Source organism: Tenrec ecaudatus, chromosome 5, assembly GCF_050624435.1.
Source record: "Tenrec ecaudatus isolate mTenEca1 chromosome 5, mTenEca1.hap1, whole genome shotgun sequence".
NCBI lineage: Eukaryota > Metazoa > Chordata > Mammalia > Afrosoricida > Tenrecidae > Tenrec > Tenrec ecaudatus.
In genome coordinates, this window is record NC_134534.1 from 100,195,707 (window position 1) to 100,267,795 (window position 72,089).

Consider the following 72,089-nt stretch of genomic DNA (forward strand, 5'->3'; position numbering starts at 1 on the left):
AATGTCCTCTGAGGGCCATGTGGCCCACGGGCCATAGTTTGAGGACACCCTAGATCGATATAAGTCAGAATCGACTTGATAGTACTAGGTTACTGGGGTGGTTGACCTCAGTTCTTCCTTAGCAACCCTGAAAGAATTCACATGGCAGAAGCACTTTTGTAAATCCAAGTGACTTTTATGAAGGAAAGTTTCAGGTACCGCAGTCTCAAAAAGTACTTGCTATCCCCAGAAAGCAGGCCGGGCTGCATGGCAGGGGTGGGGAAAGTTTGCAGCTGAATATGGCGGTTCCATGGGAGGAATACCTGAGCTGGAGTGCAGAACCAGCTGAGGAGCCATGGCAGGAACCCCCAAGGGCCTCACCCTCCACTTGGAAAGCACATGAACAAGGGAGTGCAAAAAAGAGCCCAGGCCTACTTCTATCACCTCCCAACACCACTGGCTGGTTTAGGCGCACTTGTGTGATGTCATATTCTGTGTGACCGGGTGGACCTTCCACCTGGGCCTACATGACTTGGGTGAGAGCATGCTCAGTTCTGAATTTTGCCATAGATGTCTAATTAGTGTGCCTGATGTATTTCCAACCCCTTTGTTGTGGCCCAGACAGCTCATTTATGGTTAGAGTTGGCATTTGGGAAGACAAGCCCTAATCTAGCAAGCTGTCAATAGCAGTAAGTGAATGGAATTAATACTCAACTCATAACCATAAATTCAATTCTGACTCATAGCGACCCGAGAGGATAGGGTAGAATTGCCCCCTGAGGGTTTCTGGGCCTGTAATTCTTTACAGGAATAGAAAGTCTCTTTTTTTCTCCTTCCCAGTGGCTCCAAAGGACTGACCTTGCAGGGAGATGTCCAGCGGGTGCCAGCAGGGCTCCTTCACTGAAAATCTCCGCTAGTTTCTGAAGGGGGAGGGAAATTTTGAGGAGGCCATCTGTGGCAGAGTTAACTCTCCATTAAAGCCAATGAGCTTTTCCACATCTCTCAAAAAACAAACAAAAAACTAAAGTGAATAGTTCAGATCAATACGCTGTAGGTAGAAGGACGTCCCACCCACCAAACCAAACCATGCAAACAAACAAACAAAAAGCCTGTTGCCTTCAAGTGAATTCTGACTCTTGCTCGCCCCTTGTGATGCAGAGTACAATTGCTGCATGAGGTTGTCTAGGCTGTACCCTTTATGGAAGCAGATGACCCCTTCCTTTTGTGGTACAGCGAGGTGGGTTTGAACTAATAACCTTTATATATGCAACACTATTCAGTGATCTATGTCAACTAACGTGTCAAAGCATGTAAAGGCTGATCCACGACCCCCACTTCTCTCTTCCTCTGCTGTGATGACCTGGAATCCACTGTTTGATCTGGTGGCACCATATATGTGAAGCAGCCCGAATCACTGAGTGACTGTGTGCAGGACAAATACCCTGTACAAATGCCCTTCCGGCATCAGGATTTGCATGAACAAGAAAGAAACTTCTAGATTTTAAGCCACTGAGGTTTCAGGGGTAGCTTCTTTCTGCAGAACAGACTAGGCGATCGTGACTGATCATCTCTTCACAGGGTTGTTCTGAAGAGCTTCTGGAGCAGCTTGCTCCAGGGGAGCTGCCAAAGCATATACCTACACTTTATCTGGGATTGTAGGTTGTAGTACCAAAGTTTTTATTTGCCAGGGAGGCACTGAGTAATTTTTTTTCTTCTGAAAGCAGGACAATAGGTACGTAAGTTTGGGGCCATATGTAGCTGGAGCTGAAAGTCTTCTTGCCTTGCAGTTTTCTTTGGTAAAGATAGACTTGTTCTTAATGAAATCCGTGAGCGCAGCCAGTCAGTGTCACAAATGATTTCTGAGGAGAGGCCAAACAGCTAAGTCAAGGACCAGCCTACCATTCTCTTAAATGCTGTCTCATGCTCTCATCTGCTCTGACGTGTCTGCTCAGGGGCATGTTGCAGCCACTGGGTGGGGCTTACCATGGGCACTGAAAATCATAGTAGGGGATATTAGTGGATTTACATCAAGAAGACCTGACTTCTTGGCCATTGCTCTGGGCCACAGTTCCCAAGACAATCAGTGTCAAGAGCAAAACAAAATAAAACATGATGAGGCCTCAGGGGCTGGGTTGAGCTTGATATATAACCCAAACCCCTTTCTAACAAAACCTTCCCAAGAAGAGATTGCTCTTTTCCGTATCTAAACAATTTTGTTTAACACACATTCTGCTGAGGAACCTTCTGGGAAGCAGAAGAAAATAAATCTGCCTTCCTTTGAATTAAAATGGTTTGGGTCCAAGCCCTGAGCAGTGTGTATTCTTATCATAACATCTAAAGGAGTCTGACTTCACCATTCTTAGCTATTAAAAAAAGTTCCAGGCACAATAATTCAATTTAAAATCACACACAAGGTGTAGTTCATATTTAATACAATTTATACAGGTATTGCAGGTACAAGGGAAGTACTTGTTAACTGCCAGGTTGCTGGCTTGAACCATCCAGCTACTCCGCAGGAGGTATTCTGTTTCTGTGCACATTTACAGCTTTGGAAGCCCACTGGGAGAGCTCTCCCCTGGCTTGAGTCTGAAGGTACTTGAAAGCAGTAGCTTTTTGTTTTTATAAAGTTATAAGGCTTTCTAGAACTACAACAAAAATTCCTTTTGGAAGTAAGCCAGAGCTCAAACCACAAGTGACATGCTTTAGTTGTTTTCTGTCCTGCGTTTGGTAGCCCCCCTCTCAACGATTGTGCACACCAGCATGGTGGTGAAGTGGTGACCTCGGGGCTCTCACTCCCCTGGCTTCACCCTCGGTCTCCTCACTCATCATGTGGCTTCACCCAACTCACGGAGCCTCCTGCAGGCTCCTCTCCCTGCCTGTGTAAAAGGGCGAAGGAGACAGACTTCCTCAGAGCTGTGCTTTAGAGAATCCTCCGAACATACTCAGCACCGCCTTGAATAGGGCAGCGCTACATACATGACAGCTACTGTGTTATTGTTAATGGTGATGGTGGGGTTTTCATACCAAAAAAAAGAGCCCTGAATGGTTTATGTAACGAGTAAGGGAATAAATAGACCTTTCTTCATCCACCTGCATCTTCATTATTCTATTACTCTCTAATTGAAATATTAGAGGCAAAAAAGGGCAGAATTCCCACCTCTTGACAGTTTGTGCACATTGTGCGCATGCATGTGTGTACATGTGAGTGTATCTGTGCAGTGTGTGTGCACGTGTGTGTGCACATGTGCACTGGAGCCTAGCAGCAGCAGGGGAGGCGCCTGTCTCTCTTCAGCAGTATCTGCAGGTGTAACGAGAAGTGATTGATCTGTTCAGGGAGCTCCTGAGATGGACTCAGGGAAGGAGCAGCAAGTAAGACATAGTCATCTCCCCCATATGTAGATGAGGTGACGGAGGTGGGCGGTAGAGAAGCAGCTCCTCAGTAATGAGATCACAGGGGAAAGGTCTTGAATGAGGTGCCAGACAGCCCTGCTCTCCCAGAGAGGGTGGGGACTGGGAACGAGGCTGCATCCTGCCTCGTCAGATACAGTTGCTCTGTCACTCTGGGAAGGGAGGCAGATGAGGCAGAGAGCTTCCAAAATCTCTCATCTCCAGTCCTTCTAGGTGGATGTGGGAGGGTGTGAGGACGGCCAAACTGGAGGGTCAGGGTTGATCGCCTTGCAGTGTGGAGCCTGGCCTGGACCTGCATTGTGCAGGTGACCAAGTAGCTTTGGGGGGAAGGGGTCCAGGGGGTGGGGCTTTGTCTACTAAGACCCACAGCCACACCCTGTATGGCAATGTTGGTATGCAATGTGCAGAGACTTGAGACAACGTGAAATGGACCATCCACTTCACTTGGAAAGACAGGAGGGCAAAAAATCAGATCGGGAGATCTCGTTTGCTGCACAGTTGTGAGAAGGGAAATATTCGTGGCTTCTCTCACACATTAGACTATATTCCTCCCCAGGCATCAAGGAGGTGACATGAATGCATTGATAGCCTAGAATCTGTCACCTGGGAGGCAAAACAGAGTCAGAGTCCTTATTAATCACTTGGAGATTAGCTGAGGAGTCAAGAAGCCAGGCATGAGGCTTTCCAGGGCGGCTCAGGCTGCACAGGAAACCTTTCCTGGGTTGGACAGAAGTGCTGCCATCTTGAAATTCAGATAGAGTAGTTAGAAAATTAACTGACCTAGTACAAGATCTATTTACATATATCAAAAGATCCTGGGTAATAACATCTCATGTTTGTGCAGCATGCCACTTTTGTCAAAGGGCTTTCTCATTAATGTCTTACTTGGTCCTCAAATGAAGAGGCCTTTGGTCAGGCATTGCTGTGTAATTTTGGACGTGGTAACAGCTTTGGGTGGAGTACTGGGCTTGGAATCAGACTGTCCAACCCACAGCAGTTCACTTAGCTGCTCTGGATTGGTTTTCTTCCTCTACGAAGGTCAGGGCTTGGACTAGACCATTTTCCCAGTGGCAGCACTGCTGACATTTTGGGCAACATCATTGCTGTGGGGTCGTCTTTTTCCCTGCACCCGGATGCTAAGCGAGCATCCCTGGTCTCAGCTCACTAGATGGCAGTGGGACTCCCTTCTGCAGAATGTCTCCAGGCATGGCCAAATGTCCCCTGCAGAACACACTGCTGGGCTGGAGCACGGCAGGATGATGCACTCGATGGGCTGGATTTTAAGTTTTCAGGTACTTTACATGTCTGCACAGGGAGACTACATCAACAATTACCCAGAAGTCAATGGGTCATCACTGACCCTCTCTGTAATTCCAACTGAGATCATCAAGCACCGACTGAGTTTCTGAGCTCAGCACCCTGCATGGCACAGCTTGTTTAGCACTCAGCTACAAACTTAAAGGTTGGCAGTTCAAACCTATCCTGAGGCCCCTTAAAAAATCCTGGTGGTCTGCTTCAGAAGAGTTGGAGCCATGAACACCCCATGGAGTGAAGAGATGTAAACATGAATGTGGATGTGACTCTAGGTATAGCTACAACCAGTAACCATGGAATCAACTACAGCATGGAATCAACTTCAACTCCTGGCCTCCTTGTGTGTCCAAGCAGAACTGTGCTCCCCAAGATCTTGAAAGGCTGCTTGGTCTGAAGTAGATTGGCAGGCCTTTCTTTCGAGGTGCTGCTGGGTGGACTCAACCTTCCAAGCATGCTATTAAAAGCCAATTCGACACCTGTGTGCATCACTGAAGACACACGGACACAGGGAGCAGTGCCCTGGCTGGGGCACTGGAACAGCGCTGGCATGCAGTGAGTGCTGTCCAGTTAGAGAACAGGTCTTCCCTTGGTACTTTCTCAGGTCTGTGCGAAACTTTCTAAGCATCCCGAGTTCTAGGCCTGACTCTGCTGCCAACTTACAGTGTGACTTAGTCTCTTGCCCTCTCTGGGCTTGATAACAAAAGCAGGGCAGGCCAGCCACAAATATCGTGTGGCTAGCAGGGGAAAGCAGTTGAGGAAACAATTGCAGATGGAGTTCATCCTTTGGACTCATCGCCCCTCACCCCTACCTCCCCCCACCCCCACTACACACACACACCTTTGCAACTGCACCGGATGGATTCTAACTTTCCGGCACCAGAAAAGCAGACCTTGAGGTTTTCCCTTTATGGAATGTAGGCCATCCCTGCTTATGTGTCACATTCAGTCCCCATTCTTCTCCCTACTCCTGTCCCTCCTCTAGTCATCAACAGTAAGGGGCTGCAGGGCAGTTTCCCAGCAGGGCTGTGCTCAAAGATTCATAATGCTGGGTTTTCCTTTAGTTCTCCACAGTCTTGGGCTTGGAACAATCCAGGCATTACCATATCAACTGCTCATTTTAGGTGGGAAGGGCGGGGCCACTGGAAACACCATATGGGGCTCAATCCTTCTCTGCACACATGTGAGGGGTTTCCAGGAGTTAGAATTTCAACTTAAGTGATTTATTTTTTGTTTTTTAATCACGTGCCTGGCACCTGCTGGACATTTCTTCTATAGTGTTTTGTTGTTGTTAACCCCATTTCTAAGATCGGAGATAGAAGGGTCAGGCACAATAGGCAGTTTAATTGACTAAATCTGGGGTGTGAACCTGCTTCTGTCTGATTCCCCATAGCCCTCACTCATTTTAATGGCGGTGTTGTGAAGGGTGTGGGTTCAGCAGCCGCACACTGCCTCATCTCGCCTCCTGGTTGATGGGTTGTGTAGCCTTACGTGAGTTGTTTAATCTCTTTCTAAGCTTGTGAGATCACTACTTTTATTAGCTTCATTTTACCGAGGCTGTGAGAGGTCAGGGGAGCAAAGGCTTACAGATTGCCTGGCATATAATATGCAAATGATAGTCAAGATATATAACTGTGTCTCTGTCTTGGTTCTGTCAGTACCTGGTGTGCCACAAAGGAGAAACCTGGTTTCCTACTATTTTGAGCATCTAGTGTGAATGACAGGAGATAAGTCACATGCTAATGAACCCTGGTGGTGTAGTAGTTAAGCACCATGGTGCCTGGCTATCAAAGGCTATAGCGTCTGGGGTCTTAAAGGCTGGAAGATAAACAGGGGGCCATCTAGCTAAGAAACAACAAAGCCCACATGGAAAAAGCACACCAGCCTACCCCGACATGATCGCTGAAGACAAAGCGGGTGCATAAGCACATGCGAGCATGTTTTCTTGATGTGCACTCACCCTTTACATACAACTCTCTTATACATACGTGCTTCTGTGGATTTGTTTCTCGATTGCACCCAGACTAACATAAGCAGCATGGAACGCATTTAAGAAGCCTAGACAAGGGCAGGGCAGGATATTCAGAGACTGGATCCAGAATTAGAGAGGAAGGAGCCCTGGTGGCAAAACGGGCTGCTAGCTCCCTGTCCCAAGGGGGACAATGAAACTGCTGGCTCCCATGAAGATTTACAGTCTTGAAAACTCCATATAGGGTCACTGTGGTTGGAATCCACTGGACGGCAGTGACCTTTTGGTATTGAAGGTGGAAGCCACAAATGACTTCCTGCCATTGAGTCAAGGAGCCTCCGGAGAGTGTGTGAACTTCTGGAATGCAGTGAACAACCTCTGCACATCTGCTTTTCATGCTGCCCAAGTCATGCCCTTGGCCTTTGCTTAAACATATTCATCCAGAAGTGAACCATCACAGCTGCTCCCTCGGGAAGCTGGGGGCTGAGCTCTCTGGTTCCACTCTGTCAGCATTTCTGGTCCGGGTACCTCCCCTCTGCCCCGGCACAGGCAATGTGCTTTTGGAAGCAGTGCTCCCTGGGTAGTGGGTGTGATTTGCCTCCTCTGGCCTAACATGATGAATGCTGAGAGGGGGTGGATACTAGGGGGTTAAACTCCCTGAACTTTACCTAGCCCAGGGGAAAACTTATTATTTAAAGTAAGTTTTAGACAGAATCTTTAGAAAGATAAATTGTTAACTTTATGTACACAATTACTCCCCAACACATAGGCTCAACCTCATAGGCTGTGGATGACCTTGAGCAGGTGCTCAGTCACAATGGGTTTCTATCAGGACTGAGAGTTCAGCTCTCTCAACTCTCCAACTGGTTATTAGCACCATAGTCTCATTTCTATTTATGTATTTACTTTGTTTTTAGGGGGAAAAGACTCCCAATTCAACTATATTTTATTAGGAACTCCTTTGCTAAGTTTTACACAGGAAAAAGGCACAAACAGCTGTTCTGGATGAAGGAGAGCATCCGCATGAGGCAACAATGGTGTCGGAAGGACCGACAGCCACAGTGACTTAAATAAAATGACACCCATTCTGTCCTGCTGACTCTGATTCATAGTGACTCTGTGTAGGGATCCTGAAGTTGCTACCTTTACAGGAAGCAATAACCTCATCTTTCTCCTGTGGAATGACTAGTGGCTTTGAACCAGCGACCTTGCTCTTAATAGTCCAACACTGTCCAGCATTACCACCTGGGCTCCTGAAAACTTAAATAAGACATAGAAAAAAAAACAACTTTGTCACAAAAGTGTGACTAAAGACAGATCAATTCATGGAGTTTCAGGAGGGCCTGTGAGAGCACGAGCGGGACCTTCATTGGGATGTGCACACTACCGTATATCGTTGAGTCTTGCCAGGGAAGCGGACGCAAGCACACTGCCTTAGGGACAAGCTTTCCACTGCCAGTCAGCAGTAGGAAAGAACTCAATGGCGGCTGAATCTGTGGCCCCTGAAAATGGATGTAGGGTCTCCACATAGACTCTCACTGTGAGACACAGCCTATTGCTCAAAATTTAAGCTGAAATACGACTTAAACGCCAAACATTCTGTTTCCTTAAAATAGGGTACTGCCAGGATCAGCTAGAAGTCTGCATGACCTATCAGATCTCAACGCCGATCTCAAATCACTTCACATGATCCATTCTACCAGTCATGTCAAGGACAACTAGAGGTCTGCATGAGCGAGCCCAAATCGCCTCCTCACTTACCCATTCCAGAGGCTGTGCCTGTATAACCTATCGACTAACACATTCCCATATGCCGTGGTTATGAAACCAACCATCATGCTGGAATAAGGACCAATCACGATGCAAGGGTCAGGGTCAATGGGAAAGCAAAATAGGGGCTGAGGGGAGCCAAAGGGGTCCCTTCACTCAATCCCTAAACCTGATCTAATGTCACTAGACTGGGGTCTTCCTCACATCTCAAGGGCACCCGATTCATGATTGAAGTGAATTGTGCTTATTCAATCTTTGTTCTGCTTGCTGCCCTGCTGTGCTGCATCCTCTTCTTGCTTTTTGTGCATGGCTCCCTCTGTTGTGGTGACAAATGGCTTGAGAGGGATTTGACACGGGGAAAAAGCCCACCCACATCAACTGTCACCAGAAGCAGACACTAAGTCCATTTCTCTCACCTCACAGAACTATGCACACCAGACACTGGTAGGGCTGCCTGGGAGGGGAACCCTTAGTGCAGTGGTTCTCCACCTGTGGGTTGCGACCCCTTTGGGAGTCATATGACCCTTTCACAGGGCTCACCCAATTCATAACTGTAGCAAAATTACAGTGATGAAGTAGCAAGAAAATCATTTAATGGTTGGGGGAGGTGGGCATCACCACAACAAGAGGACCTGTATTAGGAAGGTTGAGAACCACTGCCCGAGTGTGTTTAGGGCTTTGCTGCCCTCAAGGTCATCAGACATTCCTGAAGGCAGAGCCATTGTAGGAAGCCCTTTTGGAAAATGCCCTGAAGACGGGTCTCAACCAACTCCACCCTCACCCTCAGAGATCCTAATCATAGGACGCATGGAAATGCTCCCTGCCACTTCGAAGACTGTAAGTCCATGGGAGCAGAAAGCCTCCTCTTTCTCCCTTGGAGTGGTGGCTGGTGAGTTCAAACTGCTCACCTTCTGGCTAACATAACCCACAGACCAGCTCCCCCTGAGCTCAGTTTGGTTTGCCGCACAGCACACATTGTTTGGAACCTTCTGAAATAGCTATTCACATGTGCAGGTTGGGGGGATTTCGCACAAGATGCAGATTTCCACCCTCTCTTGGCAAAAATAATTTTTGCACAAGGCTTGTATTGTCTTCTGGATCTGAGTAGCAGCTACTCTCATGAAGTCATAGCACATACATTCATGCTACAGTCCTCCCAACTCCCTGATGTCTTACGCCGAGTCTGCTCCATGCTTTTCTGTGTCCTACATGGCAGCTGTAGGCACCCAAGGCATGGGCTCTGCAGCCTGGGTCCAAATCTCTCCTTCCCACTTCCTCACTGTGTGATCCTAGGCTCATGGCTTTATCATCCTGTGCCACTGATTTTTCATCTGTAAAATGAGGCCAGAATAGAGTCCACACATGGGCTTGTTAAGTGGAATCATTGAATTATTATACACAAAAAGCTTAGAACGGTGCTTGGCATCTTGCAAATACTATTAGGTGGTTTAGCATAGGGACTGGGTCATCCATTACATATGCTCAGGTTCAAACTTCCGGCCAGGAAGGGGTGGTACACCTACGTGGGCAATACACCTGGATTGGCCCATCTGGGCCAGGTGAATTCAATCCAGCCATTGGGGTTGACCATGACCGTCAACCATGCCTCCCTATGGAGGAATTGAAAAGGCAGGATCTTGACCGCTCCGATGTCTCCCTTCACCCACTTTTCTGTTGTCCGTCCCCCAGGGAGGAGGTCACATGTAGATACTTGTAATCAGTTCCCTCTTTCCAATCCACCCTCCCACAACCCTCTCAGTATCACCACTCACAAATTATCAAGGTTTCTTGAGGGATGGGGGAGCGGGAAGGGAGGGGAAAAATGAGGACTTGATGCCTGGGGCTTAAGTGGAGAGCAAATGTTTTGAGAATAATGAGGGCAATGAATGTACAAATGTGCTTTACACAATTGATGTATATATGGATTGTGATAAGAGTTGCATGAGCCCCTAATAAAACGATTTTTTACAAAAAGAAAAAAGGCAGGATCCCGGAGCCCACTGAGTGACTTTCTCTCCAGCAGCTTCTAGGTAGGCTGTGCCCCGTGAGGGGCCCTGAGGTGCCTGTGTAAACCTGAAACTTCTTCTCTCAAAAAACTCACTTGGATCACAATCCAGGCTTCGAAGTGAATTCTTTCTCGCGCGAAGCCAAGGCTTGAGGTATATCTCTCCCAGGAGAGATCTAACAATAGTATCTCTTATTATAGCATTAGGAGCCCCGGTGGTGTAGTGGACTGTGCATTAAGCTGCTAATCGCAAGGTCAGGGGTTTGAACTGACTAGCCCGTCGGTGGTAGAAATATGAGGTTGTCTATTTCTGTAAGGCAGTGGTTCTCAACCTTCATAATGCCCCCACCCTTGAATACAGTTCATGTTGTGGTCACCTGCAACCATAAAATTATTTTCATTGCTACTTCATAACTGTAATTTTGCTATTGTTATGAATTGGTTGACCCCTGTGACAGGGTTATTTGATCCCCAGAGGGGTCGCGACCCCCAGGTTGAGAACCGCTACTGTAAGGATTTAAAATCTCAAAACCCCAAAGGGGCAGTTCTTTGTCCTATTGGACCGGTATGAGTGGGAGTCAATAAAATGGTAGTTAGGTTTTTGTCTGCATCAGTATCAGATTCTGGTGGCAATCGCAGTCATCCTGCATTGTGGTCTGGTTTGAACTCTGGTAGATCTGTGGGGAATGACTGCCCTGGTTTGAGGTGAGGGTCACGGTGCTTTAGTGGTAGATCTCTCATCGTCTTTCACCGGGAAGACCCGGGTTCGATTTGCAGCCAATGTGCCCCATACTGTCAGTGAAGATTTGTGTGTTGCTATGACACTGAGCAGGCTTCAGTGATGTTTCCAGACTGAAATAGAATAAGGACAAAAGACCTGATTATCTCCTTCCACACATCGACCTATGGCCATCCACGGTTGCCTTTCCCTCCCAGCCCTGGTGATAGCACAGACTGGCATAGTTTGCTCTGCTTCCCATGAGGTGCCCATGAGAGGCTGATTCGACAACCATGGTCAAGATCAACAGCTTGAACTCCTTTCTGGGTCTACAGAAACAAGAACAACCTTCTGAAATGAGGTTGCATTGCTATTTGGGACTGGGAGAATGCCTTTGTGACAAGGATTGTGCTCTGGATCCCAAAGGCGACTTTTAAACACAGCCACATAGCAACTCCGGAAATTGCCATAGTAGAAGCCAGGTTTTAAAAAAAAAAAAAGCTCTACTGGCTTGTTCAAAGGAGGCCAGAGGTGGATGGGGGTGGGGTGGGGTGGGGTGGGAGACTCCTCTGGAAATGAACAAATTTGTTTCCTTACATATTTGTCATGTCTTTTGGTCCTGAAAGAAAGGGGGGGGAAAGCAGACGAGAGGAGGAAACGGCGACTGACAGTCATCTTGTTGGTATTCCCACAGCAGCCCCTCCTTAGGCACTTGCTGACATCTCATCCAACTCCACTCAGTATATTTTCACCCAGCAATGATGCAGAAATGTCTGTGTACTCCAGTTTTATTGTAGTCGGGCAGCGTTTACGGGTTTGACTTTCAACTCAGCATGGCAGGACATCTAGAAGCAATTATAACCAGCACCTGCTCTGTCTGTGCGGTGGGCAGGCAGTGAAGGGTTCCCAGCTTCCGGAACACTATTGCCCCCTCCCAGCTCAGGATAATGACGGTGACACTCGGCCTCCTTGTTGTCTGGGGGAGCTCTAGGAGCTCTCCTCTGAAACCTCATATTATTGGCATTTCTCTGAGTGAACACATCAAATTAGTGACTGTAAAGGAAGGCGTAGGAGATGATTATTGGTGACAAGACAAGCCTCAACCACCTCCAGAGAGCATGTCTCCAAAGTGCAAAGTATGGAGAGGGAGGAAACAATTGATCACAAATGGAATAGGCTCTGAGTCTCGCCACACAATGTATGTGCGTGGTCACTGAGGCGCCAACATTATGTCTGGAGGACGGATATGGTTTGTGCAGCCTTGATTGCCATCCAGAACGTGCCGTGCTATTGTGAAAAATGATTTTTTATTCTGAGCAAATCTCTGCTTCCACTTGCTTTAATGCTTCGCCAGAGAGCCGGGGACTCTGGAAGGGGTGGGGACGCACAGGGCTGGGCTGACCTCAGGAACTCATGTGTAAAGGGCTTTTTCTCACTTGGAAGCAGGCTGGGTTCACAGCTGTTCTTTCTGGTAAAGTTTGTTTCTGAACCTTGCCATGTCTTAGTCCGAAGAGGGAAATGAAGGTGACAAATGCTGCGAGGAGCCCTGGGCACATCTTGGCTATGGTCCTGCTTAAGTCTGTTTCATTTGAATCCCAGTTTTACCTTTCCTCCTTGCTGGGTTCCGAAGCATCAGATGGGTGCCAAACGCTTCCACGGACAACTAAAGCTGAACAAGGTGGAGGCAGATGAAGAGCAACGGGAGGTTGGTGTTTGGGAGACTGAATACTTGGGCTTCCTAGGCCAGTCCAGCTGGTGGTTAGAGCCCTTTTTCAGATTCCACTGAAATCTCCTACTGTCCAAGGACCAAGTGGCTCCTAAGTCCAGAATTTCTGTTACATGTCTCACCAAGGAGAAGCTGGGCCAAAATGCATTGAAGAATAAAGCAGGAGCTTGGCTTGTGAATCCACTCTCTGATTCTGAAATTTCAAAGGCTCCGTACACAGACATTTCAACACTGAAAGCACAGCAGGGAAAATCAAAGACTTGGGCTTCCTCCTTGCCCCTCTTTTAGGGCTTTTATGGTTTTCCAAGGCGCCTCCCTTAGCCGAGTGTTGTATAGGTCATGTTTAAAAATGTCCTAGTTCTGAGGGACTTGCTGTTCTGCTTTCTTTTGCAAGGAGACCCGGTTTCTCGTCTTGTGGCCAAACACAGAGCACAGATGTCTGTGGGCTCCCTCCCTTTCCCCTGACCTTTGCTCTCTTCTCTGGATACCCTACTGACCTGTTCTCCCTTACAAAATCTGAAATGCTCACACACTTCGTTAAATTCTCATCCTAGCGAGAAGCATCTGAGCATCTTATTAGAGCCTGTATGAGTTATGTTCTGGATGCCTATTTGTGCAACTTCAGGTCTCTGGCATGGAAACGTCCCATGCCCACAGACCCACACAGGTAATATAAACTCCAACAGTAGTTTAAGGTTTAAGGTGGTCACAGGGAACAATGGGGCCCGTGTCTCCTGGTGAACCACACAGGCTGTCTAAAGGGGCTAGTTCCATCTCAAGGTAGCCATGCAGGAATGTAGACCAGTTAGGTAGCAAGACAAGGGGTTGTTCCTCTCCATGCTTAGGGGGCCCGCTACGGGACGTTGGAAGCCAATGCGGGCAAAGCCCAAGCCAGGAGAGCTTAATTGATGCCTCCCAGCTGAAAGCCCTTAAAAGCTGGAATCTGGAGACCACCGCCCCTTCCCTTCAGCTGCTTCTCTGCCTTCTACTCAGCAGGGCTGGGTGTGCAGTGTCATGAGCGTGCCCGTGTTCAGTTTAGTGTAACGCCAGAACCTTCTTCTCTCGGATTACCAACCAGGCTTTGGTGTGAATTTCTTTCCAGTGTGTAGCCAAGGACGGAGACATTTCCCACCGGAGAAAGCTAACAGAGCCAGACTTACAATAAACCCATCTTTTTATTTAGAAGGCAAGAGGTGACCAGGTCTAGACAATAATGGTGAAGAGGGCCCTGGGTTTGAGAAAGATTCTGAAGTAGAATCCATAACCCTTAGAAATGTATTGGCCTTAGGGGAGGGGCAAAGAGGGCTGGATTGAGAAAGTCTCTGGCATCCAGTTCTGACTTGACTTCTGGATCCTGAATCCTTCAGGGCCATGACCTTGCCCTCCAGCCAGACCTTCCAATAGCCATCTTCTCAGAGCCTTGTTAAGTTCTCATAATACATTACACCTGCCATCCTGTGAGCAGCTACCAAACCCAGGCACTTTTTTCAAAGACAAGCTCGCTCTCTCTACCCCTAAGAGCAGGTAGTTTGGGGATGATGGATATGAGATACCACAGAAGACAATTCTGTTATCTTCCATGGTGCACAAAACATGCTGTCACAACCAGGACTCGTGACAATCCCTCAGTTTCCTAAATTGCTTCACTGCTACTTTTTAATTAAGCCTCATTAGATTGTCATATATTGATAAGAGGGATGACGCTGAACTAGATGCATAAATTAAAGCTTTCCTCATCCTGTGCTTTTATATGAATGTGTTCATTATTTTTGTCATTAGGGAGAATAATGGAGGGATGGAGCAATACCAAACGGAGTTTGACAAAGTGTTGGTTGTTGCTGCGGTAAACGTGGTGCGTGTCAGATACAATCCGTCACCCAGTGAGTCTGCAATTAACACCAAGGGACAAAGGTAGGATTCCCTGTAATAAATAGCCTTCCTCCCAGATGCTAATGGGGACCCAGCAGGACCCACTGTTGTGTTGTCACAGTTGTACACGGGCCCTTAGAGGAGACAGAGCTGGTGTTTGAAACGAGTCTTGTTTGCCCCCAGTTGGCTCACACATTTGTTTTTTAAATGGCATAATCACTAACATTTAAACAAAGGGTGATGTCACGTAACAATCTGCAGCTTCTGAGAAATGGAGAGGCAGAAACTTTGCTGGTTGACAGTGCAGAGGGACTGGGGGAGCAGTCAGATATGGTGATCAGAATTTGGAATCCTTGCTTTCCAAGTACATGTGTCAAGGAGTTCAAGGGTTCAGAAATTTAGGAGGGAAGTTCCAGAAGACAAGTTTGTGTGGTCAATAATAAACCAATATAGGGGTTGAGATTTCAATCTGTTGGCTATTTATTTTGTGCTTGGTAGCCAACCATCCCAGAATTCCTGACCTCGCCGACCTTGTGAAACAAGGACCATTCCAGAATGACATAGAAGCAAGCACGGAAGCGAGGGCATCCATTACCCCGAATGCGTAGGGGTCCGGAACTAAGTGCTTTCTGTAGAACAGCTCCAGAAGGCAGACCTTTGGCTGGAAAACCTATTAGGGAGCTAGCATAGGGAGTAGCAGGCCTATTCCACATGCTCAGAGGTCTGAGCTACTGGCTCATGAAGCAGTGGCTCACTGCATGCTCAGAAGTTCAGGTGTCCAGCCAGGAGGGGGAGCTACGCCTGGGTGGGCGCTGTACCTGCATTGGCTCACCTAGGCCAGGTGAATTTAATTCAACCATTCAGCCAATGGGGTCGACCTACGTCATCGACCACGCCTCCCTAACCGCTCATAAAACTCACAGGGATCCCAAACCAGGCCTCAGAGTGAGCTGTTTCTCGGGTGGAGCCAACGACCGAGGCACACCTGTCCCCGGAGAGGTCGAACAGAAGTGGTGCTGTGTGATTCGGAGCTATGAGGTAAGCCGGCCCCAGGAGTGGGCCCTCCCATGTTGGTCTCACGGGTTTGGGGCCCCTCTGGGCTCCTTTTACCTCACCACCCGCGGGAGAATTGTTGGGTTGAATTCACAGTGTCCGTCTTTGCGCTGTTTCTTGCTGGTGTCCGTCTTTGCGCCGTTTCTTGCTGGTGCGCGGGACTGGACGTGCCTGCTTTCCCGGGAACTCGCCTGCCTTCCTGGGCTGCATTTATGAGGGGGTTGGGACACTGCTGCTTGGAGGCTGGGAGGATTTTGACTCCGAAAGCCTTCTCGAGGCTCAGTGTATAAGGTTTATTTGGACACGAAAACGGAATCAAAGATGCAATTAACGAAGTTTTAGAAGCAGGCTTTTTTGAGAAGCTTGCGGGCGGGTTCAGCAACTCAGGGTATTGAGCTATTGAAGCCACGAAGGGGGGGGAATCCTGGCAACGCTTTTATGCCCACTGCTGGCAGGCACAGCTGGGGAGGATCAAAGCTGGGGAGGATCTGCGCACACAGGTGCTTCAGAAGGGAGAAGGTCGTTAATCTTACCTATATGTCAGGGACGCATGGAGTGACCATATCTTCAGAAAACATTCTGGCTTTGGGACGAGCTCGTTCCAGGAATTTGGGGTTGAGCAGGGGAGGGGAGGTCAGTTAGGGGTCAGCCTTGAGAGCTAAGATGGAGGTGCAGGACTCAAAATGGAGTTTGTTGTGCCACGGCCGGACATTTTCGACTGTGCCCTATAGGGAAAAGGGAGGAGGTTAGGCCATTTCTGTAACTGCTTCATGTGGGTAGTGGGTAAAGAGCAAAGGGAGGGGCTTTTCCAGGCAGAGTACTGACAGTTGCGGCCTAGCAAATGGTGGAGAGGTTGGTATTGCTGGTAAACTGCTTTACGGGTAATTTCGCGGAGTCGACTTTGCCGGAGATGGATGAGACAAGGAGCAATTAAGAGCAAAATTATAACTAAAATTATGGGTCCTAGTATGGGGCCTAGGAAGGAGTACAGAGAAGAGTTCCACCAGGAGGAAGATCCATCTGTTCTGAATCTGTTGTTTTGCAGCTCATGGTTTAGCTTTTTGAGGGTCTGGACTCTAGTTTCCACAATCCCCAGTTTATTGATATAATAACAGCCTTCCTCCTGGAGGAAGAGGCAGGTTTCTCCTTTTTCAGCCGTGATGAGGTGTAAAGTGCTGTGGTTCTGCAAGGCAACTTGGGCAACAGAGGTTATTTGTCTTTGCAGGGAGGCTAGAGACTTGGCAGAGGCATCGACTGCCAGCTGGAAGCATGCGGTTAACTTGTCTGCTGTGATGATAGTGTCCAAGGGCTCCGCCGCTGAGTCCTACTGCACTTGCTGCTGAGGCGAAGGAGATTCTCACTGCTATTGGGAGAAAAACTGCTCTTTTAGTTTGATAACTGTATACTTGGATGTATTTGTCCTGGAACTCAGCCGGAGTGTATATAGTGAGCTGCGGAACCAGAGTGACGGGTAGAGGTAGAACTGATGTTTATATGCTTAGTGAGTGTATGGTTGCACCAAAAGAAAATTTTTTCTGGTGCTGTTAGTGGTTTGGAGGGGATTTGGGTGACATTACATGTCTGTGTCGATGGATTGGAGTAGCAAAAGGGTACTTGAGTGTTTTCTGGTTGGATGTACAGAGGGACGTTGGGAATGGTTATGGCTTTTGTGGTCTTTACGTTGGATGAAAATGACAGGGCAGGACCTTGCACTGCTACCAGAGTAGGGCGTTCTAGGGCCGCACACATGAAGCAGGTGGAGAGGTTGCCTAGTCCAGCAAAGTGGCGATGGCCAGTCCCTGCTGAAGCCGGGTGAGCCAGGAGAAGGGAGACTCAGAAGGTTTAGAAATTTGGTTAGTGAGTTGAAGGTCTTGGATCTGAATACTACGGTGGATGGTGGATTGGACCTGGAGTAGCGACCTCCATACATACAGTTTGGCGTCCGGAAATTTCTCTCGGCGAGTAGTGCACTAGGCTCCTGGAACCAGAGACGTCCACCGGCTATCCCAGGGGTCTGGGATTGTGAGAGTGTATTTAGATTGATGGTAGTAGAATCATCCCTGGGGACGAAGGGAAAGGTAATGTATCTGGCAGGAAGACCAAGGACACCCTACATTTTTCTGTATTCACTTTTTTGCACATTGGGTAGTTGCCTTCTGGTCATACAGGAAGCGTTTTCAAATCAGTGAAATTTAAGTATATGGGTGCTCTGCCCCCTGTGGGTGGGCAGTTAGCGGTGGCCAGCAAATAATCATAACACTCAGTGCAGGCGTAATTGGTATAGTTTTCAGTCAAGTAAAATCGCCAGGCAAAAGGGGAAATTATACTAGGTTTAGCTGGCTGGCGTGGTGAGGTGAGTGAGGCAGAGAGACATAGGACCAGTAGTCTGAGCAGACCACTGGGAGCTATGGTCAGAGTTTACTGCCATCTGGACTCGGGACAAATGTACCCAGGAATCTAGTCTAAGAACCTTGATTGCTGAGGGAGTGGTAAGGTACAGTGTAAAGGCCTTTCCACCGGGGTGCTAAGGGTTTGGGTGCAAGGGATTTAATTAACACAGCATCTCCAGGATGCACTGGTCTTTGGTGATCAGCAGAGGTCAGAGAGGGTTCAGGGATGGCAGAGTTGGCGTGTTGTCTAAGAAAGTTGCGGAGCAAGCACAAGTATGGAAGGTACAAAGCTAGCAGAGGGCAATCGGTTGCAGGAAGAGGCGAGAAAAGGAAAGGTTGTCTGTAGAGTATTTTGAAAGGACTGAGGCCGGACGGCTCCTAAGGGGCTGCGCCAAGGCGAGTATAAGAGCAAAGGGTAATAGTTGAGGCCAAGAAAGTTGCAGTTCTAGGGAGAGTTTAGTGAGCTGTTGTTCTATGAGACCATTAGCTCATTCAACCTTTCCAGAAGACTGTGGGGGGTAGGCTGCGTGGAGTTTCCAGCAGATGCCCAGTGAGGCGCTAACTGCCTGCTGCACCATAGATAGGAAGTCTGGACCGTTGTCCGACTGAATTGAAGCAGGCTGGCCAAAACGAGGAATGATGTCTTGAAGAAGGTGAGTGGCGACTATGCTTGCACTCTCAGAGGAGGTGGGAAAGGCTTTGATCCATCCTGAAAATTTGTGAACCATAGTGAGGAGATATTTAAACCGCTTATGCTTTGGCATGTGGGTAACGTTTATCTGCCAGTCCTGTCCCGGTAGGTGCCCTTACATCTTGTGGAGCTGTTTACAAGGGTGTTGAGCTTTCTGGCTATTGGTGAGGGCACTGATGTTGCATTTTGCATGTACTGTGTTGATAGTACTCCATAGTCTAATGGGGTGAAATATGGGATTAGAAACGTGTAGAGAGCTTTTGGCCCAGTGTGTGGAGAATTGTGAAAATTGGTGATGATTGTTTCCTTTTGTAACTTTGGGAGAATGAGTAAGTTCTATTTGTATACCCACCATTTTTGTTGAGGAAGAGAGCAATACTGGGTGTTTTCCTGATCAGTGTAAATTGGAGTGTAAGTGGGAGGTAAAAAACATACTGAGCTAGGAGCGGGAAAGTTGTTGGGCTAAGTCAGTAACAGGATCTGCAGAGTGGGAGGGGGGCCTGTCTATTCCCATAACCGAGACCAGGGAAGGGGAAGTAGGGCCTGAGTGAGACGGCGAAATGGAGAAGGTAGTCCGCTACCTGGAGCACAACCCTGGGCTCAGCGAGGGCTACCGGAGTCGAGGAGCCAGGGCCTCTTCCGTCCATGAACCCCAGCAGCTCCATACCTTGCAGCTATGTGTCTGGAGTTTCCAGGATCTCGGCACCTCGGCTTTGCGGAGTCGGTGGCAGAGCCAGGGTCGGGCAGTTCGACTTCCAGTGGCCTGGCTGTTTGCACTGCGGGCAGGGCTTGGTAGGAGGCTTGGGATTGGGGCAAACTTTTGCCCAGTGTCCAACCCGGCCACATTTGAAGCAGGCTCCTGGCGGTAGGTGCTGGCTACCCTGGGGAGCGCGGTGATGGACGGGATTGCCTGCCGGCCTTAGGGCTGCTACCAGGGCTTGGGAATGGAGGCTAACCATCTGTTGGACCCTCACCTGGCAAGTGGCCTCAGCCGGCTCCTCCCAAGTGTTGAAAACTTTAAATGCCATTTTTACCAGATCCTGTATAGGGGTTTCAGTGCCCTCCTCAGCCTTCTTTAGCTTTTTTTCTGATGTCAGGGGCTGACTGGAAGGTGAAGTGAGAGGCCAAAATAGAGTCCCCACTTTTTAGACCCTGGGTCTAAACGAGTGTACTTTGTGAGTGCCTCCTGGAGGCTGTTAAGAAAAAGAGCAGTAACTTCTCTGTTTGTCATAGTTGACAACCTTGTTGGAGACTGTTTCCAGACCTCTAATGAGGTGCCTGAGCATGAGGTTTCTATAAGGAAGATCAGACGCCCGGCCGCGCTGCTAACTCCAACTGGGGTCCTCTATTTGGATGGCATGTGCCCCCAAGGGGACATTTGGGTCGATAGCGTGGCCTTTGTCTGTGTACGTTCCTCGGCAGTAAGGGTAGAAGCAAGGATCACTTGGATGTCATGCCAGGTTAAATCATACGTTTGGGAAATGTAGGTAAATTCTTTAATAAACTTAGAGGGGTCTGCTGAGGAAGAGCCCAGGCGGGTCTCTATCTGCGACAGGTCCTTTAAGGAAAAAGGGACGTGGACTTGAACGAGTCCCTACACACCTGCAACCTCTCTTAATGGACAAAGGGCAGCTGGAGGGTTGTGGGAGCGGGTATGAGAGGCAAGCGGTGAGGACAGAAGAGAGCGATGGGGTGTCGCAGCGGGCGGGGGAGATTGATAGGGCAGCGGGAGAGGCGCACTGAGGAGCTTGGCTGGCTCTTCCGGGGTTTGAATGGCAGGTTCTTTCTGCTGAAGAGTTAGAGCTAACCGTATTTGGCGGGCGGAACAATGGCTACAGAGGTCAGGGCGGGAACACAAGTCCCAAAAAGCCTGCACATAGGGAACTTCAGAATCCTTACCAGTCCTCCTGCAGAAATTGTCCAGGTCCTGTAGAATGTTGAAATAAAAAATGCCCGTCGGAAGCCAATGTGCATGGTTGTTAAGCTGGGACTGGGGCCAGGCAACTTGGGAGAGAAAAACAAGTCTTTTCTTTCACAAGGTCTGAGTGAGAGGGAGAGACTCATCAGGGCAGCCGTAGACTGGTTTTGAACGTAGGCTAGCGCCGCGCCTAAAGGTCCTGGAGATTTGGGGAAGATGGGTGGCTCTTAGGGGACCCCAAAAGAAGGGGGGAGCCACACACCTATCCCGGGTTTTGGGCACCAAAATATAAGGTCTATTTGGATGTGAAAACAGAATGAAAGACCCAATTAATGAAGTTTTAGAAGCAGGCTTGATTGAGAAGCTTGCGGGCGCATTCAGCAACTCAGGATATTGAGCTATTGAAGCTGCGCCGGGGGCAAAAACCCTGGCGGCGTTTTTATGCCCACTGCTGGCAGGCACAGCTGGGGAGGCTCATAGCTGGGGAGGATCTGCACACACAGAAGCTTCAGAAGGGAGAAGGTCGTTAATCTTATCTATATGTCAAGGAAGGATGGAGTGACCATATCTTCAGAAAACATTCTGGCTTTGGGACGAGTTGGTTCCAGGAATTTGGGGCTGAGCATGGGAGGGGAGGTTGGTTAGGGGTCAGCCTTGAAAGGTAAGATGGAGGTGCAGGACTCCAAATGGAGTCTGTTGTGCCAAGACTGGGACACAGTGTTGTGCCGCGGCTCCGGCAAGCAGCAGGCCTGGGGGCGCCCGCGTCCACCCTGTTGGTTTGGGCAGGACTCTGGCTGGGTGGCCGGCTCCAGGCTGGCTTTCAGGTAGGCCGCAACCTGCGGCCTCCATTTTCCCAGCCACGTGACTCCACTCTCAGGCAGAATGGCGCCACCTGTGTCTGTTGTAGCTACACTCCATTCCCAGAAAGCAAACCGCCCAGACTGCCGGAAAGTTCAGCAGAACAAGTTTCATTTCCTGCGCAGGGACCATCAGCTCTCTTGAGGGGAGACTGAGCGGCCCCCCAGTCTAATTTTCCACAGGTTTTTATACTTTTGCAATGTGCAGGTGTGCAAGCAGGCTGAACTCAGAAGCGGGGTATTGTGGTTAGCCATTCTTAGTTGAACCAAAACTGCTCTGGTCATTCTTGCAAGCCTTCTGAACATCCATTTCCTTCTGTACGTTCCCTTGGGCTACGTCTGCACAGCCTAACTCCCCAGTATCAGCTTGTTCATTGGCAGTTCATAGCTAGTTTATTTACCGTTCATAATGGCTTCTGTCAGCTCAAAATGACTTCTCTTGTCAAGGCTATTTAAGCTTTGCCCAGAGCTGCTACATTCCCTCCTGTTCTTAGCCAAGTTCAAATCATTGAATCTGCGGTAGCCAGCCCAGTGTATGGTGGGCTCAGCAGTAAGAGTTTTGTGGCTTGTACTTTCTGTGTAAGGAATGCCACTAGCTTATTGGTTATTACTGGGCCAAATGTGAGGCTTAGCAGGAGGAGGATTAGGGGCCGGCTAGGGCCGTTACTAGGGTAGTTAGCCAGGTTGACTAATTAAAGAGCTTTTCAAGCCAATTGCTTCCTTCATTTCTTTTCTTGACTCTTTGTTCTAATCTTTTCCTAACCAGGGCTCATCTATCTTTAGTGATTCCTGAATGCTTTGCATAGAATTAGTTTCTCCCAATGCTGTGCACAGCATTCCTTGTTTCCAAAAGAGCAAGTCAAGCCCTCGGCGGTTTTGCAACACAACTGCTACAAGGGAGTCTAGGGATCTTTCTAAATGAGAAACAGGTTTTTTTTTTCTAGTTCTTTTTTTTTGTTGTTTTAAACGTTTTATTAGGGGCTCATACAACTCTTATCACAGTCCATACATATACATACATCAATTACATAAAGCACATCTGTACATTCTTTGCTCTAATCCTTTTCTTTTCTTTCGTTATTTTCTCTTTTCTTTTTTTTACATTTTATTATGGACTCATACAACTCTTATCACAATCCATACATATACATACATCAATTGTATAAAGCACATCCATACATTCCCTGCCCCAATCATTCTCAAAGCATTTGCTCTCCACTTAAGCCCTTTGCATCAGGTCCTCTTTTTTTCCCCCTCCCGCCCCGCTCCCTCCTCCCTCATGTGCCCTTAGTAATTTATACATCGTTATTTTGTCATATCTTGCTCTATCCGGAGTCTCCCTCCCCCCCCTTCTCTGTCGTCCCTCTCCCAGGGAGGAGGTCACATGTGGATCCCTGTAATCAGTTCCCCCTTTCCAACCCACTGGCCCTCCACTCTCCCAGCATCGCCCCTCAACCCTTGGTCCTGAAGGTATCATCCACCCTGGATTCCCTGTGCCTCCAGCCCTCATATGTACCAGTGTACAACCTCTGCCCTATCCAGCCCTGCAAGATATACTATCTTACAGTTTACACTTAATTATCTCTTCATTATCCCATTTTGTACTCATAGAAAATGATGGTAAGACGTGATCCAGCAAATACACGATGAAGCCAGAAGCCTGTGTCATTCTGAATGGTCTTGAGATAAGGACCAATAAACACGCTCATCAGGAGGCGTGTTGACTCCGCTTTGGTTTCCTACCACGGTGGCTTTGAGGTTTCCACAACCTTGGCTCTTCCAGAGCTAGCTGTCTCTTCAGCACAGTCTTGTCCTGGGGGGAAGATTCTTCCCTCATCTTCGATAGCCAACTGGTTCTGACTGCCATCATTCCACTCCTTGGTCTCTCTGTCCAGTCTGACACCTTTCCTTCTGTAGATGTGACGCCCCACTCGCGTTCAGAAAGCTTAGGTCCCCGAGAAGGCAAAGGGGAGTTCTCCTCTTCTGAGGCAAAGCCCCTCATCTTATTCAACACATGTACATAATAAAAGTATGTCTCCAGCACACTGGCCCCTGGCTCTGGTTGAGGTGGTGGGGCACCACTCTTGGGGGAGCTGCCTCCAACTTCTTGAAGCAGAAAGGACCCTTTCCAGCTATTTTGGGAAATGTCTCTGGCAGTGGGGTGGGATGAAGGCGATCTCTTTTCCTTTTGCAGGTGACTGGTCTTTCCTGTCTCCCCGTGGGCTGGGTGCACTGATCTGCTCTCCGTCCTAGGTGGGGGTGATTGGCTACGCCTCATGCTGCCACCACAGGTACCAGCTGGGTCTGCAGTGGGTTCGCAGAAGACACCAGCGTTCCAGTGACCATCAGAGGGAACATTCTCTGAGGGGTCTACTAACAGATTCGGTGGGAAGTTTGGAATTTGAGGAGCCAAGTGACTCTTATGATGCACTAAAGCAAACTGCCTTTGAGTTATCAGAGCACAACTTGGCGCACCAATTTTCTGATTGCTCCTTGGCACTTGTTCCCTAACAGGGTTCCCCTCTCTCAATGGACTGGCACGTTTCCACTCATTTCTATGGTAATTATCAATTTGAGGGGACCTCAAGGTGAGTCTCACATTGCCTAACTCCTTTCCCTTTCCTTGCAAGCTGGCAAAAGTAGACATGAGCTGAGCCCCAGGCAAGTTCTGCATGAGGTCTTCAGAGTGGCCTTCACCTGGGGAGACATTGGCTTTGGACTTGACTATATTGCCATTGGACAGCTCCACAGGTTCTGCTCCTTTGAAGTGTTCCCTGAAGTCAGCCACCAGGTGTTGCTCCCCAGAGGAAGAACCACTACTTTCTAGTATAGTAGTGTGAGACACTTGTGTGCTATCATTTGTGAAAGATGAAGACGACCCCCCAAGCTGTTGGCACTCAATCCATGTAGATAGCCCCCTACTTTCCCTTGGTTCCTTTAGAGATTCTTCATCAGAACTATCTGCCAGTGGGGCCCAAAAATAATCATCCATGGGTAGGCTCTGTCCAGCTTCCCCTAAATCCTTACTTTCTTCATAAGTGTGTATGAGTGGTGATTGACACCCCAGCCACTCAGGAAACATCTCTTCCTGACTTGAGTTCAGAATATGTCTCCTTTCTGTTCTGTCCTCTTGTGGAGCAAATTCTGCCTGCTTAAAGCTATGGGCAACAATTCCCTCCTTCACGGTCCTAACTGTAGCTTCTTGACACCCACAATACTGTTTGCCAGGAGAATCCGCCTCCTCAATGGAACTTGAAAGCTCTGGAGATGAGTCGATTCCTGACAAATTAGTATGGTGACTTAAAGAGAAGCCGTGACTGTCTGTTCCTTGACTCGATATGTCTTTCCTGGGTAGGGTTGGGGAATCAGATGACAGAAGAAGGGTACTATTCTTACATCTGAGAGCCTTGACACTTTGGCCAAGATTAGACAAGAAGTGTCCTAGAGAAGTTCTGGGACTCATCGACCCATGCTCCTCTGGAGAGTTAGAGATGCAGTTCTGGGCCCAATTGATGACATGCCACAATTTTTGTGTTTCAGGAACGAATGCATCTGCCAACATATGGAGATCCAATTCCACTGGGTAGCTTGTTCTTTGGTGCTCCTCTGGGGTCAACTGGTCCAGAGGCCGCACTCCTTCTGTACCCACTTTGGACACTTGATGGAACAAAGCATTCCCTTCACTTGCTGAATTACATGGTAGCTTCTGAGGGTACCTCAACCCCAAAGTCTGATTTTTTGAGGGGCTCATATTGGTGTCTTGGGAAGCTGTTGATGCTGGTTGGCTGCCATCCCTGGACAAATCACCCTTGATGATTCCAATGCTTTCATAGTAAGCTACACGCTTGGCTCGTAAGTGCTTCAGGTCATGGGTTCTAGGTGTGTCTGCCCCATTCCATGGAGAGGGCTCAGCCATTGTGGAAGATAAAGGATCTATCTTCAAATAGAAGGACAGACACTGTTAGAAAAACACCCCACCTATGCATCTTCTAGGCACAGTGGTGCCCTACTCTGTCTATTGACATCCTACAAGCCAACCAACACTTTGGAAGTGTGTACGGGCAGTTCTGAAACTAGAGGAGCAAGGCTCCTGGGGCTCTTAGGGAGCACATCACCATTAGGCTTTCACCACATTCCATCAAGCTATGATTCTCATTCTCTGAGAAGGAATGGTTAGTGTTGTCTTTCACAAGGAGGACTATTTGCCAACAGATAATATACAATATGTTCCTCTATAATCTTACACAAAACATAAGATGGATTTTAAATATGGTCAGTCTGTTTTATTTCAACATCTTTCCCCTGTTCGTCGTCTTCTTTTCCCAAGAGCATAAGCTACTCTGATTTTCATAAATGAATAAGCATTCAAAAAGAACAAAGGAAGAAAGCTCAAAGGAGAGAAATGAAAGAAAACAAGTCGGGAAACAAAAATCTATTCAGATCTCTAGTACCACCATCTCATGCGAAGGCACCCTTCCTATACACTTTGTCAACGCCCTTGCAAGGACAGTGAGCAACAATAAAAGGAGGATGGAGATAAGGCTCTAGTTTGGACAAGGATGCTGGAAACTGACCACAGGGCCACCTGCCAACTTAACCTGCTGCTCATCGAAACACTGTATCTCTGGCAAACTCAAGCAGGAAGAAAGAAAGAGAGAAGGGAGGAAGAGAGGGAAGATCAGAGTTCTGTACCTCTGATATAAATCACGCTTGTGAAACAAAACTTCTCCTTTCCCTCCCTCCCCCTCTTTCTGCCATGTCTCCTTTGAGGTACCTCTATGAATTTTAAACTACTGACATACATAAAAATAAATATTTCTTTCCTCTCCCTCCCCGCTCCCCCTCCCCCATGAGCCCTTGATAATCCACAGATTATCCACAGATAATCCATATCTTGCCCTATCCGGAAAAAAAAATTAAAAAGAGGACCTGATGCAGAGGGCTTAAGTGGAGAGCAAATGCTTTGAGAGTGATTAGGGCAAAGAATGTACGGATGTGCTTTATACAATTGATGTATGTATATGTGTGGATTGTGATAAGAGTTGTATGAGCCCCTAATAAAATGTGAAAAAAGAAGAAAAAAGAGTTGTATGAGCCCCAATAAAATGATTTATTTAAAAAATATTTCTGTGCATATAGTTCTTCAGTATATCTTGTCTATGCATGGCCACCCCTGGAAAATTCTTGGATGGATAAATATATAAAAGAATTCATGCATATATGGCTGATACGATCAGGTCTGTCACTTGGTTTTCTTGGTGACCCTGAAAGGGTGTCAGCTGTGCTAAGTGGCATGTGGAGCACAACCAGAGTTTGTCCTGACACAGAATTCCTATATGTCAAGCCAAGACTGGAAGTCAGACTTGCTGGTCCCAGGCTCAAGGCTCTTTTTACCACCGCATGGTGAACCACAGTCACTAAGCTGCACCTCAAGCACTCTCTTAGAAACTCAGTGGTCAGTAACACCCCACTCTGGTCAGGACTGCCCTTCCCACCAGAGACCATAAAGCGAGGACATTGTGAAGTGGCTCTTCGGATTATTTTCTCTATGTACTTATGAGGGTGTTTTTGTTTCGGTTTGCTTCTGTTATGACTAAGGACTGCGTGAGACAGACATCACTGACTGCCTCAGGCCTGGCCTGATTCTAAAAGTGGGTAGGAGTGCTGTCCACTCCATGCTCTGGTCTAGCATCACGTTTCTTAATCCAGCCAGCATTTATTGATGATCCACTACGTGTTCCACATAAGAGGAACAGTGTTTGGAACTTAAAAGCTTAGGGTTTGGACTTTGGACTGGTGAGCAGGTAACAGCTGTATGACCCCTTTGTAGAACATACAGCTGAACCCTTATTTGGATCCACACAGTGAATATATATAACTTACCCCTCCCCTTTTTTCCTACCTACAACAAATCTAAATATATTAAATGTTCATACTTTTTTATTAGTCTCTTCTAAGGTTTTCTAGAAATGATGCTCTGTATACCCCACTATGTACAACTTCATAAAACTGCATCCAGCATGTCTTCTGGTGAAGTTTCCCTGATTCCAGTCAATGGGGATCTCTCCTTACTCTCCATCTTACCCCCATTCAGGACCACACACACACACACACACACACGCACGCCCATTCTTTGCGCATCTGAGGAAATCAGGCCCTCTTGCAGCCCGTTCAAGGTCACATACCTCAAGTACCCTATAGTTATTGAAACCCAAACTCTACTGGGAAACTTAGGGGAAAGGAGTATTAATAAACATTCCTGCTATTGGGTAAGCAAGGAGAGTACACTGAGACACATTTAATAGAATAACCTCATGATGTTTGGTGCAGCGCATCAGATCTCCTGGGGAAGAGGTACCTCATCCCAAAGCTAGCCTGGCCAAGAGAAAGGAAGAAAGACCGTCTCAGGCAAGAGGTACAGCATGTGGGAAGATGTGAGTTGAGAAAATTTAGTCAGGAAGAGAAGCAGAGGATGGAAGCAGAGGATGGAAATCCCAAGAAGAGGATGGAAGACCCTTGGAGATGGGTGGTGAGTTGCAGTTACTGTAGGCAACTGAAGAATCATAATAGGAATTAGATTCCAGATCAGAGGTTCTCAGCCTGTGGGGTTGTGACCCATTTGCAGGTGGAATGACCCTTTTACAGAGGTCACCCAATTCATAGCAGTAGCAAAATGACAGTTATGAGGTAGCAACAAAAATAATTTTATGGTTGGGGGTTCACCACTGCATGAGGAACTGTATTAAAGGGTCGGCGCAATAGGAAGGCTGAGAGCCACTGTTGTAGGTGGTACCAGGATGGTAACAGGCTTGGCTGCTAACAAAAGGGTTGGGGGTTAAAGCCTGCCCAGAAGTATCTCAAAGGAAAGACCAGAGATCTTCTAAAACCCACTCTTTGAAAACATCATGCAGCACAATTCTACTCTGATACGCGCAGTTACTATGCATTGAAATTCAGCACATGATAACTGTTTTCATTTTTAACTTAATGAGAAGCTTCAGGATTTGCTACATTAACTGAGGGGAGGGGTATCTTGTAAATGAGTGATCTCCCCCAGGTGACTTGCTAGTGCTGGTATTGTTCATATTATTACCCTCCCTCTTTCTGCCTGGCCTATGGTAGAACCTCGATGCGCTCACACTGGCTCTCACACAGCTCCCAGAAAATAAAAAACCGTTTGCCTTCTTTTTGCCTGACTTCATTCTCAACATTCCAACACAGGGCCATCTGTAGGAAGGCTGGACGTGGGGGTCAACCCTGGCTTTGAGTATCATCTTCACCTCAAATTCTCAGTGTGTCATTAGGCAAGTGACTTAACCTCAGCTTCCGAGTTCATAAAACCTCAATCAAAGTGGGCCTTGGAGGATTTTTCTATCTCATAGTGCAGGGGTGAATAGAGATGGAATGCCTTAGGTGTCTAGTGGAGAAGAAAGTAATGGTAAGTGCTGGTTTTGTACCCATCTCCCCATTTACATGGCAGGGGGGTGGGATTCAAAAACACTGCAGCCTTCGCCCTTTATTCGTTTTCACTCAAACAAATAGAGTATAATTCCCGTTAAACAAATAGAGTATAATTCCCTTTGGAATGATGGGCAACATGGAGAGACAGTCATGTAAAGAGTTCACTGCTGGGTGAAGGCATGAGTTGGGCCTCATTAAGGAGAGGATACATTTAAGGCTTTGTGGAAACCATAGAAAATCCATTGAAATTCAGTATGAGCTCAGAGGATACACTCTGGTGAGTTTGATTCTGGGATCCGCCATTCTTAAACAAGTTTTCTGAAACTCTTTCTTGTCTCTCTTCCCCCTTCTGTCAAATAAAGACAATATGGTAGTAGCTCTCCACTGGGTCACTGTGAAAAGAAAGGCCACTCCCCACCCCCAGCATTTCCCAAGTCTCTTCATCAGCCAGGGTGCTCAGCTGTCCTCATTCCCACGGATCTACAGGTCAGCCTGGGCACCAAACTGTCCCAAGGATGCGCCCTGAATTAGCGGCTATTCCATTCCGGGGTTCTCAAAATCCCTCATTCTATCCCAGAGATTAAAACCAAAACCCTCTGGGTTAGAGGCCAGACCAGCTAAAACATGCTGCTCAGGGTACTGAAAGCATCTCTTGAGGGTAAAGTCCAGGCGGAAGGTTGACAAGGAGCTAATCCGCATCTCTGGAAGGCGTGTCCCTCTGGGAGGAAAACTGATCAGGACAGTCACTAGGATTCCTGAGCTTTGGGCTCATCCACAGATGCTCCTGAGCGCCCAGCCACGGGACTCCGGCCATCCTGACCTGCCGCAGGAGTTTGGCTGTGGCCGCTGCCTTGGGAGAGAAAGCCAGCGTGGAGGAGGAAAGCAGACAGGACATTTGCCGACACACCCGCGGGTCCTCTGACGCCACTGGGGGGGCTGGGCAAAGGCCAGCTGCTAAGAGATAATGATCTCATGGATCTATCAGCCAGAAGGTCACTCAGTCATCCCAGACCCTTCCTTTTAAAGCTCAACCCCCTGGGGTATTGGTTGCCTTGAGAATGGGCACCAAAAAAGCAATTTAAATCAATAAGTAAACTATCCATAATGTACTCGTTACTTTTTAGGTCAACCTGACTGTCCTGGAAGAGAAGTCCCCCTTCTAACTTGGGTGGGGTGCGCCGGAAGTACAGAAGTGAAAACCTACCTCACTAGGTGACTTCCAGCCAGACTAGGCGCGGCCTCGGTCGCCATGGAAACCGGGTTCATCAAGGTTGGATCAGAGCCAGTGGAGGTGTCCTTGCTGGCTGGCCACGCCCCCCTGAACCGTGGCTGTGGACTGAGCCTGCTGGTAACTTGGAAAAAGAAAACAAAGTTGTTTGCCAATGCAGTGTGTGCAAATTTGTCAGAATCGCTTCAGGCGGAATAAATCAGAGCCATTCTGGTCCATTAAATTAAAGCCCCTCGGCCAGGCTTGGGAGTCTGGTTTTTAACCAGGGTATTGTAGGGCCGGGCTGGGTGGTGCAAACACTTAACCACTCACTGTGCTGCCTATGGAAAGCCTGGCAAAGACTCCCGGGAAGAATGATCTGGAACTGAGCTCCCTAAATGCAGCCATTTTTACAGTTCAGCTGAAAAGTACTCTCGCACATGCATTTGAGTGGACTGAACAGCAACCGGTGGTTAAAGGTTGCCCCAACACCCCAACAGTAAAGGAAGCCACACCCTGCACCCTAATCCCCTCTCTAGTGGAGCCTTGGTTCTGTAAATGCTAGACCAGCCTTCCAGACCTTGCAATGCGGTGCAGGATTGGAAGGGTCTCTCCTCTTTGCAGTCTTCCCACTGGGGGGCAGCTTTGTTCTTCACTTGGTTGCATTCCGCAAAGCAGTGGCCCAGGCTCCCCTGAGAAGTTCACGCTGGCTGGAGCCTTATGAACACATACAAGCCTGTGTAGAAGATGGCGCTTTAGGGAAAACCCCATGGGAGAAATGGGGCAGCCTCGGAGACTTTTAACTCCCAATCCTATTTGAATTCATAAGAACAACAAATTAATGATGCCCTGTAAGATAACACATGTGCATTCGATGATAGATTTATCAGCCTATATCATATTAACCTGCAATGGATAAGTTATGCATGCATAAATGGAATGAGGGGCGGTGAAGTGGGGGTGTGTTTTAAGATTGATGCAGAAAATCCCCCGCAGCAGCTGGATTTGACCGCTGAATGAGTCTTGGGAACCAAAAGTCTTATCTTCCCACCTCCAGGACACAGTGTGTCCTTCTGGACTACTGAGGATGCCCGGATACAATATTCCCTGGCTTTAAAGTAGAAGTTCTATTTGCGCAGCATCCCTGGAAAAGTGCCATGGCAGCAGAAGGAATTTTCATAAATTATTGAAACGTCAGTTATTCACGTGCGAGATCCATTCAAACTGAGATTATATTATCTTCTTCATGTGGCCTTTTGGGGGCACGGAGGGAACACTCCCACGGCGAATCTGCAGCATTCTCCTTCCATGAAACGCATACCTGTGACCACTGTCAATGGAAGTGGGGCTGGCTCATTGCCCTCAGCTCTGTTAAGGAGTCCAGGTGTTACAATGGTGTACACACTGGGCTGCCAACTCCAAGATTGGAAGTTGAAATTCATCATCCTTTTGGTGGGGGGAAAAATGAGACTGTCTGCCTGCCTATAGATTATAGCCTCAGAATCACAAAATTATGAGTCTGAATTAACCTGATTTTAGAGCATTTTATTGTGTGTTTGTTAGTACTCTCAGTCACCTGTGACTTTTTGCAGTGAGTCACTCCACCCCCGAGCTATAGGGACTGGTGTAGGAACACCTCGTACCAGACCGAATGTAGAACTGAAACATCCCCACTCCCCATAACTCTAACCATGAGGATGTGTGCTCTGCAGTCCAGTGAAAAATTCCTCCAAAGATGAGTCTCACTTAAAACGACTTTTTCATAGTCTCTTCCATCTTAATTTACAAAAAAATAAACATTACAAATTCTTAAACCGGCTTTTAGGATATGAGATATAGCCCCACACTTTGGAATAATTCAAGTCCTTGATATTTAAATTCTGGCTGATGTAAATGAAATAAGAGACACAAAAAATTCATTTCAACGTCTTGGTAAGATGACTTGATGACTGTGGGTCTAGGGAGGATGCTGATTAAGTCGGAAGCATGGGGCCAGCGTAACTGAAAGCAATCAGTATAGGACGTAGTATAGAAATCAGAATACTACTGCCCAGGGACATAATAGCAACTCAAGTAGTATTACCATCGAACCCTTTAACAGGCGAGCCCCCCTACCCAAAAGACAGTGATTATTACTTCAGAGTTATCATTCAATTCAAGATTTGGAATAAAAGTTTTACTGATCAGTATATGACTATTTTAAAATACTTTGTTGGCTCCCTACTATGAAGGAGGAAGAAGTCCTAGCTTTATCCTTATTTTTTGTTTTCCAGCTGTCCTCCTGATCACGTGAGTTTCCCTGTTCATAAGCTTGTTTCCCTTGTGTAAGTGTTGCTTGGTTCTGGGCAACCAGGGAGACAGGATTTCACTTTCGATTCCGCAGGTACAGTACCTCTAATTCTGGCATGTGACTGAGTGCCATGGCTACGCCTACAGTTGCTAACTGCAAGGTCAGCAATTCAAAGCTACCAATCTCTCCTAGGGAGAAAAACGAGACTCTCTACTCCCATAAAGGGCTACAGCCTCAGAAATCCATGGGACATCATGCTTGGCTTGGTTTGGTTATAAGCATGCTATAGTTTCATTTGCCTTTATCTGAACCTTATTTTCTCATACAGAGTCCTTTGTTTTTCCTAAACATCCTCGAAACAAGAGCAATAGGCAGAATTATCCTAAATGGAGAAAAAGTTGAAGTTGTCAAGGATTTTGTCTTGCTTGGATCCATAATCAAAATTCATGGAAGCAGCAGTCAAGAGATCAGAAGGCACATTGCACTAGGTAAATCGGCTGCACAAGACCTCTTTACAATATCGAAAAACAAGGGTATTACTTTGAGGACTGAGGTGTACCGGCCAAGCCAAGGCATTTTCAATCACCTGATATGCATGTGAAAGTTGGACAGTAATTAAAAAATGCCAAAGAAGAATCGATGTATTTGGATTGTGGTGCTGTCAAAGAATATTGAAATGATCACGAACAAACAAATCTGTTTTGAAAAAAGTCCAACCATACTACTTGATAGAAGCAAGGTGGGCAAGACTTGATCTCATGTCCAACGGACATGCTATCAGGAGAGACCAATTCCTGGAAAAGGACATCGTGTTTCTAAGTAGAGGGGCAGGGAAAAGGAGGAAGGCCCTAAACAAGACGGATTATCACAGTGGCCGCAACAGTGCGCTCAGACATGTGAACCATTGCCAGGTGCTGCCAGACGGGGCAGTGTTTCAGTCTGTCGCACATAGGGATGTCACTTTGCATTGGAACACATTAGACTTCATAGACATGGCATCAAATATTTTCATCACTATTTTCTGGAGTCAGAGACATAAAAGAAATTGGGGAATTTATTAGCCTTTCCATTTCTTTCCCTTTTGATTGTTTAAGAGGGGCTCAATAGAAAATAAATGTCTAAATCAAAGCAAAAAAGAAAAGCCTGTAAATAGTTCAAGGTCTGTTTGTTGACCTTTATGAATGTTTTCCAGTCTGTCTGATTGGGTGCCACGCCCTGGCCCCAAAGTCTGATTTTGGTATTCCCTTACTCTGCTCCCATTCTTGTTCTATAGCTCAGCTTAGTGTTTTAGTAGGGTCAGATCGGGCGCAACTCCCACACTTTGTCTCCAGTGTTGTCCCCTGTAGGGTTATGGGTCAGTGAGGAATGTCGTGCCTCGTAGTGGGGCTGGCCATATGGTCCGCTCTGTGCATTGGCTACTCTGAGCAGTGATATTGTCCTCGAGGCTTGGTGGGCTAGGATGTGCTCCACTCTCTCTTCCTTCCCCTTCATTTGCTCCCGTGTGCTCTGATCAGACGTGTCTCTCTCCCTGAGCTGTCACTTCAGTGCTGTCCTCTGAATTAATTTCTTCTCAGGCTGTCCACATAGTTGGGAGTGGGGCTGGTCCCTCAGACCTCTCTACTGGTTCCCTGATTCATGCCAGTATGTAGCATTCACATCTTGGAGCACTGGGTTGAAGTCTTGTCCCTCTTTCCCTCTGGAGATATAAACTATACCCTCCTCTTGGATAGGTTAGTACCCTGTTCCCCTGGTACCCATTTCCTTTTTATTTTGTTTGTTGCTTTGTTTTGATCTGTCTTGTTTTTGTGCTTATTAGTATCTCTGCAGGTCTATCTAGATAAGATATGTGGGATAAACAATCTGGAGGAGAAAACAATGGGACTGATGGTTCCAGGGGTGGGCATGGGAAGGGAGAGGTGGGGGAAAAGAAGTAATCTTAAGCAACCCAGGGACAGGGGAACAACAAGTGATCCAAAATCGGTGGTGAAGAGGGTGTAAGGTGTAAGAGACCTGGTAGGGCTTGATCAAGAGCAATGCAACTGAGAGAAATTACTGAAATCCAAATGAGGGCTGAGAATGATAGTGGGACAAGAGGGAAGTAAAAGGAAATATAGAAAAGAACTAGGAAGCAAAGGGCATTTATAGAGGTCTAAATATAGGCATGTACATATGTAAATATATATATATATATATATATATATATATATATATATATATATATATATATATATATATATGATGGGGAAATAGATCTATGTGCATGCATTTATAGGTGTAGTATTAAGGTAGCAGATGGACATTGGGCCTCCACTCAAGTACTCCCTCAATGCAAGAACATTTGTTCTATTAATCTGGCATTCCATGATGCTCACCTTCCCGACACAATCACTGAAGACAAAGCGGGTGCAAAAGCAAATGTGGTGAAGAAAGCTGATGGTACCCAGCTGTCAAAAGATATAGCATCTGGTCTCTTAAAGGCTTAAAGATAAACATGTGGCCATCTAGCTGAGAAGCAACAAAGCCCACATGGAAAAACCACATAAGTCTGCGTGCTCATGAGGAGTCAATGGGATCAGGTATGAGGCATCAAAAAACAAAATATCATACCACTGTGAATGAGGGGGAGTGTGGAGTGGAGATCCGAAGTCCATCTGGAGGCAACTGGACATCCCCTTACAGAAGGGTCACAGGGAGGAGAGGAGCCAGTCAGGGTGCAGGGTAGCAACAATGAAACATACAACGTTCCTCTAGTTACTAAATGCTTCCACCCCACAACTATCAAGATCCCAATTCTACCTTACAAATCTGGCTAGACCAGAGGATATGCACTGGTAAAGATAGGAACTAGAAACACAGGGAATCCAGGATGGATGAACCTCTGAGGACCAGTGTTGAGGGTGGTGATACCGGAGGGTGGAGGGAAGGTTGGGTAGAAAGGGGGAACAAGGATCTACATATAACCCACTCCCTGGGGACGGGCAACAGAAAAGTGGTAAAGGGAGACATTGGACAGTTTAAGACATGACAAAATAATCTATAAATTATCAAGGGTTCATGAGGGAGGGAGGGGAGGGAAGGGAAGGGAAAAATGAAGAGCTGATATCAAGGGCTCAAGTAGAAAGAAAATGTTTTGAGAATGATGATGGCAACAAATGTACAAATATGCTTGACACAATTGATGTATGTATGGCTTGTGATGAGTTATATGAGCCCCCAATAAAATGATTTTTAAAATGTAACCACTTGTATTGATATGATTGAGCTATTGAATTGTGTGATATGTGGAATAAGAGCCAATAAAACTGTTGAGATAAATAAATTAAATGTAAAAAAAGAAAAGAAATGTCTAGAAAATAATGACAACATATGTGCAAATGTGCTTGAGACAACTGATGTATGAATTGTTACAAGAGCTGTGAGGGCCCTCAATAAAATATATTTTTAAAAAACAAACAAAACAATGAATTGTGATGTTTACCCAAGCTCGGTCTTGCAGTTTCTCAAGGTTTTTCTACATGTTTTACAAAGATTTAAAAACAGCAACTCAATTGCTACTGAGATGATGCAACTTATAGCGGACTTGTAGGATGGAGTGAAACTGCCCGTTGGTTCCTGAGACTATAAACCTTGAAGAGAGTTGAAAGACTGCTCACTCAGATGGTTCTGAATTGTTCACCTCACAGACAGCAGCCCAATGCTTTACCCACTGAGCCACCAGGGGCCCCTCAGGATCTGAGTTAGCTTCTGGTACTGCTCCATGTTTTGTGTTGAAAGGTACTCTGCCTTCCTAAAACAGATGTCCACATGATCTGAGCAATTTGATTCAACCTCTCTAATGATTTGTGAGATGGGACACACAGAGATTGCCCTTTCCTGCACTTATGGAATGAGATTGCTTACAGTAAAGAGATTTGTTGGCTAAATCATTGGTTCTATGACTCTGTTACATTTCCTAGTTTAGAATTTGTCTTGAGTTTTGTCAAAAAGAACTCTGTCATTAAAGGAATTCTGTATTCATAGTCAACTCACTGGTTGCAGAGTAAAGCTGCAGTCCGTGAAATATCCATTGCTCTGACCTGGCCAGAGAATATCAGACCTTTCTTCTGTTTGACCTTGAACAAAAAGTTCTGGTGGCACATTTAAGCACTTAACTGCTAACGGGAAGGTCAGCAGTTTGAATCCACCCAGCACCTTCCCGAAGAAAAGCCCTGAGACTCCATTCCCAGAACAATGGTGTGCTGTTATACGTAATGATCTTATGTACAGGAGAATGACGCGCTGGCCAGTCCTGCACCACCGTCACAAGTATGGTTGAGCTCACTGTTATAGGCAGTCAAGCAATTCCTCTAGTTGAGGAGCTTCCTCGCTTTCACTGACCTTCTCCCAACCATGATGCCTTTCTTTAGGGACAAGTTCTTCCTGACAGCATGTCCAAAGTGTATGGGATGAAATCTCATCACCTTCCCTTCAGAGAAGAAGGTTGGGTGTGCTTCAGCCCAGACAGATGTGTTCACTCTTCTGACAGTTCACAGACTAGGAAACTCTAGGGCGCAGTGTGTCCCTTTGGAATCTCTAGATCTGATTCAACTCAAAGTGTGTCAAGACGATGAAATCCTTGAACAATGTTTCTTTTCAGCATTTCACAGTCCTCCTCCATTTTGATTTCTGGAGGTTTCCATTACAGCATCTTTTACAAGTTGCCGGTCTGTATCTCCACCCCAGTACAGTATTGTTTTAGCAATAAGCTGTTTCATCATTTCCTTGTTGGTTATACCAGAAACGCCTGGAACCTATGTAACTGCTGATGGATCTAGACTCTAGAATGTAGAGGTTCAGTTTGCACTGTTTTTTGTATCTTTGAAATTCATTTCTTCTATTTCTGACGCCAGCATCTATCTCGTTTTTCCTTTTAGAAGTTCTATGCAATTCTGTTAAGTTGGGTGATCTTCTGACCCCTGTGACTGGGATCTGATTAATGACAGCATTTTACATATATTCTATATATTTTATGTACTCTTGTCTTTATTTTCCATGTTTTCCTTATCTTTTAATTTTAGTTTAATGATTTTCTATTGATTTATATTCCACTTCTGTAACCATGTCACCGTTTAAGGTAAATATATTATTAAAGGACCAATCCACTGAGCGCTTAATTTCATCTACACTATTGGCTTTGGGGTTTCTTTCATTTTTTTTTTTTGGTGGGGGAGGTATAATTTCCATTTGTTTTTCATAGTGTCAAATTGGTTTGCTTTTGGGAGACTATTGTTAGCTCATCAGAACATGGACCACGGTGTCCAATGGTCATGCTCAAAAATCCAGGCTCTGAGCCAGGAAAGGGCGGTGCACGTAGGTGAGTGGTACACCTGGGTGGGTCCCAATCTGAACTAGGTGAGCTTAATTCAGCCAATGAGGTCAGCCAGTGCCATCGACCATGCCTCCCAACAGAGGGCCGGAAAAAGTCAAAATCCAAAGCCCCGGCCCCTTGTTTTCTTTCTCGAGCTGCTTTTCGGTGGCTAAGCAGAGGTCTCCTCTCGCTTCAGGTTCCCACGCTCAGGCATCAAGTGTCCGGAGGGGGCCTGTGTGGAACCTGACACAACCTCTGTCCTTTATAAAACTCACTTGGAGCACAAACCAGGCTTCAGAGTAAATTCTTTCCCACTGGAATCCAAGGATCGAGGTATTTTTAATCCGAGAAACCTAACACTAATTTACACTGAGGGAAATATGACTAGGACTATATTCCCTAACTTAGAACAGAGGGAATCTGGAAAGCTAGTATTCCACGGTAGGAAAGCCACCACTTTGGTAAGTTAGAGATAAAGTCCAAGCACATTATCCTGCTTTAAATATCATTCCCATAGATTCTCCCCTCACAGCTATGCTGCCTTAAAGTGAGCACATGGTTGATTCTGTCTCCCTGCAGAAGCAGACATTCCTTCATTATATCCTCCCGCCAAGGCACCCATGTCCCCTCATGCCTTCCTCCAATACAGGTATTAAGTTTCCTCACTGTGAGCTCAGGGACTTTGCTGTGGTTACCACCCCACCTTGTGTTGCATGTAAGTACTGAATATGCATATCTGATGGATACCTACAAATATCCCAAGTCAGTAAAGATTCTCTCTCTCTGCAGACGTGGCTGCTGAGATCATGGCCACCCATGAGGTGAGCATGCTACCATAAAATATGTCTGACTCCTTTATTTTACTGTCTCTCTTATCTTCTATAACTTTACTATGATCTTTATACGTTATAGCGATACAACTGTGCCTATGGACCCCCACGGTTGCAGAGGCTAGATTACACCGAAATTTGCTTAAATTGCACATCTTGTCTTTTTCTTGTTAACACAGTCATCTTTTTATACCCAATGTCTGATATCTTCGATATGAGTCAGAAACAACTCGATGGCAGTGAGGTTTCTTTTAAATCTATACCTGTTTGTTACTTTTTCATTTAAAATGTTTATTTAATTGTATCTGCTGGTACATGTAGGTTTTTTTAATTCAATATTTGGCATATTTATTTTAAACATATTAAAAATTTCACATTTTGGATTTTATCGTATTCTTATAAAGATCTGTTTTTGTGTATGGCAGACAGCTATGAAGTCTCAGTTAATTCAAAACTGGTCTTTAGTTTTGGTGGAGTGTTTTCTTGAGGAATAAGATGTGCCTGACCCAAGCCATGGTATTTTCCATTGCCTCATAGGCATGTGAAAGCTGGACATTGAATAAAGAAGACCGAAGAAAAATCAGTGCATTTGAATTGTGGGGCTTGCGAAGAATAGTGAAAGTGTCACAGACTGCTAACAGGACAACACAATCTGACTTGGAAGAAGGAAGGCCAGAGTGCCCGTTAGAGGCAAGGATGGTGAGACGTTGTTGGACTTGTTGTCAGGAGAGACCCGTCCCTGGAGAAGGGCATCATGTTCAGTAAAGCAGAGGGGCAGCGAAAAGGGGGCAGGTCTTCAAGCAGATGGGTTGACACTGTAGCTGCAACAATGGGCTCAAGCACAGGAACAATTGTGAGGTGGGTGCTGGCCCAGGCAGTGTTTCATTTGGTTGCACATAAGGTCGCGATGGGTGCAAATCGACTCAATGGTACCTAACAACAATATATCTATTTCTGGTTTGCTCTGCCTCCAAAAGTGGGTCCCCTTTTGCACAATTTGAAATGCTGGGCACCCTTTTACCTTCTGAGCTTAAATTTTATTATTATTATTTTTTATTCTCCCAGCCATGTGAAAGGACCTTAGGAGAAACTGACCTTCTGACCTTCACTGTTGCATTTTTTCCTGGCCTATTGCCATGTGGCTCGTAGTCTCTTCAAGCCCTTGGCTTTCCGACTCCGGGCTGCACATTGTGAATGTACAGGTAAATGCCAACCTCCCTTCTGTGTTTCCCTTCTCTTGAGAAAACTGGACAGGTGACGTCGCTGCCTTTAACATTCTGATAGCGTAAAGCAGGTGTTTCCTTACTTCACCCAGCCTTTCGAATATCTGCCCTCACTTGATTTCTTAACTCTTGTCCTAGATTTTCCTGGAGGAAAAACTTGGGTTTTTGAGTTGTCTTTACTTGTTATGTATTGACTCAGTGTCTGTGAGGAACACTGTCCAGAGTGTTTAATATAGTTCCTATACTGCCGGTGGGAAGTAGGTATTATCAAGGATTCCAAATATATTAGGAGAAATCACTGACAAATTATATAATTTGCTCTTTTCACTTCCCTCTCCTTAGTCACTCTGTAAGCCTATTTGCCAGGATAAAGCCTTATTTTTATCTCATGCGGCCCAACTAACCACATAAGGAACTCTCACACTACACTCCTCTAACTAGTGCATTCATGCCAGGGCTAGCTAGATGGCGCCCCTATGCCAAACATTTCTCTATAGGATTTTGCAGCATTTCCTGACGTCCTTTCATTTGTCTTCTGCCAAGGCTCTACAGATTGTTGATGTTTTTGGAGATTCCATAGATTCAACCACTCTGTGTTTCAAAACAAAGGTTATTTAATAATAGAGAATATAGACCCTTTAAGGGGGCTGGGAGTCAAGTTTCAGCATAGTAGGATTTATGAAACAACCAAATCTATGCTGGCAATGGTGTTACAAAAATAATTGTTCTCCTATTAACACATGTCTTATTTATCAATTAACACAGATGTAACAGAGATGTAACAAATAATTTAGTTATAAATCAATGTTAGTAGTTTCTGTAATTTCATTCATAATTAATTACAATATTATTGAAAATGTTTGGAATGTTTCTAAACATTCCAAACATTTTCATTAATATTATAATTAAAAATAGGACAAATGTATTTATTACACTTACATAGTATTGTATATATGTATAAAATAAATAGGATAGCTTTCTAAATACAAAATCCCAAAACAAATTAACACGCAAAACGCAAATTATAACCGATCAGTGGTTAAGACTCATCCCCTAATAAGTCTTAACAAGTATGCTGTCATGCAAGCCTGGGGCACATTGTCAGAGGTCAGAAGTCCAACTTGTATGGTCAGAAATATGAGTGTATAATGATTTGTTTACAATATGATACTAAAGAAAAGCAATATGTATGGTGTCTAATTTAGCTTGTTTCTGAATTATGTAACAAGCAGTTAACAATAACACAAGTGCAATAAGAATTTTGAAAGTTTCAATTCATATTCAATATCCTTCATCTTTATAGATTACAGATCACATATAAAACAAGTTGAATTTTTTCAATAAACCAATTTACATGTGAATATTTTACATGTATTAATATTTTAGCATTTTCTTACATAATTACTGTACTGTATATTTGGTATCCTTTCTGTATATTCTGTATATTCAAATACTTAATACTATTAAGATTATTGTCAAGTTTATGTTGGTACACATTTCATGTAGTGTTATAATCAATCTATAATTACAATTTGGGATTACCTCAGATAAAAATCCTTGCACAATAGTTGGGTTTGGTAGTTACATAATCAGGTGTCAATTTGGGACTTGAGAGGATTAGAAGTGAAGGGGTGGAGTCTAGTCTGTCAATCATAGTATAACCAATAATACCTCTGTGGGTGTGGCCTCCCCCAGAGGATTCCGGGAATTCCTGTATTTCCTCCTGGGAGGCAGGAGACATTTTCTGTCTGCTCACTCCCTTGGAGACTCTCTACTGGCAAGACTCAAGACTCACTCCCTGAGAGACAATCTATTGACAAGACACATGGCACTACACTGATAGACCCCATACCCTGGGAACTGGAGGAGCCATGTGGAGACCCCTGCCAGCGTTGAAATGCTTCTACTGCCACTGAATACACAAGATTAGATATTTCAATTTGTGCTTGTCTATTGTGAAAGGTACTACTTGAAAATGGGTATTTCTTAGAATTAATTTTTCTTAATCCTTCTAAATATTACACGTTTGTTGTGATAGATAAACATTAGGACTTTGTTATATCTTAGGAAGATTACCATATATCAGGGGAAAATCATATTAAAGAATATAATTTTGCCAGAAGTTATGATAGGAAAATTGCCTTAAATCTGACTCATTTGTGAAATACTTCATATATGATAGCTGTTTCATTCAGAAAGGAAACCTGACAGACACAAACATAATGTGAATTAAATTTTCTTATTTTCATGTTTGTTCCCTAAATCTTAAAAAAAAGTTTCATAGGCCCCTTAAAGAATGACTATGAGTTCAGATCAGATGTCTCTTTATTCATTTACTTGGTTCCTGAAGCCCATTTGCTGTACTACTTTGTTGTTTCCAAAGGAGTCAGTCATTTCCCCACCCCCTCAGGAATTTGTCCTAATAAAATTACAAGTATGGTTGAGGACCGTTGACTACACAACATCTAAAATTGGACAGACTAGGCGTTCTCTCTCATTTGGTGTTGGCGGTTTTACTTCTATTTCAATTTTAATCTATGGGTCAGACAGAGCTCATGCTAGTGAAAATGTTTCAGTAGAAAGAATTTCACACGTTTACATGTAGTCTGTGATTCTGTGTTCCCAAGCAATGCTATGAGGACAAAGGTCACAGTATTCGGGGGACGGCTGACAGTGTCTGAAAGTAACAAGGAGCTCAGGGGTGGACAGCGGCTGCTGTTTCTCCTGCGCTGGCCCTGTGCTACCTGGGAGGGCTTTGTGTGAGGGATGTGTGAGGTCTCTGAGATCTCTGTATGGAGTCTCTGAAGTCTCTCTGGAGGTCTCTGTGAAAGACAGGTGGCACCTAACCTCCTTGCACATCCTAACTGATTGCTGTCCCAGGAGTCTTTAATCTCAAAACTTTTTAAACGGGACCAGTTCACTGTCCCTCAGACCCGTTGGAGAGTTGGACGATAGTTTGTTTTTTGTTTTTTTTTTTTTAAAGAAGAGATTCCTATTCACACTGCACATATCTTATTTTGAAGTAAAAATCAAATGGGGCAAAAACAGCCGGCGGACAGGATAAATGTCCTCGGCCGACCGCATGTGGCCCATGGGCCATAGTTAGAGGATGCCTGCTCTAGGGGATGAGAAGTCTGTTCCCAGATGTGACTTCCTTTGCAGCGCTGTCCTTCGAAGCCACCTCTCTCCAGGGAACATTCCTAGAGCGTGTGTGTGTGTGTGTGTGTGTGTGTGTGTGAAGAGCACCAGACTAGGAGTCATGTCTCCTGAGTCCCGGCATTCCCTTATTGACTCGTCCCCACCCCCGCCCACCCTCGGTATCGACTCATCCTTCCAGCACCAAAGAGATGAAAATCAAGTAAAATAATGGTGTGCCGCCCCATTAAAGATATTATTGAGAAAGTAAACTTCCCTGCTTGAAAGCTGTGCCTTCTCTATAAAACCTGGAACTCTCTGTGGCGGATAAAGTTCTGCTGTGGGTAAAGCACCTTCCCCATCCCCCCCCCCCAAGCCTGTGTTAGCTCAGGTTGTATCTTGTATCATTTCCGGGGACCTTTATGCCCTTTGGCCCCCTTTGATAGCTCCAAACCTTCCTAGTCTTCGCTGTATCCTACCATGTCCTAGGTCCATGGTGCCTAACCGTTAGTGCTTATTACACATACGCACACCCATTCTGTACCACTCAGCCTGAACTGCTGCTCCTTCTCTGGGGTTATACACAGAGGAAGGCAGGTAAGCTGTGAAGAGGATTTTCATTTGGTGCGGTAGGTGAGCAAAGCCCTTAGCAGTTCCCCAGCAGTTCCCACCCACATACCTCAGACCTGGAGTCCCATCCTTGTTGCTATCCTGGGGGGTGGGGGGAAGGTTGAAGGTGGATAAAGAATGCCATTTCCTATTTCTTTATGGGTATATTGAATGGGGAAGCCAAACTCCCAGCCTTCATTAAATGGAGAAGTGGGACTTAGATAGCCCCCCACATGTCTCCTGCCATCTTGGAACATGTGAAGCAACATTGGTCTGAACATTGCCTGATTTGGAATTTCTTGGCTGGATTACACCTTACTAAATCTACCCCCCTATGCCACATAAAGATCAAGGCAGAAAATTATAACCCCTGGGCCATTCTTTATTGGTTTGGGACCTTCCGAGGTTTCCAAATTATGAGAGTGTTCTGATACATCATAAAAAGTGGAAGTGGGTGTGCAACACTGTTGTCAACTGGTCCATACCCCTGCCCTTTGAGAAGATTAATAGCAGCACTCAGAAAAGTAGATGTCGTGTGATAGTGAAAGTTTATTGTGCCAACCGGGCCAATGGACACATGTGGGATTAATCACCTTTCTGGTCCCTTGCTCTCTTGTGGTCAGACCATGGTGCAGCTGCCTTAGCTAGTTCCCTGCTTCAGCTGGCAAGGCTCACTTCCTATAAGACATCCCTGAGGAGAAGCCACATGGACCTCCCCCATGCAGCCCTGGGTGTTGGAGACCCCTGCCAGCGCTGAGATGCTTACATGCTCACTCATTCGGCTTTCTTCCAGCATTCGGTGTCAATGCATATGTTTTATGAGTTTGAGGAGGACTGTAGATTGGTGTCAGACATAAGGGCTAATATCGGATTTATGTGCTTGGACTGGATTGGTTGGGTTGCTTTCTTAATGTACACTTACCCCTTATATAAAATTTTCTCTTTTACAATGTGAGTGTCTATCAATTTTGTTTCTCTAGCCGACCTAGATTAACACACATGGATACCTCCTCTAGGTCCCCACCACACAACACAGAAGTTGCACTTTAATGTAGGGTGAAAAAAATAGCATTACAGAACAATAAATGTATTGGCTGAGCGAAGCCATTAGCCTGTGGAGAATAGTGTAACCTGGATCACGTGGATTAATTTCTTTGAAAACAACTTTCCTACAAATCAGTCTAGGAGAAGCATCTTCTAGCTTACCAGATAAGACATATTCTCGAAGACAGTGATGTGGGCAGTGGTAAGGGTAACTGGAGTAAGCCCACCTCCTCTGCCTGTGCTGCTGAAAGCTGACTGAGGACACGAGCTCCCTGGGGGGAAATGCCTGATTGTTGCTTTTGAAAAGGAATCCCATGAACTTCCAGAAATTTGAGAATACATCCCAGATACAGGTGCTTCTGGTAGGAAGACTCTGGCAGTCAGCCTGGTGAAGGCAGGGTCTGACACTTGTCACTCTCCTGTGTTCTGCGCAGGAAGGAGCCCTGCAGCTGGAGGAACACCCATTAACTGAGGCCTGCGTTTCATTTCATGAACTTAACTTTGAGGCATGATACTCATGTTGACATCATGGTTTATCCTCTAGAAATTGACCGCCATGTCTCATGAGTATCTGAGCTTCCATGACCTTGTCAGGAGAGACTGATTTACTTTTAACGGGACCACTGGTTTATATGGGCTTTACTTCCTGTTTGGAAAAAAATTATCCTGTGATTCCTGCACCTAGCTTTTTTAACTGGAGGAAATCCACTGGGAAAAAAAAGTGCTTCTTCCGTTTTTTGCAGTGGTCCTCTGCAGGAAGCTGTCCCTTCTCTTGTGGGAGATGCGGGGACTTGATCTTAAGGCACTCAGCCAGCTTCTTGTCTTGTAGAGGCTGGCTTGTCTCACCGGCTTGGGGGATGCCTGTTCCTGCTAATCCTCTTCCATGCTCTTCTGGCTTGAGCATTTTATGGGCCTTCCTCTTGTCAGTGGGAACTGCATTCTTCCTCTTCCTCGTCAAGGGTTCCTGAAAGTAAGGAATCTTGGGCTTCTGCTGCCCCTTGCAACTTGCTCTAGCCACTATGAAGCCCCTTAGCCTTGATAAACTGGCTTATCCCCACTGAACAAACTCTGGGAGTGGCACTGGACAACCTGAGAAGCCATAATATCCATGGCCTGGAGCACATCAGTGAGGGAGGTTGCAACAAGAGTGGGTATGCTTTTGCTTGCATTTGAGCTGGTAAGGCATTAGGAATTTCATTAAATAAGACAGTGGAAAACTCTAATGTCCACACAGGGACTCATTGGCTATAACCCTATTGACAAACTAGACTCGGCCCCTTAACTCTTAATCCTCTCAAGTCCCAAATTGACACCAGATTATGTAACTACCACACCATGATAGAGCACCTCCTCCAATCAGTAGTTTACTTTCCTTTAGAAAAAGTTGCTGAGTTAGATGATCTGATAGATTTTTTGTTTTATTTTGGTGTGTGTGTGTGTGTGTGTGTGTGTGTGTGTGTGTGTGTGTTGCTGCTGTGTAAACTGATTTGCTCAGGTCAGGTTTGGGATCCTGGGAGGTGTGGAATGTTTCCCAGTCTGGAAAGTACTTTTGGAGCTTAGTATGAAGGTCTCACTGCTCATGGGGGTAACTTAGGGAGAGAAAGACACTCCTCAGAAGGACTCTTCTCCAGTCTCCTGGCTTTATGATATACCAAGATAAAAAATATGACAGGGCTATTAATTTTTCCCAATTTCTTGTCTGCCTGGTGAGAAAATGTGGAAATGATCATGACAGAGTGGGAAAAGAAATATAAGTAATAAAAGGGAAAATGTCTTCATTAAACCTAATTATGACCATCTTTGAGCCATCTACTCCCCTCCCCCATACACCACCTTACTCAGGCCTCACTTCTTTGTTGCTAATCCAGACTTTGTGGAGCACAATAACATCGTTTCAGTATTGGAGCACGTAGAATGGGTTTGAGTATGAGGATAGTATTTGCTCGATGTTGTCAGACATGATAATGACTCTAATTAGGGGAGGTGATTGTGGTGTCTAACTTCTTCCATCAAAGTTGACTTAGGGATAGTTAGTTAACTATTGTTGGGTGTTGTGGTTGTTAGTTGCCATTGAGTTGGTTGTGGCTCATAGCGACCATACATGGAACCGAACATTAACATTGCCCAGGCCTGGCCCATCCCAAACCCACTGCTATCAAGTCAATCCACATCTATTAATCTTCAGGGGAACAGATAGCCTTCTCTTTCTCCCAAGGAGTAGCTGGTGGATCCCAGCAGGTCGCAGTGCAACACCTAACCCACAGCACTGGGTAATACCTGCTCCAAAGTTCAAATGCTGAAAACCACACACATTTAGGAGCTTTATCTCAGAATTTGTGGGCCATGAATCGGTGTGCCGATTACCTTGGTTTTCTCACCAAATGCAATTAAGGCTTTCAGCTGAGGCTGGGTTCTCACTGAAGGCTCAACTAGGGAAGGATCTATATTCACTTACATAGTTGTTGTGGGTCTGAAGGGGGTGGGCTCTGAATTTCTCAAAGCCTTTGAAACTTAGGCCTCTATTGAATATACATTAACATAACATCATAATTTCTTATTGCGTTATTACAGCTAGACTATCAGAAGGCATGACCCATTGTGTGGAAAAGGCAGTACCAGAAACTTAGTGCAAGCTACCTACCCCAGTGTCAGGGATCCTTTCCAGCTACCCATGGACAAAGGGCTTCTAAATAAGTGAGATGTGGTGGATGAAAGGGCCTAAGTTACTGGTCACACGTGGTGTCCAGCTACTTCCATCTATTCAGATGGATGAAGTAATGAGAAGCATATTGGGTGTTTTCCTTATCTCCGAATGCTCTTACATGCATTATCCCACTCAATCTTTATAGGAAGTAGGTATTTTTGAAGTGTGTGCCATTTAGTAAATCCAATTCACAGTGACCCACTAGGACAAAGTCGTTCTGCCCCTTTGGGATTTCACCTTTATTGAAGTAGACTACAAAATCCTTTTTCAGGAAGCAACTAGTGGAGTTAAACTTCCAAACATTGATTAAGTCCCTGGATATTTGAACTTAACCACTGTGCCAACAGCTTTAGCTAGTTTTAAAGTAGGCGTTTTTATTATCTGTTATCAAAGGTAAACCTGAGCGTCAAATATATATATATGTAGATATGTAGTGAGCTAGCACAGAAGGAGATAGGGATTTAGAGTCTTCTTAAACTTACATTGGAAATTTAAGTTGAATCTTATTAGCAGTTGAGCCCATGCACAGTCATGAACTGTTTTGAGTAGAACTGCCACACGGCACTTTTGAGACTATGTCCCTTTATAAACATTCACCAGGACAGTTTTCTTGCTGCCGGCAAGAGGTCTGGGGACCACCTGTGCTCATGGAGCCAAAATCATAGACTAGGTTGATTTGAGAAATTCTAAGTTTATTCCTGTAAGTGCCAACAGAAGGAAACAGTCAGGTTTTTACCTCAGAATTGTTTCAGAGTTTATTTTCTGTCCAGTAACTTATATTTCTATACTCTAGATGACAAGAAACAGGCTTTGCGATGGTCCCAAGAGGCAATTAACAGATGTTTATAATGATCAAAGGACAAAAGGGATCAAGGTTCCTAGGAAACAGTTTACATTTCCCCAAGGGATAATCAGAGCATCAATTGATACTTTCATGACTCCAGGGGCTGTCAGACCAGTCTACCCACCTAGGTTGCAGGATCTATCACTTCTTGAACGCATCTGCCTTCCCTCTCCTGAATGAAGAGCACCCTGGAATAAGTCACAGACATAAAGGATTTTTGTTTTCAACCCATTGAAGGAGACTGTTACATTCTAGGTCCCTTTTAGCAAACTCTTAAAACACCATGTTGCATCTCCAAAATTTGATTCATAACATGAATCATTTCTCACTCTCAGATGCCTCTCACACAAGCCACACAAACAATCTCATTGCGATCCAGTCTACTCTGATGGATAGCAAGTGTGGGGTGTGGGTGTATAGATGTCTACCTGCATGTGTAGGTACAAATGAGTACAAATCTGTCACAAAAAAAGTATCCAAATGTATGTGTCTTCACACATGTATTCAAAGAGACTATAGCTAGGGATATTTCTCAGACACAGCCAAATACTTTCCGGGTATGGTGTTCAGTGTTTGAAGAATAGGTCTTGAACCACATGGGAAAACGTGGTCAAATGAGCAGCACAAAGTTTACTTTGTGTATCCTGGTAAGGTTAGTAGCATCTGGGTTCTTGAAAGCTGGGTGGCCATCTAAGATACAACTTTTGGTGTCATCCCTTTAGGAGTAAGGAGAAAAAAATGAAACTGATCTACAAGTCCAACAACCTGCACAAGCACACCCCTGTCTATCCTGAACCTCGATGGTGCCTGGCTAGCACTCTTGGCTCTTCTGATCAGGGCCACAATTGAGGGACCCAGATAGAATGGGAAAAGGAAGCCAAAATTTCAAATCATTGGAATGCCTGGACTTACTGGACTAGTTGAGACTGGAGGACACCTTGAGACTATTGGCTTGAGATATGCTAAACCTAAAATCAGAACTATTCCCTGGTGGAACTGCTGAACTAGTTGAAAGTCCAGTTGAAATTCTTTATGTATTAGACACCTTAGACAGCTTCTAGAAAGGAGTGAGTGCTAATTCTTAAGTACTTAAGTGAGATTTAGAAAAATTTATAGTAAAACAGATGATCCTTATGAGTCCTATTGGTGCATAGAATAGGTGAGGGCTGTTTCTGGAAGCCAACTTGAGATAGTACTGCCAGGAGCATTGAATACTCTTCCAGACTGCCTTCGGCCAGCATTCTAAACATGGGACCTCACCGGAAAGGAGGCTGTCCCTCTAGTTTCAATTCATGAATTCTGTATAGCGTTTCTACTTAGAGCACAAAGAAAGCCCTTTAACCAAGTTGTTGGGCTACAGAGGTCTGCAGCAGTCGGATGCTTTCACTCCGTGGACCAGTTTGTGAAACTGAACCAAATGGTATTACTTCTGCCTTAGTATTCTATGTCAAGAATATGAATGACAATGTTTTACTGTACACTCGTGTTTCATACATTTTCATTCATCAAAATTCCTTTAAAAAAACACACCCCAAACTATCCCCTGTGGTCACCTTTCAGCAGCACAATAAGAGAGGATCTTACCTGAGTTTGAGGCTCCCTACTTATAAAGAACCATCATCTATGCAAGGCCCAAGGCGTTGTCCACACCTTCTGTAAGGCAAAGACGAGAAGACAGCAGAGGCAGGGAACTAGAGTACTGGAAATGGAAACGCCAGACACAATGATAATGTTGACCCGTTCTGGAAAATGGAACTAATGTCACTAATTTCTGTAGACACTATCAAATGAGAACTTAATTTGCTGTGTAAACTTTCCCCAAAAGCACAATAAAATGGCGGGAAAAAGACTATTATGAGCACAATATAGATGCCCAATATGGAAGTTGAACTATAAGGAAGGTCCTATGTAAGATGTTGAAGACAATCAGATGTGCATCGGGCAAACAACAACAACAAACCATGAGGATTAGAGGCTAAGCGGCTAGGTGTCAGGCTTTCTTACGCCCCTCATTGACCAGATGGCATGAAAAGGGTCCTCCAACACCAAGCCTGGACCACACCTGACAAGGTAAGCCATCGTTTCAGGATCCCTTCATGCAATTACTGGGGACCTGTCCTAATGCACATGAAGCTCTTTCTCACAATTTGGAGTAGTGCACAGAAACTGATCCTGATGCTGGACTGGGCTGGTCCGTGCGTGCATTGGTCAGTTGGGAGCTGTGATTCACAGACTCACTTCACACAGATGAAGATGCTTGTTTCCTCCCCTGTGAGCTCACTGTGCTTCAACAGAGAAGAACCCGTTTCTTGGGTTTTGCCACTGCCTTGCTCCTAGCGCTGCTGTAACAGGAAGACCACAAGCAGGAGGCTTTATAAAACAAACCCTTAGACTCTCACCGCTGAGGAGGCTACAAGTCCACACTCTGAGAAGCCTTCTCTCAGTGGACTCCCTGGGGACGTGGCTTGTCTCTGTCAGTTGCAGTAGCACTGGCATTCCTTGGTTCCTTGAGAGCTCTCAGACATGCACATGTCTTCTCCATTTCCTCCTTCTTCTGTCTCTAATCTGCTCTCCCGAAGTGATTTCATTAAGGACATATCCTTCATGCATATGGTTTTATCGGTTTTTTTTAAAGAAAAAAAACCCAGTAACCAAGTGGGATTATAGCAATAGTTGTTAGTGTTGCAACATATTTTGGGGAAAGCAGCTCAAGTGGTCGTGGTAAGGACAAAATTCAATGCACATTATCCTTTTATTTTGCTCAGCCTGATGTCTGCTTCCAGTGCCTGAATAGTAGCAAGGCTTACTATTCCATCAAGAGTTCCCCCAGCAAGCCCTAAATGGACAATAGCCAGATACAAGGAAGTACTACAGGAGACACAGAGGTGACTACATTGTTAAAAATGATTAATTTATAAGTGTTCCCTGTCCCCCAGAATGCACCATCTTCGAGAAAATTCAGATACAGATACAGACAACTCAAGCAGGCAAATGCCCGTACTTGCTTTAGTAGAATTTACCAGAGGCCATTGAATAATGAATGAGGATAGGTTAATTTTTCAGGGTCCTAGGGAGAACCCTACCAAGGGGCAGTGGTGGTGTACGGGTTAGGCATTGGGCTGGTACCTTCACGGTAAGCAGTTCAAAGCCACCCGGAGAAAGACAGGAGTGTCTAATCCCACAAAGAATTACAGTCTCAGAAACCAGAGGGCTAGTTCTACTTTGTTCAATAGGGCCACTAAAGACAGAATCCTCGGGATGCTTGTGAGTTTTATTTACTTATTTTTGGAGTTTGGGCTTGCATTTAATCTTAGCTCCAATCTAAGAACAACTCTTTTTTTTCCCATTAAAAAATCATTTTATTGAGGGCTCGTACAATTCTTATCACAATCCATACATACATCCATTGTGTCAAGAACATATGTACATTTGTTGCCATCATCATTCTCAAAACATTTGCCTTCTACTTGAGCCCTTAATATTTGCTGCTCATTTTCCCCCTCCCTCCTCACTCCCCCCTACCTCCTGAACCCTTCATCATTCATATATTATTATTATTATTATTTTGTCATATATTACACTGTCTGACATCGCCCCTTGCCCTCTTCTTTGCTGTCCCTCCCACAGGGAGGAGGCTATACGTAGATACCTGTAATCAGTTCCCGCTTTCTACCCCACATTATCTTCACCCTCCAGGCATCGCCACTCTCATCACTGGTTCTGGAGGACGTATTTGTCCCGGATTCCCTGTGTTTCCAGTTGCTATCTGTACCAATGTACATCCTCTGGTCTAGCCAGATTTGCAAGGTAGTATTGGGATCATAATAGTGGGGTGGGGGGTGGGGAGGAGGAAGCATTTAAGAACTAGAGGAAAGTTATATGTTTCATTGTTTCTACCCTGCACCCTGACTGGTTCATCTCCTCCCCACAACCCTTCAGTAAAGGGTGTCCGGTTGGCTACCAAAGGGCTTTGAATCTCCAATCTGCACTCACCCACATTTTCAATGATATGATTTTTTGTTCCTTGATGCTTGATACCTGATCCCTTCGACAGCTCATGGTCACACAGGCAGGTGTGTTTCTTCCATGTGGGCTTTGTTGCTTCTGAGCTATATGCCCACTTGTTTATCTTCGAGCCTTTAAGACCCCACTGTGGGAAGCCGCAGCTCTCGCTGCCATTACAAGATGGCGCCTGGCAGTCAGGGCGGTGGCCCATTAAGTGGTAAACAACCACTTGAGGCATGCACACTGCTTAGGTGACGTAGTCACAGCTCCACCCTGGAGTATGCAAACGAGGGTTCTGGCGAACGCACCAATCAATGCATGGCACGTCCCCGTAGAGCATATATAAGCAGCAGTAGTTTGGGGTTTCGGGGTCTTTTTCCGCATCTGCAAATCGAACCCGTAATACAACGCCTGTGGAAGAATCCTGTTGTGGCGCGTCTTTCTTGCTGGCGAGACCTGGCGCGCGACACCCCACGACGCTATATCTTTTAATAGCTGGGCACCATCTGCTTTCTTCACCACATTTGCTTATGGACACTTTTGGCTTCATTGATTGTGTCAGGGAGGTGGGCACCCACCAATATGGTTTTTAGCTCTTTGATGTCTGATAACTGGTCACTTCTGCATCTTGTGGTCAGACAGGCTTGTTTGCTTCTTCCTTATGGGCTTTGATGCTTCTCAGCTAGATTGCCACTTGTTTATCTTCAAGCTTTTAAGACCCTAGACGCTATGTCTTTTGATCCGGGCACCATTAGCTTTCTTTACCACATTTGCTTATGCACATATTTGTCTTCAGTGGTTGTGTCAGGAAGGTAAGCACCCACTTATATGGTTTTGGTTGTGAGTTTTAGAGAAGGAGAGCTCTTAAAAGACCCATGGTTTCCCCTGGACCATTGTGATAGAGAAATAGAGAGCAAGGAGGAAAGTGGAGAACAATTCAAGCCAACTAATCTGAAAGTAGTGGCACTTTTGCACAGAATGAGCCAGAGATTCTATTCTTGTGGAATTGTCCTGTGTAGCACGAAGGAACATGCTAGTAAGATTTCTACATGGAAAAATTCAGCAGCTCTAGCAAGCAACGTAGTCATGCTGGGCTGAAAGTGACACAAGTACAGAGAGACGGACTAAAACATGTACACAGCACCTAGCCACGTAACATACAGATACACACAAATCAGCAAAGTAACAGCCAGGAGCTTGTTGCTCTTGGTGGGGGAAAGGTTACTAGGAGCAGGGCATTCATAGTTCAGGACGAAGAGTGTATGGGGAGCTTAGAAGAATCACTTCATATTTTCTAAAATGTGGATAATACAAGGCGACTTGAAAAAGTTTATGAAACAATTCCATTATTTTGTAACTCTCATTTTCTATGGCCTTTTTGAAGACCCTTTCCTATAAATGCTCTAGAGTGTTCAAGGGACGCAAACTATTTGCACCACCAGGGACCTGAAAATACTTTGACAGGATGGGGCTTCTAAAAGGTGATGGGAAAATGGAATAAAAATGATGGAGGGAGGGAAAAAGAGGAGCAGATACCAAGGACTCAAATAGAAAGTAATGTATAGAAATTGGTGATGGCAACATACGTACAAAAATATGCTTGAAACAAGTGATGTGTGGAATGCTGTAAGAGTTTCAAGAACCCCCAGTAAAATTATTTTTTAAAGGAATTTTCACCTCAGAAGCCCTAAGGAAAAGTTTTAATCTGCTTTACAGAGGAGCTGCTTGTCAAGTGAGTTTTTTAAGTGATTGTATAGCAATACATTTTTATTCATCCTCTTATGGAAAAAATAAGGTTAGCTGACTTAAAAAATAGGTTTAGATTCGGGGAAGATGGCGGACCAGGGGATTCGCATACTCTGAGAGCTCTTTCTAACAAATCAGGTTTGGTGTTCAGGTAGCCGAGAGGTAGAAGTCTGGTGAGTGAAATATCCTCCCAGGACAACACCCCACCCCCACCCCACACAGTTGTCCTGAGCAGGGGCCTTGGCAATACAGGACCCAAATCGTGGGACATCTCCTCTGGTCACTAGGCTGCCACCATCGTGGCTGACTCTAGCTATAGCCCCACTCCATCCCCAGACCGGGACCCAGAGCCCAGGGTCGCTTTCCTGCCCACTCAGGGAACCCCACTAGGAGAGAAGCTTCCCTTTCCCACACTTCCCCTCTCCCTACCTGGCAACATCTGCCCTTGGGCCCACGTCCCTCCCTCCATTCACCCAAAGCCTGGTAACTGACCTGCAGGCATTGGGGGGCTGCCTGGTGACCCCCACATGGGATCATCCACCCCCACCGCTGCCGGGTCCTCTCCACTCGCACTCCAATTGTACGGTCGCTCACCTGCATCAGCTTAGCACCTGTTCCACTCCCAGCCCGGGAACCTGCACTGAGCACTTCCCGCTGGTGCAAGTCAAAGCCCAGCCCTCGCCTACCCTGCAGGCTGGCCTGGGAGACGTGTATCCACCGCCCAGGCCGCTGAGTCTGCCTGCTGAGGGTGGCTCCTTCCAGCATTGACAGCGCCAGGTTCAACAGTGTGTGCCCCTGCCTACAGTGAGCATGAACAACAGGGTTCTGCCATCTTATGGGATTCCAGCGGCCAGCGGCCCCAAGCTCTGTGTCTTGCCGGAGGACAAGCATCATTGCCCATAGTTTACAGCCAGAGCCGCTGCAGTCTGATCCGGCTCAGATCATGTCACTGCAGAGGCTCACAGTGCTGGTGGATTAAACAATAACTGTCTCTGCCTGCTGGGGAGCCTAGGACACGGCTTTGCAGTCCCTACCAGAGCCTTCTGTGTGCTCCAGCCGGTTCTCACCACCAAGGGGCCCTGTGAGGTCCCCAGTGCCACCTCCTAAGCCTGCCCCAGAGCTTCCCAGCTGGCATAGAAGGCTGGCGCTGTGGCCTGTGCCTATCTCAGCACCCGTAGTGGCCCCAGCATTTTCCAGTCGGTGCAGGAGGCCTGCTCTTGGGGGTTGCTCCTGCCTAATAGCCTCCACCCACAGGCTTAACTCTACAGGCATTCAGGGACATGGGAGGGCTTGCTGATCAGAAGAGCATTTCCCTCCGCCCCCACACAGCCTGGCACTGGAACCCAGATCAGCACCACATCCTGTAACAGCGAGGCCTCCCCCACCTCCACATTCTATTAGGCATCACTAGGATTTAGAGGGAAAATAAGGGGGGGCGTAGATTAAAATATTAGCTCATGCTGGTTTTCTCTTTTCTTCCATTTACTTTCTGCGCTGACTTTTCTCTCTGCTTTCTTCCTCCTTTTTCGTTATTACTTGTACTTCTCTTCTGACTCTTATCTATAGGTTTTCCTTATATCTCTTTTTTTCTTCTCCTTCCACTTCTACTATTATCACTTGTTTTCTCTCCTCTTTTATAGCTTCTCTTTCTTCCTCTCTCTCCATTTTTAATTTTTCTGCCAAAAATTTAGTTAAAAATTATTTTTAAATTTTTAACCTTTTAAATTCTTTTTTATTACTGAACAAAAAAAGAGCTGAAAAGGGTACGCTGACAAACCAGGTCAAAGCATCATGAGGGCACTCCCTGGAGCTCCAGCCCACACTCCAGTTGTTGAAACACCTAACCACTGCAGGTCACTAAGCCACCAGGGAACTCTGCCTACATAGAAGTCTGACCCATCCTTATAGTAGGTCATAGGCAGTCACCTGAAAGGCTCCTTAACAGTAACACAGATAAGGTTACCCTGGCCTCTCAGAAGCATGAAAGGATCAAGGTAAAATCAACAGAACACATCACTCCCACCCAAAAAAAAAGACAAAACACAGCAGCAGAGCTAACGTCTCTCGTAGAAGAAACAGATACAGATCTGCCACAGAAGGAAATCTTCAGAAGTCTGCTCGCAGCAATACAGAGGCTAAGGGAACCAACTCAGAATAAGGATGCAATGACAGAGGAGATGAAGTCCACAATAGAGGGGATGAAGTCCACAATAGAAGGGACGAAATCCACCCACCAAAGGGAACTAACATAGGAGGTAACAGAAGCCACACACAAGGTCACACAATTTACTATTATGCTTGAGGAGGCAGAGAACCCTATCAGTGATCTCGAGGACACTCAAACAGACCCAAACAAGCGATAAAGACAGTCATATAGGAAAATTAAAGACACAGAAGACAGCCTGAAATCAATGACAGATGCTATGAAGAGGAATAATATTTGAATAATCGGTCTACCAGAGCACGACAAAACACACAAGTTGACAGGCAAGATAGCAAAAGAATTTCTGGAAGGAAATTTTCCAGTCCTAACAAGGGAGAACCAGACACTCATACAGGAAGCAGAAAGGACGCCAGCTAAACTAAATCCCAAGAAGAACACTCCAGCACACATAATAGTAAAAATATCCAACTTAGAGGAAAAAGAGAAATTTTACGAGCAGCAAGAGAAAGGAAGACAGTCACATACAAAGGAGCACAGGTAAGAATATGCTCAGACCTATCAACAGACACCATGAAGAGGAGGAGAGAATGAAGCAATATTTTCCAAAAGCTGAAAGAAAAAATGCCTCCCCCAGAATCCTGTAACCTGCCAAGTTATCCATTAAGATAGATGGTGAGATAAGGATCTTCCAGGGCAAGGAACGACTCAAAGAATATGCTGCAAGTCACCTGACCCTGAGGAAGATACTGGCTGACTCACTATGGCCAGAGGATCAACTTACACCAAGAACAAACAGGAAACCACCATATAGCCCATCTCCATCTAGAAGCCAACATGCCAGCAACATTTACCAGGACAACAGGGTCTCAGATGGAAAAGAGGACAAGATAGAAACTCTCCACTCAAACACAGTACACTGATATGGAGTGAGATAGGTAAGGACCCAAAACACAAAACAGGGTATAACAACTATGAATCCACACATAGTAATAATAACTCTTAAAACCAATAGACTCAATTTGTACTTTAAAAGAAAAAGACTTGAGGACTGGTTCAGAAAACATAATCCATCAATCTGTTGCCTGCAAGAGACATATGTTAAGTGCATAGACAAGAATATGCTAGGAATAAAGGGTTGGTAGAACGTTTACCAATCAAATGGTAATTCCAAAAAGGCAGGGGTGACTATCTTAATCTCCAACAAAATGGACTTCAAGATTCAATCCATAAAAAGAGACACAGAGGGACACTACATAATGCTCAAAGGTTCAGTAAACCAGGAAACACGTAGCATATTGAATATTTACGGTCCTAATAATGGTGTGGCGAATTTCATCAAACAAACTATTAAAAATATGAAACAAGAAATCACGGAATCAAAAATCATAGTAGGTGACTTTAATACTCCTCTATCAGAGAAAACAGATCACTGGGAAAGAAGATCACTAAAGAGGCCAGAGAGCTAAACAATGTAATTAGGCAACAAGGCCTGATAGACATCTATTGAGCTATCCATCCAAAAGCAAAGGTTTTCATATTCTTTTCGAATCCACATGGATCTTTTTCAAGAATAGACCACATGCTTGGACACAAGTCCAGCCTGAGTAAATTCAAACACATAGATATTATCCAGACATCTTTTTCAGATCACCATGCCATAAAGCTAGAGATTAATAAGAGGGGGTCCAGAAAAGCAAGGGCAACCATTTGGAGAATGAACAACGATCTCCTGAGACATGAATGGGTACAGGCCCAGAGCAGAGAGGATATTAGGAAGTTTATAGAAACTAATGAGAATGAGCATACAATGTATCAATACTTATGGGCCACTGCAAAGGCAGTTATCAAAAGTAGCTTGATATCATTAAATGCATACATGAAAAAAGAAGAAAGGTATATGACAGATACATTAACACAAAACCTCCAAGAACTTGAACAGAGTCATCAGAACAACCCCTCCAATAGCAAAAGAAAAGAAATAATAAAAATCAGGGCGGAGTTAAACCCATGGGAATTTAAGAAATCAATACCAAAGATAAATGCAGCTAAAAGATGGTTTTATGAAAGAATTAACACAATTGACAGTCCTCTGGCAAAGCTTACCAAAGATATTAAGGAAAAAACATCAATAACCAGGATGAGGGATGAATCAGGGACAAAAACAACAGACCGCAATGAGATTAAAAAATAATCACAAAGTGCTATGAAGGTTTGTATTCTAATGAATTCAGAAACTTGGAATCATGGATAATTATTGGGAAAAACAGTCTCTCCGTAGATGATCTCAGACAGATCATAAACCTCAACAAACCCACAGTGAAAGAAGAAATAGAGAGGGTCATCAAAAACCTCTCAACAAAAAAGGTCCCAGGACCAGATGGTTTCACAGCAGAATTCTACCAAGCATTCAGGAAGAGTTGATACCAATCCCCCACAAGGATTCCATAACATAGAACAGGATGACAAACTCCCAAACTCGTTTTATGAAGCCAGCATTACTTTGATACCCAAACAGGGCAAAGACCTCACAGGTATAGAGAATTACAGACCAATATCTCTAATGATGCAAAAATCCTTAACAAAATATTGGCCAATAGAATACAAAAGTACATAAAACATATTATCCACCACGACCAGGTAGGATACATCCAAGGGATGCAGGGATGGTTTAACATCCCAAAAGCCATCGATATCGTACATCACATCGAGAAAAAAAAAGGATAAAATCCATATGATAATATCCATAGATGCAGGAAAAGCATTTGACAACATACAGCACCCATTCCTAATTAATACACCTTGAAGATAGGATTGGAAGGCAAGTTCCTCAAGCTTATACAAGCTATCTATGAAAGACCAATGGCCAACATCATAGTCTATGGAGAAAAGACAAGAATAATCCCACTGAAAAAGGGTACAAGACAAGGATGGCCCTGTCCCCACTTCTATTCCACATTGTTTTGGAGGTTCTGGCTAACAACATAAGACAGCAGCAGGACATCAAAGGAATCCAAATGGGAGAGGAGGAGGTGAAACTATCGCTATTTGCATACAACATGATCCTGTACATTGAAAACCTCCAAAGCTCCACAGCTGGAGTACTTACAGCAATAGAGGAATATGGAAGAGTAGCAGAATACAAGATCAATAAACAGAAGTCGGTAGGTTTTCTATACACATCAGACAGAGCTATGGAAGAGGGGATTAAGAAGGAAATACCCTTCACAGTAGGTAAGAACAAACTGAAATACCTAGAAATATATTGAACAAAAAATACTAAAGACCTATATAAGGAAAACTATAAACCATACTACAGGAAAACAAAAGCGACCTCCACAAATGGAAGAACATCCCCTGCTCATGAATTGGAAGGCTCAACATAGTAAAGATGACAGTCCTACCTAAAGCACTTTACAAGTTCAATGCTATACAAATTCAAATCCCATCAACCTTCTTCAAAGAATTGGAAAAACTGACCACCAATTTCATATGGAGAGGTAAGAAATCCAGAATTAGCAGAGAACTTCTCAAGGAGAAGTACACAGTTGGAAGACTCGCCTTACCCAATTTTAATGCCTATTACACAGCTTCAGTGGTCAAAACAGAGTGGTACTGGCACAACGACAGACACTCAGACCAGTGGAAAGAATAGAAAACCCAAGAGTAAAATCATCAGCATATACACAACTAATCTTCAACAAGGATCCCCAAACCATCTAGTGGGAAGTGGATGCCCTTTTTAACAAGTGGTGCTGGAAACAATGGATAGCCACATGTAGAAAGATGAAACAAGATGTTTACCTCGCCCCATGCACAAGAATAAACTCAAGGTGGATCACAGGCCTAGAAGTTAAACCCCGGATCATCAAGGAGGGAATTGGGACTAACCTCAGAGCACTGGCCCAGGGAGCTCATAGGCTCACTGCAATAGGGAAGGGTACACACAGGCGAACTGGAAATTGACAAATGGGATCTAATAAAAATAAAGCACGTGTGCACCTTGAAAGACTTCACTAAGAGGGTGACAAAACAACCCACAGACTAGGAGTGAAGGGAGACACCAGGCAGTATAAGATAAAATAATAATTTATAAATTATTAAGGGTTCATGAGGGAGGGGGTAGCGGGGAAGGAGGGGCAGGGAAAAAAGGAAAATGAGCTGATTCCAGGAACCTAAATGGAAGGCCAATTTTGAGAATGATGAGGGCAATGAATGTATAAGGATGCTTTACTCAATTGATGTATGTATGGATTGTGATGAGTTGTATGAGCCCCAATAAAATGATTTATTTAAGGAAATATATTTAAATATTATTAAGTCACAGGGGATTTATGTGGGGAAAAAGTGATGACATTTGGACAACCAGAAATCATTCGCTCCCTATGCCCTGGTGACACCGTGGCTGACTCATTAGGCTGTTAATTACACGGCCAACTATTGAAAACACCAGATGCTCTGTAGGAGAAAAGCGACACTTTATATTTCCATAAGTGACCTTGAAACAACAAATAAAGAATAAAAAATATTTTTTCTATAAAGACAACATGGAAATTCTGTATTTGAAAAGTACCATAACTGAAATGAAGAATTTATAAGAAGTGCAGACTGAAATTTCAGAAGAATTAGTATACTTGAAAACAGATTAATAAAAATTATGTATTCTGAAAAACAAAGAAAAATTGAATACAAATGGCCCATGAAATATCAAAAAAGTGCTAGAAATATATAAATTGTGTCCATTGATGGCTTAAATATTAAAATAGCTTCATACTTAGTTAAATATTTTTATTAAATATTAACTTATGAACAAGTCTCCTGGTCAAGGATGTTAAATTTCAAGCTTTTTATCCAACATTCATAAAGTTAAATAAATATAACATAAACCTAAGTTCTCTGTCTTGGAAGAGGCAAAGTAAAACCATGACTTAGGAAAGTTAGCATTGAGAACAGAGACAACTTCAGATATTCGAAACCTATGAAATTGGTCATGATCAAGGCAACTTGTCAAGGAACCAGGTAATACGTAGGTTGGAGATGGAATGAATAAGAACTTGCACTAAGATTTTATTCCATGAGGAGTAGCTGGAAAGCCCAGAGCAGGCGGTGGGAGAGAGACCAGAGCAGGGGAGGGATGTGATGAGCTGGAGGGTAGAGGGAGGGATTATGAGTTCAGTCCTGTAGTCACCTCCCACCTCAGTGTGAACCTTTAGTGATGTGGCCCTAGGTCTGTGATGCAAGTGGGCTTGAAGCCAGAGGAGGCTCAGAGTGCTCAGTTGCCTGAGTGCAACAGTTGAATCCAGAAGATGGAGAAGATTCTCTTTCTGCTGGAACTTATTAGTGCTTCCTGGCTCACCTACCAGTACCCCAACTGGCTCACTGAAATAACCTTGGGCATCCAGTATGGAGTGGCCTGTTTCTTCCTGTTACTCCCCTTCCTTCCAAATAATCCACCTGTACGACCACCCAAGAAAAGAATAAAGGTAAGAAATCCCCAACCCAGCCATAGCAGAGATTAATTTTTCCCCATTATATATAGTTTTAATTTTGTAAATTAATTTCCTGGGGCACAAGAAAGGAATTTAGGCTGGGATCCAATTCTCAGTCTGTTCTTTGTGATAAACTGCAGGCATTCACTTGTGATTAGAATGACAATCTCCATGGAATAAATTAAGTTCTGACTTTTCAGAGCCGATAAAAACTGCTCTGTGAGATCTAGTCTGGATTTCTTCTGTCAGCCTTCCTCTGCTCAAGAAAGGCACACACTTTCAGACCTCTCTGGGAAATCTCAAGAAAGAACAGAATGTCAGCACTTCATGGGCAAGGCAAGCAAGGTAGGGGCTAGAGTGAGCATTAATTATCTCCTACTTGTTTCCCCACAGAAATTTCAGCCCTGGCTTTTGGAATGTTGATGAGGGCTGTTGCTTTCTTACTCACTATTTGTATTTTGGTCACTATATTAGTATCATTTTATCCTTACCACAGTTTTTTTTATTTTGGTTTTTATTATTTCTGTTGGGTTCTCCAGTTTGTGAAGCACAGGAGCCTTATATGCATATTGATCATAACGGATGCAAGGGTTGACAGGGATGCAGGTGGAGGGATCCAATGGCATAGGGAGGGATTGTGAGTTCAGCCTTGAGGTCACCTCCCACATAAGGGGTGATAGGGAGGGAAAGGGGATTTCAGGAATAAAAAAATGAAGGTAGGAAGGTTCAAAGAGCACTAGAACTGCCCATGTTTGCACAACTCGTTTTAAAGATATTTTAACCACAAATGTAGGGGGGTGTTCTAAAATGGATATGGTAATGATTGTACAATTGCCCCTTATCTGATTGAACGACTGAATTATTTACTTGTATGATATGTAAATCATTTGCCAATAGGATTATTTTTTAAAAATAAAAGGTTTTTCTCTGAAGATTTCAGAACACCCATCTCTTTAGCTTTTATAGAGGGCAACAGGTAAAAATCCCATATACAGTGATTCAGTGGCTGAGCACTAGATGACTAGAAATTTCAAGGGCCAGATCTCATCACTGGCTCTTCAGTCTCCTTCCTACAGCTGGGTGTCTCTGGGCCAAGGACTCCATTTCTGTCTGGGCTGATCAAAAAATCAATCCTGATTCCCAGAGAAACTAATCAAGGGGCTGCCACAGAGCCTCCGCCTCCATAACCAAAATCTTGCCCACCAGAACAGAGAGGTCTGAAAGTGTGTGCCTTTCTTGAGCAGAGGAAGGCTGACAGAAGAAATCCAGACTAGATCTCACAGAGCAGTTTTCATCGGCTCTGAAAAGTCAGAACTTAATTTATTCCATGGAGATTGTCATTCTAATCACAAGCGACTGCCTGCAGTTTATCACAAAGAACAGACTGAGAATTGGATCCCAGCCTAAATTCCTTTCTTGTGCCCCAGCCTCAGGTGAAGACAAGAAGAAGCAGCAGGAAGGGGGACAAAGATGACATTGTGAAAGGTAAGGTTTTGCCCATTCAATCAAGCTCTATAAGCTCTCCTGTCCCCGAGGTCCCCTCGTCGTAAGGTTGCCAGTTGCGGGAGCCCATCTCTCTCAGGTAACAGTCCTGAACCGAAGGCTACTTGGGATGGAAACAGAACCAGATATTTCTCAGATTCCCAGCGGGGCCCGAGGGTGGGATGAAGGCTTGCAGAGGTGTGGCTCCATAGGGAGCCGTGGGGGTGTCAGGAGCAGATCCTGGTGGTTTGGGAGATGGACCATCCAGCTGAAACTGGGATAAGTTGTGTGACTTTACCCACAGAGGGTAGTGGAAGCCGATGCATGTTGGAAGTGCCAAAGCACCTCCTGCACATGCGCCTTACTTCGAGTGTAAGCTATCTTTTGACCTTGGGCTCTGAAGAGTAACTACCCAACGGCATAGCCCGCGCTACATTTCTTTCAGTCTTCTGTGAGATCTTCTCTAGGCAGCCTACATCATAATGGTTCTCCTGATTTCCAGCTTTCCAAAGCTGCCTGGAAGAATTACAGGGCGCTCAGAGCCTGCTTTTGCTTCTGCGGAAGTAAGTAACCTTCCTGCTTCTCCCTGCGGTCCATCTTCTGACCAGGGTTCCTGTGTCACCCCAGGGCTGCAGTGCAGCTGGGATGTGCTGGGTTGGGGGACACGTGCGGGGTTGGGGAGGGAATGACTGGGGCTCGGGGGAGTAAGGGTTGGGTGGGCCAGGAAGAGGAGCCCATCAAGGCTTGGGGAGGGGTAGGGCTTGTACCTCAGGTCAGGTGCCCCCACCCCTGCTACCTGGCGACGTCCTCCTGCCCCTTCACTCCTGTCTGGAGTCTGGTCCTTCTGTCTTCTGCAGGCATTTGGGGAAAACCTGTGACACGGACAGAATTTGTGAACTGGAACATCAAGATCTCTCTGGCAGTTCGAGAAATAGAGGGACTGCCGAAGCCCACACAGGTGTGGATGCCCCAGAAGGTTGTGCAGGTGCGGATGTCCCAGAAGGTACCGCAGCTCATCCATCCTGGTCCCCTTAGTCTCAGACCTCCACCCTTCCACGAGGCCTGATGACTCTCTCAACTTTTCAGCTTTTGCCCTCATTGAGTCTATCACCAGACTGGGCACATTCCCGTGACTGTGACAGTCTTTCACCCGCACCACTGGCTCTTCCCTCTCCCAATCCCCACCCCCGGATTCACAGCCCTACCTGCAACCTCCAAGCACTCTCTGTGACTCACCCCACCCCCGCCCCCCCGCACACGACAGGCACTCTTTCTCAGAATGACTTCATGCCCTCATCCTCAAAGTTCCCGCTTTCCGCTTGGGTTCCTGGAATCAGCTCCTCATTTTTCTTTTTTTTCCTCCTATCGCAGCCATCGCAAGCCATAATCCCACGGTCCGCCCTCCTTCCTCCCCATCTTTGGGTCGGGCAGCCGCCAAGGCCTTGCAGCTTCCCTCATTGGAATACTTTGGGTCTCTGGACGAGCGCACTACCTGCCACCCCCAAGAAGACACTTCTGGGGGAGGAACCACAAAGAGGCAGGCAGAAGTAGTGAGAGCCACTTTGCCAAACTCTGATGCCCAGAAGCTACAGGACATAGAAATCACAAAGGGAGAGAAACGGAACATGTATAAAGAAAAAGGAAAGCATGTATCAGAATACCATCTGGAAGCTTTAAATATGGTGAAGGCAATCGACGGGGAGCAGGTCATTGTAACTCCCCAGCCCTTTTGTGATGCCAGCATTGAAGCACAGCAGCTACCCAGCCCTCAGAAGAATTTTCAGCATAAATTCAATGAGTTTTTCTTTGGTCTCCCATTTCTGCACAGTGAGTCCCTGGTGGCTGATCTCAGGGTATCTGGTTCCACATTAGGGTTTCCAACTGTCTTATTTAATGAAATTCCTAATGTCTTTCAAGCTCAAATGCAAGCTAAAGCATACCCACTCTTGTTGGAACCTCCCTCCTTGCCCTGCCCTGAAACCCGATTCCAACCTTCAACTCCAACTGCATGCCAAGCCCAGGCCCCACCACTGGCTACAGTCCTGACTCCACCCTGTCCACAGCCCTGTGGCCCATTCACACTACCGTTTTCTCCTACTCATACTAGTCTCGGTGATGAATCCTGCCCTACTGTCCAGAATATGTCCCAATCACTCATTCAAAGTACACTTCAATATCTGGAATGCCATATTTTAAAAAAACAACAGGAAAGTGAGAGTTCTTTACCCAATATGATCCTACGATCCCAGGAAGCTTTTTCTCTTCTCAGCCATACTCATCCCCAGGACAATCAGACCTTCCAGACCCCAAGGTCAGACTCCATCCTTCCTGGCTATTATAACATCCCTGAGTTCCCGAAGCAATCGCAGCCACACCTCCAAGAGAATTTCCCTCAATTGCAGGAGGAACTGAGCAACGGAAGCCTGGAGCCTCAAGAAAAATTGCCAGGGATGTGTCAGGAAATGAAGCAGTCCGAATCCTCCTGCTCCACGCCTAGAGACAAGCACAGAAAGAATGTAAAGAAGACCATGCCCCCAGGAAGACGCAGACACTCTGGACCGTCTGATACGTGCTGTAGAGCAGGTGCCCAGCTGAGGAACAACTCAGCCAATGTGCAAGGGAATCACTTGAAGAAAATGTCAAAATGTAACCTATCTATCCAGGGATCAGGAAACTACTGCCCCATGGGAGCTCTGGGAGAGGACTCCAAGGAGTTAAGTGATTTGCGAATACACACGGGGATTAATGCAGGAACCTACACCCTACGGTGCCCAAACAAAATCCAACTAGAAAACACACTGAAAGTCCACCTGTGCAGGAAGGTGGAGCAGATAAGAAAGGACCAGATCCCTGCCATTGTATGCCGTTCCTGGCTTACTACCAAGCACGCTTTGTCAACGTCTCTGACCCACCCACATGGTGTCAATCTGGAATCCTGTGGAGATCTGGCAGATTACCTGAACACAACGCAGAGCCTTTCCTTTCTCAACCCGGGCACTCAACAGGTGCTGGACTCGCATATCCTAAGGCTTCGAATGAGGCACAGGTGGTGTCTACCCCTCAAAGTCCTTGAGCCCATAAATCTCTTTAAGACAAGAAAATGCAACGCATTGTCCTTTTCACAGTCCATCTTTCCCTGCTTAGTCACCCCTAAATCTTCAATGAACCCAGTAGATGAGGCTGTCAAGGTCCTGGGAGAAGCCCTTCAAGCAGACTGGGGCGATAGAGTGACAACAAAGAAATCAACCTCTACCCTGGAAAGTCCTTTTGCTGATTGCTGGCTGACAGATGAACAAGTTCAGGAAATCCCAACCTGCCCACAACCTGATAATGACAATGGATCCTCATTGGCCCTCAGGCAGCATTTTCCAACCTTCCTGCCCAGTATCCTTGGCAGAACCTTCCAGAATGAAAGTGCTCTGGAGGTCCAGACACAGAGCCTAGAGCAAAGTTCAAGCCCAGTATTGACCTGCAAGCGGTCTAGGAAAGAGGGTGCTAGTTGTGCCCCAGGATGCCCCAGCTATAGCTTAGGTAGATGGAAAATGAAGTACGAATGTCCATCTTCAAGAGCCAAAGAGATAGCGATGGTGAAGTTAAAGAAGTCCTCTGCAGTGCCGCTAGAAAGTAGAGACATTTTTAAATCCAGTGTCCTGGCAGAAGCCCAAACCATAGATGTGGATCTGAGGGGTCTCGAGGTTCCAGGATGTACTAAAAAGTGTGCTCAAGTTCCAGAAAAGCCAAGCCTTACAGCACGAGTGTGCAGTGAGGTTAAGCTCCAAGTGGAGGTAGAGGCAGAGGGTGGGTCTCCATGCTGTCCTGTTGACGTGTTCCTTCAGGACTGCACCACTGATGTGCTCCAGGCCACGGATATTTTGGCTTCTCAGGTAGTTCAGTGCCACCCCCAGAGTTTGTTGAGTGCGGATAAGCCAGTTTGTCAAGAGCTAAGTGGCTTTGTGGTGGCTAGAGCAAGTTGCCAGCGGCAGCCCAAGAGCCCCAAGGGGCAGCCCAAGAGCCCCAACCCTGAGGAACGCTTAACAAGGAAGAGGAAGAGTGCTGTTTCCACCGACAAGAGGAAGGCCCCTAAAATGCTCAAGCCAGAAGAGCATGGAAGAGGATTAGTGGGAACAGGCATCTCCCAAGCCTGTGAGACAAGCCAGCCTGTACATGACAAGAAGCGGGCTAAGTGCCTTAAGGTCAAGTCCCCACAGCTCCCACCAGAGAAGAGAAAGCTTCCTGCAGAGGATCACTGCAAGAAAAGGAGGAATCGGTTTTGTCAATGGATTTCGTACAATAAAAAACTTAGAGAACAGGGTGATCCTTTGCAAAAAGGAAAACCCGTATTAACCGGTGGTCACAGCCATGGGCCCGTTAAAAGTAAACCAGTTTCTCGTGACAAGGTAATGGAGGCTCAGGTACTCATGAGAGATGACCAAATTCTAGACGATAAACCAGGATATCAACATGAAATGCAGGCCTCAGTTAATGGATGTTCTTCCAGCTGCAGGGCTCCTTCCTGCGCAGAACACAGGAGAGTGACAAGTGTCAGACCCTGCCTTCACCAGGCAATACCTGACTGCCAGAGCCTTCCCACCAGGAGCACCTGTATCTCGGATGTATTCACAAATTTCTGGAAGTTCATGGGATTCAATTTCAAAAGCAACAATCAGGCATTGCCCCCCAGGGAGTTCGTGTCCCGCTGTAGCTCCCAGAAGCGCAGACTGAAGAGGTGGGCTTACTCCACTTACCCTTACCGTTGTCCACGTCACTGTCTTCGAGAATATGTCTTATCTGGTAAATTAGAAGACGGTTCTTCTGCCCTGGTTAGTAGGAAACTTATTATCCAAGGAATTAATCCATGTGAGCCAGGCTAGCCTATTCTCCACAGGCTAATGGCTTCTCTCAGCCAAGATATTTATTGTCCTGTAATACAGATTTTTTTTCTCCTGCATTAAAGTGTGCCTTCTCTGATGTGTGGTGGGGACCTAAAGGAGGTATCAACATCTACTCTTCTGAGGGCAAGCTTTGCCTTCTCAAAGGGCAGAGCTATGAAACAGGTTGGCAACAGTGTTGCACACCCACTTCCACCCCAAGTTCTTCAGTTGCACCTTTTAGGATTTCTCAGAACACTCTCATAAAGGGAAAACCTCAGAAGATCCCAACCCCGTAAATGGAGCTAGGTGCTATTACTTTCTGCCTTGAACTGTATGTGGCTGCAGGTGGATAGGTTTGGAGAGGCAAAGAAATTCCAACTCAGGCTCTAGGAAATGTTCAGACCAATGTAACTTCACATGTCACAAAGTCAGTATGAAGCATTGGGGCCTACCTAAGTCCGACTTCTCTATTTGATGTGGCTGTTGAGTTTGGCTCAATGGTCTTCCTCTGGGTAGTCTGGGTAGACTGGAGAAACACACACAGAAACTCATATGTATATGAAGTTTTAAATAAAGAGTGAGAGTACATTAAGAAAGCATCCCTGGCTATCAAAAGATACAGACTTTGGGGGCTTTAAAAGTTTGAAGGTCAACAAGCAGCTATCTAGCTCAGAAGAAACAAAACCCACATGGAAGAAGCACACCAACCTGTGTGATCATGAGGTGTTGAAAGGATCAGGTAGCAGGCTTTAAAGAACAAAAAAATCATATTGTAAATGAGGGGGAGTGCAGAGTAGAGACCCAAGGCCCATCTATCTGTAGGCACCTGGACATCCCCTTACAGAAGGGTCACGGGAAGGAGAGGAGCCAGTCAGGGTGGAGGGTAGTAATGATGAAACATAATAACTTTCCTCTAGTTCCTAAATGCTTCCTCCCCACTCCATACCCCACCCCCTGACACACACTACCTTACAAATTAGGCTAGAGCAGAGAATGTATACTGGTACATATAGGAACTGAAAACACAGGGAATCCAGGATAGATGATCCCTTCAGGACCAGTGCTGAGAGTGGCAATACCAAGAGGGAAGGTGGGTTAAAAAAGGGAACCAATTACAAGGATCTACATGTGATCTCCTCCCTGGGGGATGGACAACAGAAAAGTGGGTGAAGGGAGACGTTGGACAGGGCAAGATATGACAAAATAATTTATAAATTATCAAACGTTCATGAAGGAGGGGGGGAACGGAGAGAGGGGGAAAATGAGCTGATACCAATGGCTCAAGCAGAAAGCAAATGTTTTGAGAATGATGTTGGCAACAATTGTACAAATGGTGTGCTTGACACAATGTATGTATGGATTGTGATAAGAGTTGTATGAGCCCCCAATAAAATTATTTTCATGATCCGAATTATACCTTGCAAGTCTGGATAGAGCAGAGGTTGTTCACTGGTGCAGATAGGAGCTGGAGGCACAGGGAATCCAGGGTGGATGATACCTTCAGGACCAGGGGTGTGAGGGGAGATACTGGGAGGGTAGAGAGTGAGTGGGATGGAAAGGGAGAACCGATTACAAGGATCTACATGTTACCTCCTCCCTGGGGGATGGACAACAGAAAGGGGGGTGAAGGGAGACGCTGGATAGGGCAAGATAAGACAAAATAACAATTTATAAATTATCAAGGGCTCATGAGGGAAGGGGGAGCGGGGAGAGAGGGGAAAAAAGGACTTGATGCAAAGGGCTTAAGTGGAGAGCAAATGCTTTGAAAATGATTAGGGCAACGAATGTACAGATGTGCTTTATGCAATTGATGTATGTACATGTATGGATTGTGATAAGAGTTGTATGAGTCCCTAATAAAAGGTTTAAAAAAATAAAATGATTTTTAAAAATGCATCCCAACCCAGTGCTGTCCAAGCCCATAAGTCCAACATTTGCCCATATGTCTGACACTGATTTACAAAGTCATTCTCAATCTCACAAGACACACACAACTATGCTGACTGCAGGAGGAAAGCCAAATGAGTGAGTGTGTAAGCATCTCAGTGCTGGCAGGAGTCTCCACATGACTGCTCCAGCACCCAGGGCTGCAATAGGGTAGGTCCATGTGGCTTCTCCTCAGGGATGTCTCCCAGGAAGTGAGCCTTGCCAGCCGAGGCAAAGAACTAGCTAATGTAGCTGTGCACAGTGCTCAGACCAGCACAGAAGAAGAGACCAGAGAACCAAAAAGGTGAGGCTCATTGATTCGTTTATCTCTCCACTCTTCAATTAATCCCACATGTGTGTTTTGGCCAGGTTGGCACAATAAACTTTAACTATCACACCCTCTTATTATAACCATAAATAAATGTGAAATGACCTACTTTGCCCACCTTCACCCCTCTCCAACCCTAGGGTAGCAACAGGGATGGAACTCCCAGTTCTGAGATATGCAGGTGGAAACTGATAGGGAGGCTGCCTGCTAAGGGCTGTGCTCACTGACTGCACCAAATGAAAATCCTGTTCACAGCTTATATGTCTCCCTTTGTATATAAACCTGGAGAAGGAGCAACAGCTCAGGCTGAGAGGTACAGGGTGAGTATGTGTGTGTAATAGCACTACTTGTTAGGCACCATGGACCTAGCATAGAGTAGGACACAATGAAGAAGACTAGGAAGGGTTGGAGCTAGCAAAGGGGGCCAAAGGGCATAAAGGTCCCCGGAAATGATGCAAGACACAACCTGAGCTAACACAGGCTTAGAGGGGGAAATGGGGAAGGTGCTTTACCCCAGCTTTAGCTAGCTCCGCCCACATCAGAACCTTATCCACTACAGAGAGAACCAGGTTTTATAGAGAAGGCACAGCTTTCAAGCAGGGGACTTTACTTTCTCAATAATATCTTTAATGGGGTGGCATACCATTACTTGCTTTTCATCTCTTTAGTGGTGGAAGGATGAGTTGATACCGAGGGTGGGCGGGGGTGGGGATGAGTCAATAAAGAGGATGCCAGGACTCAGGAGACATGACTCCTAGTCTGGTACTCTTCACACACACACACATGCTCTAGGAATATTCCCCGGAGAGAGGAGGCTTCGAAGGACAGCGCTGCAAAGGAAGTCACAACTGAGAACAGACTTCCCGTCCCCTGGGAAATCAGTTAGGATGTGCAAGGAGATTAGGTGCTGCCAGAGTTAAGATTTATTGTGCCAACATGGCCAAGGAACACATGGGGGATTAATTGAAGGGCAGAGAGACAAATGGCTCAGTGAGCCTCACGTTTCTTGTCTCTCGCTCTTTGATGATCAGACCAGTGTGCGGCTGCCTTGCTTGTTCTGTGCCTCAGTTTTTTAGATATACTATCTGTGGGACACCTAACCTGCAGACTGTGTCGATGTAATTTGAGGTTCCTTCATGACCTGCTTCGCCACACCATTGGAATTTACATCTCTGGAGCTGGGGATGGTCAGACCTTGTCATCTGGCTGACTGTCGGTAACCTGCCTTGCTGTTTGCTGCCTGTGGACAGATAGCCTGAATTGCTTGACAAAGGACTACCCGGCATCCCTCAAGACTTGAAGGACTGCCAGTGTATCATCTGTGTCACGGAAGTGAGTTACACTGAGCCATTTGTACTGCTTTATAGATTATAATCAACGGTTTATTTCTTATGTTATCTATCTATATGAATATATATAATTATTAGTGTCCTGGTTTTCTCTCTAGAGCACCCTGTCTAACATAATTAGTCTCAGGTATGGTTCTAGAGAAATACAATAATAAATATGGGCTTCTTAAATTGGCTCTCTGGCCTGATTAGTCTTAACAGCACTGATAATGTCAGTTCTACACTTAAAGGTATAGATAAGTCTGCCACTCTTACTAATCCATGGTGTGAAATAGCAATGCTAATATTTACAGTACCACCACTTATACATGAGGTGCTAGTTAAAGAAGAGGCTCTGGGTGATCGTATGTTTGATATTTTCCAGCAGTTTTGTC